Here is a 72,089-nt window from a genome sequence, read left to right as displayed (position 1 = left end):
TTCTATTTACTAGATAAATGATAAAGTGGGCTTCCATCCTCTCCTCTAATAGAAGCCTTTTTAGAGGTGTATAATGTGATCAGTTCAAATTTAATGTTTTTTTTATTTTACATTTTTTAAAATAAAAAATTATTTAAATTGTAAAAATTTTATTAAATTTATTTACTAATCTAGATAGCCCAAAATTAATATAAATGATATATATTTAATATTGACATTTTTATAAATTAATTATCTAAACATATTTTATGATAGTACATGTTTAATATTAAATGTAAAGTATTCATATTAAATTTGAACTGTTCCAATTAGTAAACAGGTTTATTAATTTTTTTACCATTTATATAGTTTTTATTTAAAAAATGTAACATAAAAAATATTAAATTTATATGATATAACTTCTCGGCCCATGCATAGAGAAGGAAGCCAACTCTATATATGATTGTATTTAATGACTTCTCTTTAATTTGGTTAAGGTGCAAAATCTCCATTTACTAACTAAAATCAACTCCAAAATTTAAAGTAATCAAGAGGTTAATCCATGAAGAGATTACTGAGTTTGTAATTTAAAATAAAAAAATTCTAATTTTTTATAATTTAAAATAAGTCAAAATCATTTATTAAACATTTAATCAGATTCAAATAATGTTTTAGAAGTATGATATCTTAAAAGTGTGAAAGAACACAAAACAAGTTGAAAAATCTTTGAAGCTGAACAACAAAGCAGCGCATTGTGGCTCGTGCACAATACACCACGGCTTGCCACTCCCTATGCCACTCATCTCAGTGTGTTGCACGCTTATGACGATAATTTTTTCTGTCATTTGACAGCAAATTCGGGCAACTTTTAGTGTGCTCCATTTCTTCATTCAATGGACAAATGAGTTAATCTGAATGTCTATAAAAAACTTATATCATAAACTAACTAATGACATGGGTTTTATTTTAAAATCAAGTCATATCAAGAAGTTGAATACACAAATACATTTTCACAACTTTCACAATAAAAGGGTATCAAAAAAACCTATACAAGTGTCAAAAGACATTCCTAACGCCTAGATCGTATTCATTGGATCTAGAACTAACAATACAATACATCATATGCATATATACATCACTATAACACATATTCACCCCTCAACCCCTTTGATGCCAAAAATAGAAGGGGAATGTTTTAACATTGCATTTCCTCAAGGATCATTGATAGCATGTTTAGACCAACTTTACTACACTTGCATTAGTATTTTAGCCATATCAACCTTTACAATTTATCATAAAGAACATCTTAAGGACTAAAATACATTTTAGACATCATAAAGAATCATATAGTGCAAGTGTAAATAAAATGCATCCTAATTGACAATATTTAAATCATTACACAAAATAAATGAATTAAAGAGGCATTGCAATAAGAATGCTTAGATTCCTAAGCCTCTGAAGCATTTTCCCTTCTACACCAAAGTTAGAGCTTGTAAAATATTGAAAGAGAGAGGTGAGTCCAGCCACTCAATAATTAAGGTACCTTTAACTCATACAGTTATATATCAATTGCACAAATACATATAAATAAAATTGATTTTCTCAAAATATATCTTTTATTAAATGTAACACAAATAGTCATTTCTCAATTTAACTTATCTTCACAATTCTCATCTTGAATCACATGATACATTACCACAAGACACACAGACATGTGACAATGGCTTAATTTATTATTACGACTTGCTACAGACTTAAACAACCACGTGACACGTTAAATAAACACATATGCATGAGCAAATCATCCTCACACCCTCTTTACCTTATTTGACTAAACCTGTAGGCTATAACATCAAAAAAAACTCCGTCTATGTGACTAGACTACCTAACTTACCAATTGTGAGGTGTGACCTGACTAAAGATTACATAACTTACTCTTAGACCACGATTTTCCCTACTCTCAAATCTGTAAGGTGTCGTATACTCTCAGCTAACCTCCTCGATAAACTAGTGGAAATAACTAGATTCTAATCCCTCGATAAACTATGCGACAGGGCTATACCCTTGTGCATCGAAAGGCAGTCATAAATACCATATGAATTTTATTTATTCCTCTCCCTAAGCGAACTCTGGCCAACTAATCATGCAATATTTGATGCTCACACATTTCACAATTTTATTTATTTAATGTTAACATAGAGGGCTTATGATAATTCACTACCTAAGTGAGCATTAATCTCGTGTTTCACATTTAACACATATCTACTAATTTCAATCTCAACATAACTATCTTTATCCTGCTTCACTTAATCACAAATTAAGATTTATCATACCAATTGTCAATTGCTCATTTCAATACCACATTGTAATTTAAAATTCATTTCAAATTCACTTTCGCATCATTGTTTAAAATCAAACAAATATACTACCCCATGTTTTATAGCATGTATATACATTCACCTATTACAATTATACATGCAAATAAACACATTTCATATCGCAATGAAATTAATAAACAATTACCCAAAATAGCATTTTCCTAACTACTTCAAACATTTGAGAGATCAAATATTTATCTCTTAATAATTAGCTTTCAAGCTTGATTTCCAAGCCAAACATGGTGCCTAAATGCTTAAATCTACAATTAATAAATTTTAAACTCATCAACATTATCAAAAACACATTTTCATTCTCACATTTTTCACTTCTAAAATTCTCAACATCATTATTTCTTACCTTTAGATTTATCCATCAGGTTTATTAACTCTCTTTAGCTCCTACTAGTTTCATTAAACTCCTAAATTGTCATTTATAGCTTCCCAACCAAGTTTAACTACCATAATAAAGGGCATTTTTAGCCATTAATGCACCCACAACAACCAAAACGTGTAAGCTTATTATCCTTATATTTAAATACCCTAAACAACTCCTTTTAACTCTATTTGACTTTGAGTTAATGGGTTTGGACCTATAACCTATATGAATCGAAAATCATCACTCTAACTCAAATGCCAACTTAAATCCCCATTAAAATGGAAGAGAGAGGGAGGAATAGTATGTATAATACTTACTTTAGGTGTTTTCTAGTACTAAAATACTCATAAACCACCAATGTGGCAAACCCCAACAGAGTAAGAACGAGCTCCTCCATTTTTCTTTTTTATTGTCTATCTCATTTCGCGACTAAATTCTCCAGAAAAGGGGCTATACACCGCAGTGCACATGATGCGTATTGCAGCGCGTAGTACAAAGAGGCCCTTTTCCTTCAATTGTCATTTGTGCATTGCGGCAGATATGCTACGCATTGTGGCGAACGTGCGACAGACTGTGGCATGTGACATAGAGATAATCCTTTACGTTTTCCTTTTTTTTTGCCCAAGGGCTTGTCTTCACTTTAGATCTATAATTAGTGTTGAAAACACAATCAAATATAATTATTAGACCTTTTCGGCCACACATTACATCAAATCACTCAATTGCCATAATTATACTTGACTAATTCCTTAATAATCCAATTATTAAAATTTAGAATGTTACATAATGTCTAATTTTATCTCTATATTTGTTTTAGGAGTGCTGGTGTCACAGTCCAAAAATTAAGTAAATAACTAGAAACATCCTTGCTAGTCTCCTTAGATTCACAAACCATTTAGAAGCCTTGCTACCAAGCAAGATCTCATACAATAAATTAAAAAAATGTTTAGATTTTTCTTTCTCTATAAAAGTTTTGATAGATTGCTCCTTGAAAAGTTTAACATCTTGAAATTCTTATCATAGTACAACCCCAAAATATAATCAGATGAGGATCCTGCCTATAAAATATGTGGAGCATAACTAACTAAGATACAAAATAATTACAATGGGTTTAAGGCCTTACAATCATATTATGGAGAGACAATATGCAATTGAAGGCTTTCTATTTGGCTATCCACATAATTACTTACTGGGAACAAGTAAGATATCTATATACTTTAAATCAACTTAATCATAAGGTTATAGTAGGAAAATTTATTTAGAATAAACAAAAATAAAATAAGAGAAAGATCATCATTTCTATTTATTGGGGAACATTATTTATTTACCTGAGACATTCCTAAATAAATATAATTCACCCTTTAGCAAACCTCACAGGAAAACACCATAATGGTTACCTAAGCACCCAAAGAGAAAAATCATTGATAAATTTCAACCCAAGCTTTTTCCTTTATCATTGATCCATTATAACTTTTCTTCATTCTCAGTCATCTTTATCTTAATGCTCTTTAAATAAAAGTCATGTGCAATATTTATAACCAACTATAACATATCTTTAATAAATCAAATATAATTGTTCTTAATTCATAATTCCAACCTCTTCATGAATCAAATTTCAAACAACCAATTTATTAGCTAACTTCTCTCATAAGGTTAAGATCCCTAGTTAAACTCACAGATGCTAATGAATAGGTTGAGCAATTCAAGAAAGTCATAATATAGTCACCTTGCAACTATTATAACTAGCTACCAACTTCTATAAAAATTTCAATTTATTTGAAGCGACTTCATACATTTACTCTTACAAGCAAGCTCTCTAGGTATGCCTCTCAACCTCTTCATGAATCAAATTTCAAACAACCAATTTATTAGTTAACTTCTTTCATAAGGTTAAAATCCATAGTTAAACTCACGGATGCTAATGAATAGGTTGAGCAATTCAAGAAAGCCATAACATAGTCACCTTGCAACTATTGTAACTAGCTACCAACTTCCATAAAAATTTCAATTTCTTTGAAGTTATTTCATACATCTACTTTTACAAGCAAGCTCTCTAGATATGCCTCCCAACATCAAAGAAGATCACATAAGAAGGGAAAAATCATTTTCTACAAATCCAACCCCTATCTAACCTATAATTACAACCTTATTTATTTGGCTTGTAATTCTCTCCTTTTGTAAAAGATATTGAATAACTTTATTTTTAGCACTTAACAATTAACTCACAAAAAAATATCTCCTAATCTCCTAACCATTAAAATGTTTATAAATATTTATCCTAAACTTACACCCATCTATTAATACATCCAAAATGCTTCTTTTCATTGACTCTAAATCACTAGTTCATACAAAATCTTTATAAGTGATATATATCATTTTTATTTTACACAAACATGAATATTAGATGACTCATGTATTATAATCTAGCCAATATTCTCCTCTAGTATTTAATTATTCATTTTTAGTTATAATCCCTTTTGTACTTTTCATCATATACCTACCACGAGTCAACAACTAATCAAATAAAATGTGTTTCATAGCTTAAAGTACCCCATTAGCTATCTTGTTTCAACTTAGAAAGAGAAGGGAAAAAATACAAATTTTATTTCTAAATCATTCAATAAGGAAGCAACTACAAAATATTGTAAAAGTACTATCTATTTTAGCTCCTTTTCCTTCAAACTTTTCGATGGCCAAACGCTTCAAAACTCTCCTGTCTTAGACATTCAGCAACAGGGGAAGGGAAGAAACCTTAACCCCACACACACACATGGCCATGGATGACTAAGTGAGAGAAAGAAAAATTAAAGATCAAGCTCACACACACCACAGCAACGGACACAAAAAGAGCAGAGGAAGGAAGAAGAAGAACATTCGAGAGAGAGAAAGGAAGGTGGCATGACTTTTTTTTTTTCCAATTCCCTTTCCTATAAATGTTGGCTGATGAGTTAGAGAGCATGAGAGGGTTTTAGTTGTTTGTTTTATTCATTCATTTATCCATTCATTCATTTTGCATTGACAAAATCTTGAGGCAGGAAAATTTTAGTAATTTAATTTTAGATAATTTTTTTATAGGATAAAAATAAGAAAATACTCAGTTAACAAGCCGGACTAAGATTTAAACCCAAAACTGGATGAAAGATATAAGTTACATTCTATAGTATATTAGAAATTGTCTTCTCTTTCTTTTCTGTTTGTTTTACCCTATAATTTTAAATATAGATATGAAGTAAGCAATTTTATTATCTTTTATTCTATATTTTGTTTTAATGTATTTTTTTACTCACTAGGTTAATTAATTAATTATTATTTATTTTAAGAATATTTAATTTTGGGTCATTACAGCTGGACACTTTATACTTTTAAGTAGAGAAAATTTCTTTCTAAATGATTTCTTCGAGAAGAAAAAATGCCTTTATGTTAATTAACCATGAAGTTTTATGTTTTCTTTAGTGATGGGGCATGTGTGGGGTTAGGCAAATTGTGACTTGGCTTTCAATATGTAAAGTCAGACCCCCTTTTGAGGTTCAAACGTAGAGTTTGAAATATGAGTTGAGTTATATGAGTTGGCCTAAATAATCAGTCACAAAGGTCAAGTCAGCTTGAAAAAAATTGACCTAAATAAAAATAAATTTTTTTTAGTTCAAACCATATAACCTATGAATCATATGTATTAATCCTAATGAGTTAAGATTGACCCGTTTAACCAATATTATTTTTTAAACAAAATAAAAAAAATAAAAAAGAGAAAATTTTGTAGATATAAATCATATTAGGCATGACTTAATTAGCTGTATCAATTTATATATTTTGTATAAATATTATAAATTAATATTTTGATATATTTATAATAAATTATGAATAAATGTTAAATTAAACCTTATTATTTAAATGTATTTTTAAAAAATTCATAAAAAATTTAAAAATAAATAAATGAGTTAGTGGGTTGACACATTTAAACCACCAACCTTTAAAAGTTGGGTTAGGTTGAAATTTTTTTTAATTCATATAAAAATAGATTGAATCCAACTCAATTCATATTTTTTTAATACATATGAGCAACTCGACATGAGGTGGATTGGCTCATATTCTCACCTCTCAAATAGTTAAATTATTCATTGTGAAAATGAGAGGAGGTTCTCTCTTTTTCCATCTTAATCATTTTTTATTTTATTAAATAATTTTTTTAAATCATGAAATTAATGAATAGTTAAGTTGAGAGAAGTGAAGAAAAATAGAAGTAAAGAAAAGGAGAGAACCCTCTCCTTGTGAAAATCTCATCTTCCCAACAGTGACCCCATCGTCCCTTTAGATCTCTTCCACAATCTTATTTTAGATCCAAACACTCTTATGACTTTTGATTCCCCTTATCCCTTTGAGTTCTTCCCATTTGTATACTGAAATTGAATTCAAAATCTTTATTCCCAAGAATCCCATTGTTGTCTTGTTTGCTGGTGCTGGTGAGTTTGGATTTGGGAACGCCAGGCTTCTCTTCCTTGAAGAAAGGGACGAAGGAGGAAGAAGTAGGGAGTGTCTGGGCAACTTGTCGTCGTTTTGGGGGCGGGGTTTAAGGTAAAAAGGAGGAAAGTGGGTGGGGCCATGCCACATCACCAGAGGTACCAAAGATTTTAACAGGACATCTTTACTTTTAAAAAAATAGTTGAAGAAAAAAATTATCTTCCTTGAAAATATAAATTGCTCAGCGCTGGAAAAAAAAAAAAGAGATAAAATTAAATCTTAACTTATTTCTTTAATTGATATATTATAAAATAAAATTATTTATTCAAAAAATTAAATACCAGTACATCGAGTCAATCAAAATAGCAGGGAAATAGACGCCGCTTAGATGTCACGCAACAGCGCCACTGATGTACTCCCTGTCCTATATTAACATGGCTCGTTAACTATGACGCAAAGCCAATTATAATTTTCAATTTTTTTTCCTGACCTGAAAATTTCTTCAAGTTTCCTGGTCCAAAAAGAAAATTTCTGCAAGTTTCTACACCCCTCCACTCCGGCACATTCACGAGGCAAATAACAAATATATATATATATATATATATATAGAAGGTGGAAAAAATTGTGAAAATTACTATTACTATTTACTATTGATCAAAAAAACGCAACGAAGGGGCAATGCGCTGATGGGAGGATTATAACCGCGTTTGCTGCAATTGATCACTCCGATATTCGACTCGATCGAGTTGGCTTCATTTTCTGTGATTTCTAGAGCTTTGGCAATGGACTCGATTCCTTTTCACGACGGCAATATATTCAGTTTGCTCGAGACTCGAAGCCTCGATAATCGTCTAGTATATTTTCCCCTTCAATTTATTTTTAAGTTTCGAAAGTAATTTTGAGCTAGAAATAGCACGGAAATCTTAATTTACAATCCAGAGGATGAAAAATTTATTTGTGTGGATTAATTTGGCCAAAACTTATCTGAAACTTGCATGTGTTTTCTTTCCTTGGGGGTTAGAGGGAAAGAGACGAAATCATAGCTGGAGAGAGTGCCTGGCCTAAACTAAACAGCGTCAAGTATCCCCACGATTGTCTTGTTTTTCTTAATTTTCCTGGAAAACAGAAAGTAGAAGTTTCGCTTTTAATAATTTGCCAAAATGCTGGTGGGGAATTCAGTGGCCATTTTGTCAAAGAAGAAAGGTTAGAGGCAGTGAAGTGAAATGCACGTGGTCGTGATTCGGGGTCAGGGTTTGCCAGGCTTACAAAAGCGAAGGAAATGCCTTAATTAGAAGGCTGTCTGTGAAGGACGTGAATGACCACATTTCTGGGATTTGAATGAACCATTGAACTTGTAAGGAAATGTAATTTTAGACTTGGGAACGGCATAGAAGTTTATATGTTTTCTTTCTAAACTTGAGGTGTGAGATCCGACTATTTTACGTGTCAAATGGTAAAAGAACTTTAGAATGGTTTGTTCAGGTAAATTAGTTCTTGCTATTTGTTATTGCTTTTACCAATCAGAACGTGTGATAATGTGTTAACCCATGTGTGATCTTGACCGTCGCTAAGAAATTGTTTCTGTTGTCTGTTTAGGATGTTAATCACAGGTTGCAGATGCACTCCTCATTGATTCGGAGGCTTTCTCTAGAAAGACAATTAGAGGTTGGTTTGATGCTTGTTTAACTAGTATATAATGGAACGAAAAAAATTCTTGGGAAGATTCTACCAATATATTATTTATCATCCATGTATAATACAAGTGATAAATATGGTACTTGATACTTGAAAGTGAGACGTATATCATTGAACTGGTTCTGTATAGAGGGAGATGAACTGATGAAGCAGCACTTTATCTTCAGAAAGTCTATATGGAAATATGAAACGCTTCTTGTGTCATTAACTCTCTTCCATTGTACTGGATATTCATTTTCTTATCATTCAAACAGGGCCATCGTGGTTGTGTTAATGCAGTGGCTTGGAATTCCACTGGTTCACTATTGATATCTGGATCAGATGACACACGGGTATCGTAAAATATTTTCTTTTGTCATCTGTACTTAGTCACATGTGCATGACTTAGTTTAAATATAAAACAGACAAAAAATTGATGATACTAGATACTGATTGTGCCATAAATCCCGAACTCATGCAATCTTCTCTGGAGTAGACAAATTGTATTTTAAAAGAACATGTAGTAAATAGATTTATTCCCTTTACGTGGGGATGAGGCGTGACTTGTATCTGTATGAATTCAACAATATGCAATCAGTTGTCCTGCGTGCCCTCATCTGAATACCCTCATCCTCCTTCCCCGTGATAAGAGAAAAAAGGAGAAAATATACGGCCAAAGAACTTGAAACAAGGGAAGGGGATCACTTGGCTACAACTTTATTTTATATATATATATATATATATATCATTTTGATATATCATGCGATTTCTTTTCGGTGTTTCTTTATGATAGATGGACTTTACCTTTGAATTCCCTTTTGCTCGCTATAAGGGATTCTTATATCGCCTACCTACATCCAATGCATGTTTCTTGTGCTCACACCGTATAATTGTGTTTCATTTTTCAGAGCAGTTTCTTTCGTTTTCTTCTTTTTCTTTTTTTGGCCAACTAAGTGAAGAGTCTGATCAAGGAAAAATGAAGTTAATAAATGATTCAGCTTTGTGTAATAAAGATAAATTAATAGTTGTGGGAGAGGGCACAGTTGTCTAATGTGTATTATAATTTGAAATAATTTATAATTTGTTTGATGGACTCATTCTATAAAGACAGAAAATAGGCTAGTAAAGCAAATGATGCTGCCGTTTGATTTTCTCCAATAAGTTAAGCGTTGTCTTTGTTGCAGTAGGCGCTGAACTTCTGTGTGAAATCTTGCAGATCAATATTTGGAGCTATGCAGGTCAAAAACTTTTGCATTCAATTGAAACTGGGCATTCTGCAAATATATTCTGTACTAAGTTTGTACCTGAAACTTCTGATGAGCTTGTGGTGTCTGGAGCTGGAGATGCCGAAGTAATGTTATGATACATTATATCTGTGTGGTTTGTGCCAGTTAAATTCTTACATTCATTTTTTTTTTTGGCAGGTTCGGTTATTTAATTTAACTCGTTTAAGCGAGAGAGGAGATAATGCCATTACACCATCAGCATTTTACCAATGTCACACTAGAAGAGTCAAGAAATTGGCTGTAAGACCTGTGGCTTAGAAAATCCTGAAATAGCATAGTTTCAATATGATACATAAATGGGGTTAGAGGAAATTTAATATATGTCCTGTGGCCTAAAATTATCCTTAAATAGTGTAGTTTTAATATGATCCATAAATGGGGTAAATGAAATTACATACTCCCTCCTTTCCCTTTTATGAGACGAAGTTGTCTAAATTATGCATACTGGTAAAACAGTTTTAACTTTATATTTTAAAATCTTTTATATCTTTCCACTTCCACCCTCAATTAATTCCTTATCATTCTCTTAACTTTACTCCAAGGTGGGTCAAGTCTTTTTATTCATTAATTAAGGGCATTTCAGGAAAAATTTTATTACTTCTGAGAGTTTGTAAATTGTTTTATAAATAGGAACATTACATCCTTCGAAAATTTGTCCTATAAGGAATGGAGGGAGTATAACATTGATTGGAATATCAGCACTGATCTGATTCCTTTGAGTTCTTATGTCTTCTATGCTTCTTTTATTGTAGGTTGAAAATGGAAACCCAAATGTGGTGTGGAGTGCCAGTGAGGATGGGACTCTGAGACAGCATGACTTTCGGGAAGGCACATCTTGTCCCCCGGCAGGATCTTCTCACCAAGAGTGCCGTAATGTTCTAGTAAGTTGTTAAATTCAGTTTCAAGCAATCTGTCCTTTTTTATTGTAATTCGATTTCCAGTAGCTTATGAACAGGTCGATTGTTGGGTTGAAATATCTGATATTATCTTGGAATATGTCTGTCAGTCTGTGCTAGAGTAGGAGAGTCACTGTTAAGAAAAGGAGCTTCTGCTTCATTTGTAATATCTGAAATTGTCACTGAAAACTTCAGTTGTTTCTCTTGTAAATTGGTTTATCTGCTATCAAGATGTGCTGATCTCACTAATGGAGCTCAAATGGCAATTAAAGTATTCTTAGAGAAGGGTTTGAGTAGCTAGTCTGTAAGTTGCCTCATGTGATTATTTTTTGTGGTATGCCAATTTTATTCTGTTTACCTCAGAATAATGTTGTTGCTGAAGTTGGTGGAATCTATCGGAAGTAGAACTTTTCTTAGGCATGATCATATGCTGAAAACTGTTTATTTTGCCAATTACAAATTGTACATTTTGTTAACTAATGATGTGTTAAGTTGCTCTTGCATGGGAAAATTATACAAACTCATAATCTTAATGTTTCTTCAATCGATTCATCTGCTGGTTGTCGAAATTATCGTGGGTTATTGGTTATGCAAAACATTGTAATAGAACTATTTATGTGCCTTTATTTAATTGCTTAAGGTTTTTTTTTTTAACTTGAAGTAGTTCTTCACTTGGCAATGCAGCCTCCATGACTAAGTGGTTCAAAGTTTGATGAGCCTTGCTTGCCCCATCTCTTAGTTAAAAATTAAGTTTCAACACAACGTATGATAAGGTGCTTTTTTTTGGCTTTTGAAGCCTTTGGAGGCCTGTTGTGATACACATGGTCGAGGTTATGATGACTATTTATGGACTTTCATATGGTAGCTTAAGCTTTGAAGTCGAAGTGGCTCTTGGCGAGTTGTTTTTGTATGTGTGTACTTACACTTCATGTACACTTGGGAACAATGACCAATAATTAGTTTGGGATATCAATAATGAGAACTTTATGAACAGCACAATACTGGAGATCACAGGTTTCTGCATTCAGTTTTATGATATTCACATCTTGCCTTCTCTCAAATCTTTTTGAGATTAAATTGCTATTAGACAGATGATAGTTAGGGTTTCAAATCATTAAAAAGCCTGTCAACAATAGTAGAATGTAGTTCTTTGGCTTTTCATTTTTCACTAAAATTAAGAAAAATTGTAAATTATTAGTCATATTAAATTGCTATTAGACAGATGATAGTTAGGGTTTCAAATCATTAAAAAGTCTGTCAACAATAGTAGAATGTAGTTCTTTGGCTTTTCATTTTTCACTAAAATTAAGAAAAATTGTAAATTATTAGTCATGGTTTGCTAAAGCTGAATTCCTTAGAAATTGTTTGACCTATGTTTTTTTAATTCTTGATGTCAGCTTGACTTGCGTTGTGGAGCTAAAAGGTCATTAGCTGATCCTCCTAAACAAGTCCTTGCTCTAAAATCTTGCGATATTAGCTCTACTAGGCCGCATTTGCTCCTTGTTGGTGGGAGGTGATGTTTCTGGTGATTTTTGTTTTTGGTGGTTTAGCCCCATTTTTATATTTCAAACTGGTATCCATTTCTTTGTTGCGTGCAGTGATGCTTTTGCACGTTTATATGATAGAAGGATGCTACCGCCTCTCAGCTCCTGTCGGAAGAGAATGTCACCACCTCCTTGTGTCAATTATTTCTGCCCAATGCATCTTTCTGACAGTGTTAGTTCTTTGGTTCCCTGATTTCTTTTCTGCATTTCCAGTATTGATACTCTTCATATTGTTCGTATTTGTTCTGAAAATATACGTACATAAACACACACACACACAAACGCATACTTCAAACTGTTTAGAAAATATTTCCTGTACTTTGAAAGTATTTGCTTTTATAAAATCTTGAAGCTTTTTATTTTTTAAAATTCTTGTTCCAGCATATGTTTATTAGAAAATATTTCCTGTACCTTGAAAGTATTTGCTTTTATAAAATCATGAAGCTTTTTATTTTTTAAAATTCTTGTTCCAGCATATGTTTATTAGAAAATATTTCCTGTACCTTGAAAGTATTTGCTTTTATAAAATCTTGAAGCTTTTTATTTTTTAAAATTCTTGTTCCAGCATATGTTTATTAGGAGAGAAGGTACTCTTGTATTTGCCTAGATAAACATATTGAAATGCTGAAATCTGATTTAGATTTTTTTTAATCCCAGTCCTGTCAAACATATGTTTTTAATATATAGTCAATTCCATTGCCTCTTTTTGCCCCTTGTGATGTGCCTTTTCTCTCGGGTCATGATTGGGGGAGAGAGGATTTTCTTTTTCGTGCATGTTTCATCACTTATGCAGGACAAAGCAATAAATTGGAGATTTCTTTATCTTCTTAACAATATGAATGTGGTCAAATTTTATTGATGATCACAGTTTGGTACTTGCCAAAATTGTTGTTAGTAGTGGATCTCATGTTACATATAACCATTGTCAGTAGCTTTTCAGGTATTTTAGTGATATCTACATCTTTTCACTGCCTTAACAAATATGTTATATATGGCACTTGATTTACCGTATCTCTTCAACTAATATCTTCCTTTACTTGTTGACCTAAAAGTAATGTTATAGCTCAAACTGTGTCCCCTTTCTTCTAGGGACATTCAAGCTTGCACTTAACTCATGTTACATTCAGTCCCAATGGAGATGAGGTTCTCCTCAGCTATAGTGGAGAGCATGCTTACCTAATGAATGTAAATCATGGTATAGCGGTTTTCCTTAAACCCTCCTTGTTATTAAATGTTACAATCTGTATAGTTTTTTTTATCTGAAAAAGTACTTCTAAATTTTGAACCTTTTTTTGTTGACATTTGTTTGGTCAAATTAATAATACTTTGAATTGAATTTGAATGCCTATTAAACAGAGTGAAGGGTCGCCATATTTTGGGGAACAAACTATTCTTGAATGGTATCATCTTAGGTTGTTACGTTTTGTGATTTGGTTCTATTTTTCTCTGTATGTCTCCACATGTGTTTTTGCAAGCTTAAGTGGCCATTTGTATCAGCGTGATTCTTCCATGAGAAAATGATAAATTGGAATCCCCTTCTTGAAACCACGTCTTCTATGCATTTACTTTCCCCCCTGCAGTTTGGCTCACTTTGATGAACTACCTGGCGTGATTCTTACATCAACAAATTCCACTCCACTAGCTTTCTTTCCTTCCTTCCTTTTTTAGACTATACAAGTTGTTGATAACTTGCATAACTGTAACATGCAGCTGGAGAGAATGCTATGCAATATACTTCAGGAGACAATTTGAAGCTGATGAATTATTCCCCAACAATTGATGGAGTGAAATTGCAGCATACTGTCTTCCCAAATGGTTTTCCTATTAAAAAGAATGTTGCAGCACAGGTATCCAGCACATGCTTGTTTGATTAATTTAAGGGAAATGTTTAGAATGAATTTGGTGGAGAATTAGTATCTAAATAAGAATATTTTGCTGTAATTTCTTTGCATCATACTTGGTTGAGTGATGGGCATCCAAGTGGGATGGGGAATTTTTAGCTATTGGGAGAACCAGCTCAGTTATGCTAGTTATTGGTTTCCTTCAATTGGCCCGTATAAAGAGTTGACATTCTGACGGCTACAATCTAAGATGCTTCCTTTTTGGTTAGAACCCTCTGTGAGTACCCTTTTGAAATTGCCAACCATCAAGTCTATTGCCAATTGATGGGCAATTGGGAAGGATGTGTCCCTCCTGTAAAAGCTAGTTGTTGAAGGGCTAGAACCAATATACTTAAATACCTTATGAAGTATCTTATATTAATTAATGTGGGGACTTAGCATCTCATGCTACCTTGGTCTCCAGCATTGGGTAATTGGAGTCTTCAGATTGACAAGTGCAGGAAACTAATTCAATTTGCCAAGAGATCCTTGGAGGAAGGGAAATCTTATCATGGAATTGAAGCATGTAATGAAGTTTTGGATGGCTATGGTGATATTGTTGGGCCTGCGCTCAAACATGAATGCCTGTGTATCCGTGCTGCATCGTTGCTGAAGGTTCTTTTATTGATAAGCTATATCATGTCCTTTTGTTTCCCCCTAAATATCTTGCGTATATTGAATTTCATTTTTCCTTCTTAATGTGTAATTTTACATGATTTCCTTCACCATCCAGCGGAAATGGAAAAATGATGCTCATATGGCGTTAAGGGACTGCTATGATGCAAGAAAAATCAATAATTCATCCTATAGAGCTCTTTATAGTGCTTCAGAAGCATTGTCGCAGGTAATGTGGTTATATGCAACTGCAGTTTTTGACCCCTTGTATGAATCTCTAACTTGTCACGATATGTCCAGATTGTCTCTGCATGTTAAGCTTCTCATTAACAGAAAATGATTGTGTGTTTACATTATCTGGTTCTTTTACGGAGAAGCCAAATAATAGAACCAGCACATTGAAATTTTAACGCAGATTAGAAAATGTCTGTTATTTTCAGAGATGTGTTTCAGTAAAGGCAAGTCTTCTTTTAGTTCTTGAACACATTATAATTAGCTCCTGATGTTATTTAATTCCAGTTGGGTAGACATAAAGAAGCTTTGGATTTTGCTGTTGCTGCTCACTTGTTGGCCCCATCAGCACCAGAAGTTGCAGAAAGAGTGGAGAATGTAAAGAAGGATATAACTTCAGGTTTGGCTCAGATTGCCTTGCATGTGTACAGTAATCATAAAGAACTTTTCGCCCCAAATGTCAGTCTGCAGCTACAATGTTCTTTTATCATGCATGCTAAGTTGTTGATATCTCAATTCTACACTTAAATTAGTTGGCAGTGAAGTTTGATTGACCCTTAGCACAAAGAGCAAAAGTGTTTCGCTTCAAGCTGTAGTGTCATTGTGCAAGGCAAGGGGGTTAGTCAATATATCCCCTATTGTAATTTTCAATGAAGTTGCTCATGTTTGGTGCCACATGATTTATAGAGCTATCCATTACCATTATGTGCCACATGCAATCATGCAGAATGTAAATCAGCTGCCTGCATTTGTAAGGGGGACACTCCCTGAGCGTATTGAGACACTTTCAGCAGCCACAGAGCATTAGGTCCAGGTATTAGACGTAGTGATTTGATTCAGGATGATGTTGCTAATCTAGTGGAGTTGAGGTCCTGAAGTGTCCTTTCCATTGATTTTTGTTAGCTATTCAGTTGGATCTCAACGATTTATGGAGTGGGCAGTAGCATTCTCCTTATTGTCTTATTGATGAAGAGAATGAAAAAGCTATCTGAAAACGAGGTGTTTTGAGGGATTAGAGTATGATTTTATTTGTGCGCTGAAGATCAACCCCTTGACTTTAAGAGGATAACATTTAGATCTATTTATACTACATAGGGCCTCTGACTCCTAAACTTCAAATTGTTTTGACACATTTGAATTCTGGGTAACTCTTCAAGTTATTGAGTTATGTATCTAAGTATTATTGTTGTTGTTTTATTATACATTACTATTATTTTAAGTTGTATATGTGAAAGATGTAAAAGTATGATAGGTGTTGTGAATCAATATTGTCTAGTCCAACCAACAGTGGTTAAGTCAAATGAACCTTTTAAACGAGACCAAGGGTTTGATTCTTGTAAGTGGTAAAAAATCATATTGGAAGGGCTATTCTTAATTGGATCCGACAACTTGAATATGAATAGTATTTGATAGAGCTCTGCGCTATAATAAATATTCAAACAAAGCTTTTAATGCAAAAGAGAGATAAATGAGGGAAATTTTGAGGTTTTAATATTAATGCATATGAACCAAATCAGTGTTACAAAAGAGGAACTCATTGATTCTAGCCAAAACCCTATTCCCTATAACTGAAAATTACAAGCCAAATGAGAGAACACAGCAACAAGAACAAGGCCCCTCACTGGTGTTCGAGAGACCAGCACTCTCCTCTCTTCTAACTCAAAAACATCCTTGAGTGCTAACCAAAAAATAACACAGCAAAATAAAGCAAGCAAAAAGGTGACTTCAGTATCGAGACTGAATCTTAGCCACCTTACCAAAACATCATGGCTTAATCCTTCTTTTCTGGATCCCCAGGATATTAATCCTGACCCAATGGGCATTTTTTTTCTACACCCAACTGTCCCCTTGATCTCCTCTTATAAGTCTGACCATATCTCACGGTCACATCATTACTTGCCTCTAAGAGTCTCACCTTGTCCTCAAGGGGAAAATCTGAAAATTGGAGGGAAATGGTGTCAGCTGTCTCCCATGAATTCTCAAACTCGGGTAAATCTTTCCATTTCACTAAAACCTCCAGCTAGCCTGTCATAAGTTTCCGAACCTTGCATATGCCTTGACGTTGTACTTGTAACTCTAATTCTGCAGAAAGTGCTGGTGGTATAGTAGGAGTGATGATAGCTGAATAAACTGATTTTTTAGGTTGAGAGATGTGAAAGATTGGATGAATGCGAGCTGTGGAAGGAAGTTCCACCTTGTATGCTACTTTTCCAATCTGCTTTATGAACTTGAATGGTCCATAGAAACGCGGGCTGAGTTTCTCATTAAGTCTTTTAGCCAAAGACTTCAGTTTGTAAGGTCTGATTTTGACATAAACTAAATCTCCAATGTCTAGCTGCACCTCTCGCCTATGTTTGTCTGCTTGCTTCTTCATTCTTTCTAGTGCCACGGTGAGGTTTTCCCTTAAAATGGCAATAATGCCATTATGGGACTGAATCTGTTCATTGACAGTTTCAATGTCTGATGGTTCCTCATTCATCTTAAAGAAGTTAGGAGAGTCCCGTTCGTACACTGCCTTAAAAGGTGTCATTCCAGCAGCCCCATGATGAGATGTGTTGTACCAATACTCAGCCCAAGGTAACAATTGAGCCCATTGAGTTGGTTTCTTGCTGGTGAAACAACGCAAATAAATTTCTAAGCCTCGGTTCAAAACTTCGGTTTGGCCATTAGATTCCGGGCGGTAAGCGGAGCTAAGACAAAGCTGAGTGCCTGCTTGCTTAAATAATTCTTTTCAAAATTGACTTACGAACACCTTATCTCTATTTGATACAATTGTTTTTGGAAACCCATGCAGTTTAACAATGTCATTATTGAATCTTTCGGCAACTTCTTTTGCTGTAAATGGGTCTGTCAAAGCCAAGAAGTGGGCATATTTTGTCAACCTATCAACAACAAGTATGACGTCATACCTTTTGGATTTTGGAATGAAGTCCATGCTAATATCTTCCCAAATTTGTCGAGGAATTGGCAAGGGTTGCAACAGCCCAGCCGGAGTTAATGCTTGATATTTGTTCTTTTGGCACACGTCGCACTGTGACACATATTGTTGGATATCTTTTTTCATGCCTTCCCAATATACAACAGTAGAGAGCCTCTTGTAAGTGCGCAAATAACCCGAATGGCCTCCGGTTGGTGAATCATGAAATTCCTTCATTAGTAAGGGAATCTTGGTAGACTTCTTTGGTGGCACCAATCGTCCTTTATAGTGTAGACAGCCCTTCACAAGGCTGAATCCCTCCAAATTCCCTTGCTTGGTAATGACTTTTTGCAGTATATCATTTAACTTGTGGTTAGCATGTACTTCTTTCTCCCATTCTTCAAGGTCATCATGCTGCCACAAAGAAAATCCGTGTATCTCCAGATTTTCTTCTTTTCTTGAAAGGGCATCTGCTGCACAATTTTCCTTGCCTGGCTTGTAGGCTATTTCAAACTTGAACCCCATTAGTTTAGTGATCCAATGCTGCTGACTTTCTTCTACAATTCTCTGTTCCAGCAGAAACTTCAAAGCTTTTTGATCTGTTAGGATGACAAATTTCTCCCCCTATAAGTAATGCTGCCACTTCTTGCCTGCCATAACAATTGTCATAAGTTCCCTCTCATAAACGGAACATTGTTGAGCCCGATTAGAGAGCTTTTGACTGAAATATGGCATTGGACAGCCATTCTGCATCAGCACTGCTCTTATTCCAGACCCGGAAGCATCTGTTTCCAACTCAAACGGGATGGAAAAATCAGGCACAGCCAGTATTGGAAGAGAAGTTATGGCTGTCTTGAGATTTTGGAAGGCTTCTTCAGCTTCTGGGGTCTATTTAAAAGCATCTTTCTTGAGTAAATTAGTGAGAGGACTGGCAAGTTCTCCATAATTCTTGACAAATCGTCTATAATACCCTGTCAACCCTAGGAACCCTCTTAAGGATTTCACATTCTTGAGTTTAGGCCACTGCACCATACTCTCAATTTTGTTGGGATCCGCTTGCACTCCCTCCTTGGAAATGATATGCCCTAGAGATTCAATTTTTGGTTGGGCAAAAGTGCATTTCTTAAGGTTGATCAGTAGCTGGTTCTCTTTCAGGATAGACAAAACAGCTTTCAAATGTTTCAAGTGAGATGTTAAATCATGGCTGTAAATAAGCATGTCATCAAAAAATGCAAGTACAAATTTCCGTAGATGCTCAGGAAATATCTCCTTCATTAAAGATTGGAATGTGGAAGGAGCATTGGTTAAACCAAAGGATATTACCTTGAATTCATAATGTCTCTCGTGGGTTCTAAATGCTGTTTTATGTTCATCTCCAGCCATAATTCTGATCTGATGATATCTGGATTTCAAATCCAGCTTGGTGAACATGGTGGCCCCTTTTAACTCATCCAACAACTCATCTATAGCTGGTATGGGGAATTCATCTGGCACCATGATTTCGTTCAAGGCTCTATAGTCCACACAGAATCTCCGACTCCCATCTTTTTTTTTTTTTTAACCAACAAAACTAGACTTGAATAGGGGCTTTGATTGGGCTAGATGATACCTGCTCTCAACATATCTTTCACCATCTTCTCAATTTCATTTTTTTTTTGAGCATGAGGGTATTGATATGGTTGAATGTTAGGAGGCTGCTCTCTCAATTTGGTTGCTATTACCTGATCATGAGAACGAGTTGGTGGTAACCCTTCAAAGGGTCAGCAAACTGTAGAGAATTGATCTAGGAGGTTCTGAATTTTGAGCGCCAAATGTATAGTTTCAGCTGTTGTTTTTTCAATATTCATTCCATTATATCCAATCATGTACCCCTCCCTCTCTTCTGAACAAATCGCATAGATGACTTAAGGGAAACCAAGGCCTTGGTTAGAGCAGAATCTTCATGGTCAGTTGCCCCTAGATAACCTTCACTTCTTCCAAGGATTTTAACCATTTGACCCCTAGTACAGCATCCACGCCATTGAGTGGAAAGGGATAGAAGGTTTGAATAATGTCCAGGCATTGTACTGGTAACTTGAGGTCATTACAGCATTGCTTACCTTTAATACTGAACCCATCCCCAACAGTGATTGAGTAGATAGCAATTTCCTCCATTGGAATTTTGATTTTGTTGACTAACTTTTCAGCTATGAAGTTGTGAGTGGCCCTACTATCAATCAAAATCACAATCTCGACCTTCTTTAGTTTCCCACGTACCTTCTTAGTGTGATTTCCTCCAAACCCAACTATGGAGTTTAGTGATAACTCCATTCGAGTTTCATCTTCTTCGATCTCTTCACTATCTTTAGTGCACATTGGTTCGTGGCCTTCGGTCCCCTTCTCAGATTCTAACTCCAGTGACATCACTTGCAGATTTTTATTTTTGCAGATGTGATTAGGTCCAAATTTATCTGCACATTTGAAACACAAGCCAAGCTCTCGTTAAAGAGTCAATTCCGCATCAGAAAGTTGCTGAGTTTGTCCCCCTGGACGCGACGATGCTATTCCCATTGCATTGCTCACCACTTTCGATTCTGTCATTTTAGTCTCTGCCCGTTTTTGGAATCTCGAGCTCATGTATGTTGGAGGAGTATGCGTGCTTTTACTGGGCTCAGGTACACGAGTGATCTGTGTGAAAGGAGTTTGGGCTGATTCATTTTTAAGCCCACTTTAAAAACGTTGGGCTCGCAGAAACCGTGAGTCTTTGGTTCTCTCTATTACTTGATTCCTCTCATCTATCCTAATAGACATCTCCATAATTTCTCTAAGGGTACTGGCGGCTGTGAGCTTTAATTCAGCCCTTATCTCTGGTTTCAGTCCTACTCGAAATGCCCTAACTACACACGATTTTGATGCGTCCCCCACCATAGCTAATACGTGTTCAAATTCCTTTACATACTCGCGCATAGAATGCTCTTGTTTAACTGCAAACATCATCTCATACTCATCCCCAAGCTATGAGGGATGGAATGGGCGCAAAAGTTCTTGCTTGAACTCTGACCATTCTCAGATAGGTGATTGAGTTTCCACCCATTGATGCCAGTTAAGAGCCTTACCTTTGAGGCACGCAATGGTTGTCTCTCCATTTCAGCTGCAGCATTGATTCGAAAGTACCTTTCCGCTTTGAAAAGCCACCCAATAGGGTCTTCTCTATCAAATATTAGTAACTCCAGCTTCCTGTACTTCCCTACTTATTCATGATCTTCAGTGCTTCCCGTAGTCTCTTCATGGCTAGGTTGCTCTTGTTCAAGAGGTTGGTCTGCACTTTTCTATTTCTTTGCTATCTGCTCTAATTTTTCTTGCATCGTTTGCATCATCTCCTTCATGATGGTCATTTCTTTTGATAACAGATTCTTTCAACTCTTGTACTCCGGGATTAGAGTATTGCACTCTTTCGGCCATCTTCTCTTGCACTTGTTAGAGGGTCCGAGGATTGCATGGCTCTGGTACCAAATGATAGAGCTCTGCTCTATAATAAATATTCGAACAAAGCTTTTAATGCAAAAGAGAGATAAATGTGGGAAATTCTAAGGTTTTGATGTTAATGCATATGAACTGAATCAGTGTTACAAAAGAGAAACTCACTGATTCTAGCCAAAACTCTATTCCCTATAACTGAAAATTACAAGTTAAAGGAGAGAACATAGCGAGAAGAACAAGGCCCCTCACTGGTGTTCGAGAAACCAGCACTCTTCTCTCTTCTATCTAGCAAAAACATCCTTGAGTGCTAACCAAAAAATAGCACAGCAAAATAAAGCAAGCAAAAAGGTAACTTCAGTTTTGAGACTAAATCTAATCCCCCTTACCAAAAACATCATGGCTTAATCCTTCTTTTCTAGATCCCCAGGATATTAATCCCGACCCAATGGGTATTTCTTTTCTACACCCAACTGCCCCCTGGATCTCCTCTTATTAGTTTGACCATATCTCACGGTCATGTCAATATCTAATATTAGATAACTATATCCAAAAAATAAAAAAAATATTGTCCTATCAGTTATCCCAATACACCATGATCCCTTGAAGCAACAAAGCTTGTGCTGTGTATAACGTTGCATGTAGGTCACTGAAACATGATCCTTTACTTGAAGGACATTAACATTAGAAGAAAATAACAAGAATTAGCATGCCAAAAAACTGTTATTCCTTTTCTTTTATTTCTAAATGTAAAATTTCATTGTCTTCATTATTTTGATTTTTTTTTTTTTGGGATCTGATTTTACCAGCTGAAGCTGAAAAAAATAACAAGACAAATGATGAAGCATCAAGGTTTGACAGTCGAGGTGGAAGAATATTATCATTGAGTGACATACTCTATCGGGCAGAAGTCAATAGTGATGCTTCGCAAGATGGTCCAAGATCTGATAGAGATGATTCTGATTATGATGAGGAATTGGACTTGGACTTTGAAACATCAATGTCAGGTGATGAGGGACGTGATGTTGAATCCAACATTCTTCATGGGAGTTTAAATCTTAGAATCCACCGAAGAGGTGACTCAAGGGAAAATGCTGTTATAAATGGCTCTTGTGAATCACCCTCGTCGTCATCATCACAGAATGATAGAGCATCTTATCAGGTTTATGTTCATGCCATCCGTTTTAAACTGATTATTCCTTTATCAGCAATGCCATTCTCTTTTGACCCATGGGTCTAATGTTTTCATCATTTTTTTAAGGATAAATTTATTTTGATTCCTTTTTCTTTGTTTTGGAGAAACTAGATCCTATTCAGTGTTGCACCGAGTGTGGTAGGAGAGAAAATGAGAATTTGAATGTGAATCTGACCCACCCTGTCGACTCTATTATTTTTTCAATCCTCTTTCTCCTAATTGGCAGTCTCAATTCACTCCCTAAGTTGAGAGGATCTGAACTTGGGTTTATTGTACACAACACTCTTACATTGAAATGGTCTATGGAAAGGGAAGAACAGATCAACCTTCAGGTTGCAAAGCCTTTAGAACCTAAGACCTTTTAATTGGGATTTAGAGATAGGTTTCATTTGTAAGACCATTTCATTGCTTCATTTAGGTGCTGTTATTCATCTATGACCATGCTTGTGTTTTTTTTTTTTTAACTCTGCAAATTACAGTCCATTCCAGCTCATTTTTACTCTCTTTGTTAATAAATCAGCCTGAAGCAGCTGTTGATATGAAACAAAGATTTGTTGGCCACTGTAATGTTGGAACTGACATAAAACAGGCGAGTTTTCTTGGTCAAAGAGGTATGTTCCTTTGTGATTTATTTTATTCAAGTGGGGTTGCCTTTGGGAAGGTTCTATCATAATTTAATGCCAAACACATACTGTAAAGATAGGAAAACTGTATCTTCTCCTTTTCCATTTCTGTTACTCTGTTACATTTTACATGGTAATGTTGTCTTGTTGAAGTTCTTTAAGAAATGCATACTTGTACTGAAAAGAATTTTCTTATACCTTGCTTGATGTATTTTATTATAGTAGCAATACGACATTTGATTAATCTAATTTCCTGCAATTGTAGCATCTTTTCAAGTGATAAAATTGAGTTGAATGCCATCTGTCAGAGTTTCAATTTTTACATGATCTTTTCCTTGTTTGTTTTTAGGTGAATATGTGGCCAGTGGAAGTGATGATGGAAGATGGTTTATTTGGGAAAAGCAGACTGGTAGACTCGTAAAAATGCTCAACGGTGATGAAGCTGGTAATGTTGTTTTCCTCACTGAAAGGTTTTGGATATTAGCATCTCCTTTTCTGAGATAATTTGGCTGTCCTTGCAACAGTTGTAAATTGTGTGCAGTGTCATCCATATGATTTTGTTGTGGCAACCAGTGGTATTGATAATACCATTAAGGTGAGAATGATGATTTCTATGATGAATGTTATCTTTTTTGTTGACTTCATTGATATCTGAACCTGATGGCAGTCCATTATTATAGATATGGACTCCAAATGCTCCTGTTTCATCTCCTGTAGCTGTTGGGTCAGTTGGACCAGAAACTACTGATGTGTTGGTTGCTATGGAGCACAATCAAAGAAAATTATGGCGTAATCGTGATTCCATCCTGTAAGGCTCGCTGAATCTAATGTTTGATATAGGGATAATAGTGGCTAGGTAGTTTTACAGGTACTATTAGCATGCATATCAATTTGCTTTACTAATGTTTATTCAAAATATATAAATATATAGAACTCTAACAAAATGATCATTTATAGTCTTAAAATATTGCTGCTATCTATTGTTGCAAACAAATAAAATCAACAATTTTTCCCCCACAAAATGTCATTTTTAATTGATTCTACAATGAATTTGGAATGTCATGTTTTATAACCGGGTGTAACCCACTTATCCATGTAAAAATTACAAGAGTCTAAATCGTTAGTTCACCTAAAAAGATATTTGACGTGTTAAAAATACAAAATTTACACAATAATATTTGTTATGGCGGTTAGAAATTGCCACAGGTATCATTTATTGCGTCATATAATATGATAATTTGGTGAAGATTCATGTGCATAATACCGGACAAAGTATTGTTGTCATTCTAACAAATCTACCGTGGACAGACACCGTATCTAATGTTGATACCAATGACGGTTAGAGTCCTTCAGCTTCACTAACTAAGAAAATGACAGCTTAGTAACAAAAGTCTATTGGCACCGAACAAATAAGACTTGCAAGCTATTTTGTCCCTTGATGTTTCTATAACCCCCATGGGGTACAATCTGTTTAGGTTATAATTCACCAATGAAAATATGTCTGTGTTGCAGACCGTTTGAGCTTTTAGAGCCATTTAGAATGCAGGAGTTTCCTGAAGGTTCATTGCGATTGCGTCCATTTGATTGCGCCCAAAGCTAATAATTCTCTGGGTTAACCAGGTGGTGAGTCCTGCATTTTTCTTTTCCTGCACGTGTTAGTAAAGCAACTTGGCTGATTTTTTTTTTTTCTTCATATGACCAAATTGAAATACTATCTATATAAAGCTAATGATTCTGTGTTTTTGAGAAACTGATCGTGTGCCCCAGCTTCCTGTTATGCTGTGTTAGCCCAAACCTTCTTGCATGCATTTTTTTCTTTTAATTTTTCCATCTGGCCAAATTGAAATATTATCTTGCTATATGTACATGTAGTGATACTGATTTGTTGTCATATGGGTATCGGACACAGGTGGGAGGTAAGAGGCGTCAGTTGCACAATGAACTCCAGTCCAACTATGCGAGGCATTTTGAGGGATCAACAGAGTACGCTGTAGGATTAAGGATGAAATGTGGCTGTATTCCGTTCACGGATTAATTTCCCAGTGCATTATTCTTTTTTCATTTTTGGTTGCATAAATTTATTAGTTATAAAGGCTGCTGATGTTTATGTTTTTGTATAGAATGAGGCGGTCTCGGTATTGTAAAGATTTGTATATAAAACGAGTCAAAAAAGTGGTTTTGGATTGTGGAAGTAATTAAACGAGGATGTGAGCAGATAATCATGGTTCATGTCCCTAAGACTTCTCACGCTCTTGTTTCTTATCGTATTTAAATTTCAATATTTGCTTGTTCTGGGTGCTTTCCTGCCATGCCTGATCATGTGGAGGTAACGTGTGTCTGCGGTCAGCATCTGATTTCATTTTTTTTAACTTTTCAAGGTAAATCACTCTGTGATTTCATTTCTAAAATAGTAAGGTTGCACAAATAACAGATAGAATAAGATTTTGGCTTAACATAGAATCAACCTGTAGTTTGGTCTAGTCTAAGTTTAATCTAGAGTTGAACAAAAGTGGCTCTGTTTCATAGGATTGGGAGGTTAGTTTTGGTAGCTTAGTACTTCATTTTATTTGTTTTTCTCCTTCCTTTTGTCTTGTAAGAGGCAATAATTTATATTAACTTGATAAATTCAATTAAAATAACAAAAATATTTATAATCACGCAAAATTTATCATAAAACATCAAAAACTAATCATAATAAATTCATAACATTAACCATGGAATCAGTGAAGGATAGAACTCATTTGGACGGTGAAGGAGCAACACATTGGAAGAATCAGTGGGAAAATGTTTTATTTAATTTAACATTTAGGCTTCACATTATAATTATAATTATATTAAAAATATTAAATTATATTAAAATAATTTTATAGGATTAGGTTTAATTAAATGGCCTGAAAGCTCAGTTCTTTGTCCACTTCAACCTAAAGATGAAATCCGGTTTTATCGGTCATTTTAATTTTTTGGATCAATGTTTTTGCAAGACTGGATTGGACAAGATTTGTCCAGTTCAGCCCTGTAAAATAGTAAAACACACATTTTTATACCAAAAAAAAAAAAATTCCTGGCGCTGCTATTTTACTGGAAAATCTGTACTTCATGACTTATCCGGGCTTTTAAAGAAGAAAACTTGATGTAAAAAGGAAGAAGAAAAAGGACTTTGATAAAACATAATATTTATAAGCAATGAATTTTATATTTCAGACTTCATGTGGCGTGTGGAACTCCCCCTGGCTGTTTTGAATAGGGAAACGAATTACGATTTCTTTCAGTGCAAGGAAAAAAATCATCTTGGAAGAATGAAAGCATGAAAGCTATGGAAGATTAATATGCTTTTTCGGTTTTCCTTTCCTCCCGAAGTTGAATTCGTAACGAGAAGGCTGTGATGTTTATTTCTCTATTTACGTGTTTCGTCTAATATGTCATGGTCACATGGAGAACTAATAACCGTGTTGTATGTGTTGATCTCGATACACGCATATAACTTCAAAGTTACAATCAGTTTCGTTATAAATTGTTTGATTTTGCTGTATTTTTTAAAATATTAACTTTATATTTGTCATGATAATGGAAATCGTAATATCTTACACTGATAATATACTAAAACTGCTCCTGAGCTTGTGATTAGTTATTTGTAAGATTTATGCGTAGAAATGGAAGTCAAAGTGGCAATAGAGTTCTACAATACCAAAATGGAAGAGGAGGAGATGGAGGGACACAAACAGAAACGGAATGCACAGTGTGAAGCGTTTTGATATGATATGGGAAGAACAAGATGGCAGGGAAAGGTGTGAAACATTGGGTACAATTTTAAACGCAGGACATACCAATATTGACATGGCTGTGTTTCATCGCAACTTCAGAAAAACAAAACGCACGTGCTCTCACGTGGCACCCATTATTCATTCAGTTTTCACGTTTACAATGTGCCAGTTGAGAATAAAGCCCAAGATATCTGCTTAGGCCCAAACGATGAATTTGATAAAGTTATCAGAACTAAGCCCACGCCCTTAGAACATACTAGAAGACGTCATTTTTCAATATTTTGTTTTGTTCTTATCTCTTGTATATGACACGTGTATCATTTGTTTTCTGTACCATTCCTGTTTGCTCTGCACGTTAGCGCGCATACATGCTCTACATATATGTACAATACCAATCATTGGAATACAAGGCAATTACCATCACCTACTGTCAAAACCTTTTGGCATTATTTTTGTCTTGATATCAAAGCGGATGACCTCCTCCACTTTCGTTCATCCCAATATCTCAAATACGTCCACTACCACCTCAAATGCCACCACCGTCTTCGTCTCCATACACCCAAAACCCACCATCATGTCATCGAGCTCTCAAGCTGTCTTGGTCAAGTTGGACTATGACAACTATCTTTCTAGCAAACCATTGTTCTTTCCATTATTCATAGCTACTCACTAGAAGGTCACATTGTAGGGCCAAAGTTATGTCCCTCAGAGTACATATTTGAAAATGATGAGCTCAAAATTAATTCGGCGTATCAAGAATGGCAAGCCAGTGACCAGATGTTGATAGGCTGGCTTTATAAATCTATGACTCCTAAAATATCTTCTTAGCTTACTAATTGCAAGAATGCATTTGAGTTTTGGCAAGCTACAAAAGATCTTGCTGCTGTAAGCCTCGATACTCGAGTGATGTTGCTTAAGATGTAGCTTTAGAAAACCTGTAAAGGCTCCTAAAAAATCGTTGACTACTTAGCCAAGATGAAATGCATAGCATACAACTTACTTTTGGCCAAAAATCCTGTTTCCATTTTTGATCTTATGGCTCAGTCCTTGCAAGCCCAATCCTATAGTATGTCAACTTTTTGAGAAGAAGGATCTCACCTGGGTAGATCTTCAAGCAACATTACTTTCCTTTAAAAGTCATTTGGAGCAGCTTAACTATGTCATTTTCTAGATGAATGCACTTGTTGTCACTAGTCTTCCTGGACATTTTACTGAAGGCCTAAGTCATAATTCATCATTTTGAAACTCCTAGAGAGGGAGTCAGAACAAATGAATGAGGGGTTTCAAAGGACGTGGTAGATTGGATAGTAACAACAATATTGGTGTAGAATGTCAAGTTTATAGATGCTTTAGACACACAACCACCAATTGCTACTATTTTACACAAAATGGCACTCGCAGCAACTATCCATCCTATTATAGTGCTTTGATTGCTACTCTAAACACTGTGGCTAATTGAACCTGGTACATGGATAGTGGAGCAAGTAACCATATGACTAATGATGCTTTTGTTCTTGAACCTACAGTAGGATATCTAAGTAATCTAGTATTATATGTTGACAATGGTAATTTTATTTCTATCAAAGATGTTGGTAGCACTAATGTGATTGGGTTGAAAAGTGGTACTATTTATTTGAAGGATGTTTAATATGCTCCATATATTATCAAAAATCTAATCCCTATAGTAAAACTTATGGCTGACAATGATGTGATTGTAGTTTTTGACCCTAAAGTTTGCTATGTGAAGGACAAGAGGACAAGGCAAGTGCTATTGCAAGGAACAATTGATAAGGGTCTTTACCAAATGCATACTGATAGAGGAGCTTGGACTGCTGGAGTTCACATAGCTAATGTAGGAAATAACATATAATCTTGTAATGAGCTTATGAGGTAGCATATACGATTAGGCCATCCTTCATTTGCAGTTTTGTCTAAAGTTTTATATGATTGTCATGTTTATATTAAGAATAAAACACTTCTGTTTTATGAAGCATGCCAATATAGAAAAGTCCATAATCTACCTTTTCCAAAATCTAATTCACAAGTGTCTAGTCCTCTTAAATAAATACATTTAAATGTCAGGGGTTTTAAGTATTATGTTCACTTTATAGATGATTTCAATCATTTCACTTGGATATACCCATTGTGAAATAAATCTGAAGTAAATTAATGTTCATATAGTTCAAAAATCTTATGGAAAATCAATTTGATAGTAAGATAAAGAAGTTTCAATGTGATAGAAGAGGAGAATATAGATCCTTGTTGAATATTTTAACACAGCTGGTATTCAATATAGGATGTCATGCCCTTACACATCTGCTTAAAATAAAAGAGCTAAGAGAAAAACATTGCCACATTGCTAAAAGGGGTTTATCTATGTTAGCTCAAGCACACATGCCATTATATTATTGGTAGGAAGCATTCCAAACAACTGTATATACTATCAATCTTCTTCCAGCTAATATTCTTGCAGGTAAGAGTCCTCACATAGTGTTATACAACAAGTAACTTGATCATAAGAGCTTGAAGCATTTTGGTGTACTTGCTATCATTCACTTTAAGCTTTCAATTAGCATAAGCTTATCCTTTCATACCATAGAGTATGTATCCATTAGGTATAGTGGACAATACAAGGGATTTAAGTGTCTTAATTTTAATAGGAGAATCTTTATCTCATGACATGTTTTTAATGCAGATGAATTTCCTTTCTCAATAGGTTTTTTGAAAAAATCACAAGAATTTGCTATTGTTAGTTATGAACTTACTTCATTTCCTATATGCTTGCAACCACACAAATTCAAGACAAGCTATTAAACCAGCTTCTAATTATCATAACTATTCACAAGAAACTCAAATACCTATAGCATCCTTTATATCAGATACAACCATTCATGCTGCTGCAAATACTGTATTGAATCATGAAAGCCAGAACAACATAACCATACTTGTTAACACAGTTGGTGCTATAGAGAATGACAGTCTTGAACATGCAAGTGAGAATACTAATAATACCACAACAAATAGGCATCAAATGATCGTAAGATCAAAAAGTGGTATTTTCAAGCTAAAGTATCCATTTGTTGGTATAACTTCTCTTAGTAGCAAGAACATCTCAGAACCAGTTAATGTTAAAAAGGCTCTCTTTGTACCTAAATGGAAAGAGCATAGGACTAGACATAGGACTTCATTCCTTACTCTAATCAAAATGTTATTGATTGCAAATAGATTTTCAAGACCAAATTTCTCCCTAATGGATCTGTTAATAAATATAAAGCCAAATTGGTTGCTAAAGGCTTTCAACAAGATGCTAGCATCAACTTAGATGCTATAATTAGTCCGGTTACTAAACTTACTACAATCTAGATCATTCTTTCACTAACTATAACTTTTGACTGGCATTAAAGCAACTAGACATAAACAATTCTTTCCTTAATGTTATACATGAAGATGTGTTTATGACACAGCTAGCAAGTTTATTAACCTTATACAACCTTATCATGTGTGTAAACTTAAGAAAGCATTGTATGGACTAAGACAAGCACCATGAGCTTGGTTTGAAAGAATTCATAGTGTCTTGAGTAGTTAGGGATTCTACAATACAAAGAGTGATAATTTACCTTTTGTGCTCAAAACTTTTGCTCATATCCTCATCATCCTAATCTACGTAGATGATATACTGATAACAAGTAACAACATAATACAAGTTTAGAATATTATTAAAAAATTAGGATGTTTGTACTCAAGGATGTTGGTGATCTATATTATTTTCTCAAGCTCAAGATGGTTCATAACAACTTAAGAATTTTTATTTACCAAGGCAAATACATTGAAGATCTATTGAAAAAGTATGACATGTTGTATGTTACACCATATAGCACTCCCATGACAGGTGGAAAAATCCTGGATGCCACTGGTAGACAAGGAATAGAGGATGTAACAAATTACAGAAGTGCACTTGGAGCTTTACAATATCTAACTGACACTTGGCTAGATATTTTCCTTACTGTCAATCATCTGAGTCAATTTCTTAATAGATAACATCTGAGCATTGGAAAGACGTCAAATGCATTTTCAAATATCTTAAAGGTTTTGCTTGTACAGGTATCTTCTGTAACGCCCTCAGATTTACATACCAATTTTTCACAAATTATTAAAACCATTATCATGGTAGAAAAATTTCTACCATGATACATCCAAGACAATATACCACAGGTCTTAAAATATCTCAAAAAAGCAATTAGAACCATGAGGGACAGTCAGGATCCTCATGGCATGATATTTAAATTAGGTCATGAATCAAGAGAGACAAACATAATCCTCTTGGTCAAATAAATACTTTTAATAAAAAGGATTAGAGTTTACATGCTTCACAAAGAAGATATGTCCTAAGTTGGTACAAGATACATTGTATAATCCAAAATAAGAGGCAACGTAAAAGATGGTGTCTCATACACCATAGTTACACCTCTGGTGCTTTCTCGGCCGGACTCGCTCCTGTAAAAATGTTAACCACGGGGAATGAGACTTAAAAGTCCCAGTAACCAAAAATTAATATGTAATGATGCTTGCGGATGTAACTAATCATGCGATTGCTAAGTGGGCACACAAAACATTTAACCGAACAATACTTTCAAACAAACCGAACAAGTATTTAATTTGCATGACTGCACCTTATATCCTCCTTTCGCCATGCTCGGACGCCAAATCACCAGGCCAAAGGTGAGTTGGACCAAGCGACACGCCACTCATTGGGTTCAATGAGGGCTTACCATGTGATAATAATTAACCGAACAGAAATTTCCATTAACACCATACATTAAAATACCCTGACAAGTCATGCATCATTCAAATATCCAAACAGAAATATATCCGAACAATAATATCTCATCATGATAAACAAAAATAAATTTTTAACCCACTTGGCAATAATTTCAAACAAGTATATACAGTATTTATTTTCAATAATTCATAATTTTTCCAAACAACAAAACAACACATAACCATTCACAAACACACTCATCACAACACATTAATAATGGTTACCTTGTGTCTTGAATAACAAGTTCCCCTTCACAACTCCTTTTTCACCACTATCTTTGTCAATATAATCTACATAATTATTTCACAATACTATATATTAATTTTACATTAAAATAAATAACTCTAATTTAAAGAGTTAGAAAGTCTTAGATCTATAGTCCATATTAACACTAATTTAAGATTTATGCCTCATTTAACTTTCCAAATTCTTTTCTAAAATTCTCGTACCCTAATGAACTATTTTTTTTTATCCTCAATTCACTTCTAGTATCACAATTTCATCCTTCTATATTCTAAAAATTCATCCAAAAATAAATTAAAATTTTTAAAATTATCCTGAAGTCTCAAATCACCTTTCTATAACCTTAAAAATACTTATTCATACTTAAATAAATATTTAATAATCATAGGTTTATCCCTACGTCTCAGATTCCACATAAATTCAACCATATAGATCTAGATTTTAACTCAAAAATTCTTAAACATGAGTTTCAACCTTAAAAAAAATATTCTATAATATTTTTTTATATCCCTAAGAATTTTAACCTATATTTTTAATATATTATATCATCAGATTAACTATCCTATAGAAAAATCCTAATCAAAATATTTACTCTATCCTACAAAATAATCATATCACTAGAAAGCTAATATTATTTAGAAAATAACTACAAAATTAATTTTGTAATTAAATAAATTTTTAAATGCTAATCTAAACAGGAAAGTTAAAACATACCTGAAGAAAAAGAAAATAATCCCCCCTTGCGAGAAAACGCCGAGCAACGTGAGAGGAAGAGAGAAAAATAATATAAAAATGGAATTGTGAGTCCCAAAATTATATTAAAAAAAACTATAAGTTTGAATTTAATTATTCAAACCTTTGGGCCAAAAGTTGCAATTTTCTCTAAATTACATCTTAGCCTCTCATGCTTCCTAATGCACACACCCCCTCCTTTTTATACATGAAGGCACCTCTTCTCTTCCCTCATCTAACTAATGTGGGACTTAGAAACAACAACCTTCCACCCCCCTTTTTTTGTTCCTTCTACCTTCTCTTTTTTTTAACACATACATAAAAAAAATTATTTATGTATTATATCTTAACTAAATATTGCTTATGTGGTTTTAAATTTAAATTTTTAAATTCATAATTAAATACCTAACCATAATATTATTTCTAAATAACCTCAAATAATATAAATTTCTATTATTATTATTTTTTTTCTCAAAACCTAAATTCCATAATTTCTTTATCATATAAAAAAAAATCAAGATGTTACATCTTCCTCTCACAATTTAATCAGCTGTGTATCACTGCCTACTTAAACACAAAGTGGGTAGCTTGTCCAAATGATCAAAGGTTAGTCATAGGATACTATGTTTAGAAAGTCATTGGTTTCTTGATGTTTTAAAAAACAGCATGCAATATCTAGATCAAAGCACTGAGACTTAATATAAAGCATTGGCTAACACAGCCTCTGAGGTTGCCTGGATTTCTTCACTTTTGTCAGAACTGTGGGTTCTTAAACTTAAAACACTAGTTATATGGTGTGATAACATTAGTGTAGTTGCATTGATAGAGAATCCAGTCTATCATGCTAGAACAAAGCATATAGAGATTGGTGTTCATTATGTACGTGATTTAGTTCTTGCAAGTCAACTTCAAGTTAATTATGTCCCTTCTTATGAGCAAAATGCACATTTGTTCACCAAACCTCTATATCACCCTCAATTTACCTATCTAAATCACAAACTTTGAGTAGACATACCTTCTTGTTTGTGGGGGGAGTTAAGAATAAAGCCCAAGATATCTACTCAGGCCTAAATAATGAAGTTGATAAAGTTATTAGAACCAAGCCCACACCCTTAAAACATAATAGAAAACTTCATTCTTGGATATTTTGTTTTGTTCTTGTCTTTTGTATATGACACATGTATCATTCTCTCTCTGTGTGTGTGTGTGTGTACATGTGCGCGCGTGTTGGGGGTGCGTTGTGTGTTAGGTACTCCTCCTCCTTTTAGATTCGCCTACACTCCTTCATCTATATAACTCCACATAAACCACTCCTACAATTCGGTAAGACATTATTAGACTTATATATGATAAATTACTTGATTTTTGTAGCAAAAAAATTTTAGATCATGAATACTCCCATATGTGTGCATCAGTGTATTTGTTTAAGAGACTAAATTGAATGGAATGAAATTTAATTTTTGAGGATTGGATGATTAAAAGTCAGGCTATCTTTTAATAATCAACTCGAAGAGATTGTTTTGTGAGAATTGGATTGAGAAGTGAGGGATATCCAATTAGTGAATCGTTAATTCTCTCAAAAATATAGTTGTGTTTTTTCTTGGAAGTTTTCTTTCCCCCTTCCATTGTTCTTCAAAGGTTTACATAAGTTTTGATTCTTCCAAGTAAATATTTGTGATTGAATATTTGCAAATTGTAGTTTATTTTTAAATTTGATTCACATGCGTCGCACCTACTATATTGCAAAATATATATTTTACATCCTTCAATTTATGTCAATTTTTGTAAAAGTGACATAAAAAATAGAGACAGTGGCAATTTTATAAATAAGTATTGAATATGTAAGATTATCAATATTACTTTTTTTAAAAAAAATGACTTTGATTGTAAAAAATAAATTATTTTAAATTATTAATTTTTGAACATTTTAGACATTGCTTTCATAAAATAGTGACATGTATTATAAAAAAATAAATTTATATTAAATTATTAATTTATAAATACTTTTCACGTCATTTTTTTTAAAAAAAGACATGAATAAATTATCCACATTGTTTTTTTTTTAAAGAAATGTAGATTATAAAAAATAAATTATTTTAAATTATTAAATTTTAAATATTATCCACATGGCTTTGTTAAAAAGGCGATGAGGAGACATTAATTGTGTATTCAGGTGATATACATACACGATTAACTACTATGCAATGCCACTATAATAAAAGGAGAGGGGGCTGTTATATGAAGTTAAAAGGCATTTGAACTGTAAAAAGTAGATTAAAAAATCGAGTAAAAAAAGCGAAGTTGCTGCTTGGAGTTGAAGACAGAGGGAAGAATGAGGACGACAAAGCAAAGCAAGGGTGGATAAGATGCATGGGAAGAAGAAGCATTGTACCGGGAGGTGTGGGGTGTTTAGAAGACTTCTAGAATTAGGGGCAACATTCATGGGTTGACACATTTAGATACTCTTAATCACACACCATCCAATGTGGAAAGCGTGGTGGCTTCCACATGTAACACCGTACCCCTCCAAAACACTCGCGCGAGCGCGCACAATTACAAACTAAGCTTCTCCTGTTTTCCTTCATTCTTCATCTACCATTCTCATTTCTCTCTTGACTACCTTCGATCTGCACATGTGCAGTCCCCACACCCCATGAGTGGGACCTATTTAAAAAAAAAAAAAAAAACAAGACAGCTAGGGAGGGGAGAACGTAGCGATATCTGTGGCTGTGATTATTAAGAAAAGGGGACACGAAACTGCGGAGTGTATGCAGAAAACAAAGTTGGCAAACACGGAAAGTCCGGCCCATGTATTTATATATATCCCCCCACGTAACCATCCAACTTGGTTTTGTGTGTTGGGACACTCTGTGGCCTTCCTCCTCCCTCTCCTTCCCCTATTTATCTCTCTCCTTCTCTCTCTCTCTCCACCACCCTCAATTCATCACGCCATGGCCATCAAACGCAGCGACGCCTCTATCCCTGAGTGTTGCATGTGCGGTGATCCTGGCTTCTCTGATCAACTCTTCCAGTGCAAATTCTGTCATTTCAGATCTCAGCACAGGTTCCTTCCTCTTCTTTCTTCATCCCTCTAATCCTCCCTCTCTCCTGTCTCTTTTTTCCATTTCTTAATTAGTACTTTCCCCATTTTTTGCAGATACTGCAGTAGTCTGTTCCCCAAGGCCCGGTTCTATGCCACTTGTAATTGGTGTTTGATTCAGACCGACCCGGTCGCCGACAAGTCCCCCAATTCTTCTAATTCCTCCTCGTCTTTCAAGGATAACAGTGGCAACACCGCCGGCGAGAGCAGCAGCAAGAAGGCCAAGAACGGTATCGATCACGGTGCTCAATTTATTGGAAACAAGAGGGCAATCCAACTGAGCAAACCCGTCATCAGGAAACAGAGATCGCCGGAGGTGAAGTCCCCACCTCCCACATCGCCGCCGGTATTGGTTTCGACCCGCAAGAGGATCATCACGAACGGCGATCTGGAGGAAAGGCCGAGGAGGAGCAAATCGGAGGATAAGACCAACAGAAATGGGATCACAAAACAGGTTTTCAGGAACAAGGTCAGAAGATATAAGCTTTTAGAAGAGGTCATCAGTTAAATTCCATGAACAGTGTTTTATCAGAGAAGAATACAGAAAAACCTCCACGATTCCTGTTCTCTTGTGGGTTTTTCTCAATACTTTTGCCCCCATAATACAATGTACAGAAACACAGTTATAGATCAAAAAATGGCCAAAATTAGCAAGAGAAAGTAGGACCCAATCAATGTGTGAGAATAGCAGTGTTTGCAATAAACGGGACGGCATCTTCTTTGGAAAGGAGAGAAAGCAAAGCATGAAATAGCAAAAATGGTAAGCATGAATGAGAGAGTGATGGGAATAATTAAGGTGTGGGGCTGGAAGTAGAACTGAGAGTGAAGAGAAGGAAAACGAAGGAAGGGACGTGTGCGGGAGGATTGCCCAGGAAACACGTCTTTGCATGAGAAAAAGTGGGGAGAGGGTTTTCGTGAAGTCGGTGGAAGCATCTAACCCGAAAACGCGCTCTGAACTCGGCCCTTTGGGCCTTCCGTTCATCATTCGAGTTGACGACACGCAGAATCAATCAGTCACTGACTCGGAGCTTCTGTTCATCTTCACACCAGTCGCTGCGATTCCATATATGCTTAATCATGCTTTTGCCGTTGGAGAATATTTGCGTGTTTTTGATTTGAGGCATGAGTGGAGATTGCTCCGATTCCTAGGAAACGATATTGTAATAATAAGCATGTCTCTCAAGGCCAGGGATTCTGTGGAATAAGTTGACTCGGCAATGTGCGTGTTGAAAACGATCCATTTACCTTTTCGTCTTTTCCTTTTCTCTCTCTCTTTTTTTTTAAACCTTTTTTGGGCTTCAGAAATTCCACGGCATGTAGTGATGTAAAATCTCTCATTAAGTGCATCTTACAAGCCATTTTTAACTATTTTATCAAAATTAAGGATTGCAGTTAACAAATTAAATATATGTTAAAATTATTTTTTTCAATTTTATATCTATTGAAAATTAGGAAAAAAAATATACAAGATATGATAAGACAAACTAATAAATTTATAAGAGAGATAACATTAGAAAATAGTACTACCAGTGAGATCGGGATCGGGATCGGGGGAGTACATTATATCTGTTTTTGCTCAATCAACTTCGATTGGTACCCCATAAATTTTGCGATAATCTCACATGAACGTGTAAGTTGGAACTATTCAATCCCTGCTTCGTGCGACATTGGGATATTTAAATTATACTCCCTCCATTTTTATTTGTAAAAATAAAAAATTGTATCACATAATTTAAAAAAATTCGTTAATTATGTTAATTGTGTTTGAAAATAAAAGAATTAGACTACAATATCCTTCATTAATTGTGCTAATTAAGTTTTCATTAATTGTTTCTTATGACTATGAATAATAAAATTATGAAAGATAATTTTAAAAATTTATAATAAATGTTTATTAAAAAATATAATTTTATTTATATAAAAAATAAATTAAAAGTAATAGTTTCTTTGGTAAATGAAAACAGAAGGAGTGGTAAATAGTTGCATGGAAATTAAGTGAAGGTTATTCGCCAGTTGCCAAACAAGCGTATGGATTGCCATTATTGCATATCAAATATCAATGCTGGTCAGTGTCGTGCTCGTGCTGATCATGACTTGGCGACTGTACGATTATTTGCTTTGGATTTTAATTTGTAATAGTACTCCAGGTTTCAAATGAATAATTAGTTTAGCATAATTATATCATTTTAATATTTTAACGAAGCATTCATTATTTTTATAGGAAACAACGAGGCAGTGTATAGATATAGATTTGCCACCATTCATTGAAGAGTAGCTCATGACCTGGTTGCTGGTCGGCCCAGTTTATTTCACGAATAAGAAATTGCATTTTTTTAAAAAAAAATCAAAGGTAAAAATAATCTGATTTAAAATATGAACGATGTTATTGATGTCCTTAAGTAAATGCCCTTTTATCCGAAACAAAAAGGGAAAACACGTCCTTCTGACCAATTTATGGGTAAAGAGTATGGTAATGATTTTAAAATAACCACCAAGAAACTGTATCATAGAGACAATGGTTAAATAATTAGGAGGCATAAATTTGTCGAGCGTCAAACCTGCAGGTGATAGCAGGAGCATACACAAATGTTAATTGGAGATTTATTTATTTGCGGGTGCAGGAGGAACAAGGAGTAGGCGATCTTAATGTTGGTGGTGATGATAGAGGGCTCGTTAGCGAAATAAGAGAGACCTGTGAGATGGACCGCCCAATCATTGTGCATTGAGTGACGTGTTGTGGGAATGAAGAAGGGGAATGGCAGAAGATGTAATAATGAAGAAGGCGGGGGGTGTTGTAGGAAGGAAAATGCGTTATTTACTGACAGAGTACGGACATGCCTGGCCTTTCATATGGAATCACGTCGTGTCCGGTCCTGTCATTTGCCCTCGTGATGCTCCCATTTTACAACCTGCCGAGTCCTCACCACGGCTCTGGCTCCCCTTCCAAACATTCATCCCATTCTTTCTATATCATCAATATTCTATTTTCTTCCAAAATTACATTACATCTATGATCTATGATTAAATTTTATTAGGGTATCCCCTTCCCTTCCTTTTTTCTATCTACATTTCATGGATTGAAGAAGGGACCCATTAGTAGTTCCTCTCCCGCCCAGTGTCCCCTTGCGCACAGAAGCTTTATTATTATTATTTTAAAAACCATGGGAATGTTTGAGAGCTCACATGTTGCTTTCAAAAATTAATTTTTCCTTTTCTTTTTCTTTCGAAGCCCGAGAGAGAGAGGGAGAGAGAGATTGGGTGTAGCAAATATATGTACAGAGTTGTCACCTGAAATGGACCCTCAAGGCCTCAACCTTCCCTCTGGAACTCAGAGGCCCAACATTTGGTCCTCGGAGTGATGGGAATGTAGGAATGACAGCAGGGACGGTGAGGGCCAATGGTAAGCCTCCAACACTAAACCCATCACAAAATAAAAAGGGTTGCACCCACCGACCGCATTAATGCCATGACATGGCGTGATTAGACCTTGAGCGCCGACTCACTGCCCATAATGCATGCTTAATCTCGTTTTTTTTTTTTTTTTGGTCTATTCCCGCTTTCAACCTCCACACTGTTTTCCTCTACAACCCTTTTTCGTGACACCTCCAATACCTTCCAGATGGGGTTATTGTCAAACGGCACATCACCAAAACGACATGTCCTGCTCGTTCAATAATCATCCTATATCGTCCAACCTCAAAAGTTCTATCGCTTCCTCCCCATGTTTTTTTTTTAAAAAAAAAATCGATCTTCCCCGCATGTTTTATATATTACTCCCTCGTTTTTCAATGTAGAAGCTATATCATTAATTCAGATTGAGAAATTTAGATAAATTAATAATTAATAATTATTCTATAACCAATATGTATCAATTTTTCATCACTCATAGAGTATTTTACCACTTATTGTTATAATAATGGTTTTATAAGCATTAAATGAGACCATGTTTTTATATTTTTGTTGCATTTCTTAACTGTATATTTAATAACCTTAAAAAAAAAATATAATGAAAATGAGTAAGTTGGGAGAGGTTTGCCTATTACTTTTAATATTTCATCAAGAGATCATCTCCCCAATGAGCACCATGATACTCATCATGGTGATGAAATTTGAATCATTTAAATTTTAATATAAACATAATTTATTTTTATTAAAATAAAAATTTTAATAAATTTACTTTGTCACTAATTTGGATAATATATATTTAATTTGGATGGTCCAACTAAAAATAATAAATTTTTATAATTATTATGAATTAACTATCCAGATGTATTTTAAACAGCCTACATTTAATATTAATTTTTTTAAATTTTATTTTGATGAACTTCATATTAAAAATAAAACTAATCTCCAAAGTGACACTTCAAAAAAAATTTAAAAAAAAGCTGTGAGTTAAAATTTTAAATTTAAATTGTCTAGAGCATATATGTTTAGCCAATTTATAAAAATTTTAAAATTTTTAATATTAAATTGAACCATTCAAATTAAATATATGTTGTCCAGCTGGAATGGTAATAAAGTAGATTTTTTTTAGAATTTTAAAAGTTTTTTTTAAATAAAAATAAAATTATAACCTTTAAATCTAAAATGTTTATATTAAAATTCAAACAGTCCAAATTTCATCACCCTCGTACATGAGCATTGAAATTCGTTGCCATATCAACATGCAGTATCACATTGATTGATCATCATCTCTCTCTCTCACACGAACGATCTGAAAAGTTTGTTCGCGTTCCTCCCCGTAAAATCAAATATTTTAGGCATGTAATTTTATTGGTTTTGATTGATCACACGAACTAATCATTCCTAGGGACATGCATTTATTATTGCCTACACCAGAAAGGGCCAACTGCCCAGGACTAATTACTAAAAGTGTTACGGTAACATGACGATATCATGAGTTGGAAATAATGGAAGCATGAATATTTATAATTATTATTTATAGGTATCTTTTCGTTGAAAATAATCTAATTTGAAATACGAATTATGTACTAAATGTAAACACTCTTTCCAGTGAAAATTCGAACGTTGGTTGTGGGATAATTCAGCCATGATTCGACAGGTTAATATATGAAACTGCCGTGGATAAGTAGGTTTGATTGATTCAAATTAAGCAGGGACGAACTATTGGCGAGTGTAATAAATCAAGGACCCACAGGTAGAGAAGTTGTTTCGAGAATGAAATCGCTTACTTAGGACACTGTCAGGTTTTCAGGTAGCTTCTTCAGTGCAGAAGTGCACCTAACTTGTTGGATGGACTAGCTATGGCATATGGGGAAAGTCCAAGTGATTGTGTAGAGTGGCTCTGAGGATTGCGAGAGATCCAAAGGGCCATACCGTCAACAGGAAACTGAGTCAAGGGAACGGAAGGCTCAAAGTTCCAAAACTAAAGCACCCACCATATTGGCAGATTCTCAGCCACGCCACTGTAGATTCTCTGTCCCTACTCACTCTGTGACACCACCGCACCGATCCCACCTCACTACCATTTCCTAGCAAAAAATATTAAAATAATGATTCGGACCATAATACAATCACTTTTTGTTTCATTATTATTACTGTGCATCTTAATATTATCCTTTCCCCTTTCTTTGTCCCTGGGTCATGCTTTTACTCCCCATGTGTGTTTTGCGTTTATACTTTACATTGAAAGAAAGCAAGACGTGTGAGATGTTTCCAGTTATTTAAGGAACGAATACCACTATGACATCACGGTTTCGCAGCTGATTCTCTCTCCCTCTCTTATTTGTACTCAATCAAATTTTAAAGCTCAAGTGGTCGACTATTAACACGTAGTTACTGCTCGTGCGTGCCAATTAATAATATCGAGCTATAATTAGTCAATTATATTCCTCTGCCCAATTATGTTGTAATATCTATATGTCCTAATGGATGACTTTACCCATGCTGGGAGCAATTCGGTTGATTGAGATGTCCCTACCTACATGTATTTCGATGGCGGGCATTGTGAAAATCACGTATATTAAATCATTATTTGCTCGCGATTTCAAATCTGGGCATCAAGGTTCAAACAATAGTCAATGAAGATTAGGTTAATTAATTAATAATTGTCAAAGGCGAGACTACGCCACCAATCACTACTTTTTTCTTGGATGGTAGCCATTTAAATTTTTATTTAGATTACTCGATGACAAAGAACGAAGCTCCATTTCAAATTACTATAAAGCACCCAAAAAAAAGGCTTAGTAATTTTGTTTTTATAAGTGAAGAACAGCATGTGCAAGTTTTTTTATATTCCACGTAATTTTTTTAATTCTCTTAATCCCTATATTTTATTTATTAGTTCTGTGTAATTTTTTTTGCTCTTTTTTTTTGCATTTTTAATGGTGAGTGAATTTTCAAAAAAGGTACAATTTTGTGAAAGTTATAAATCAGTGTTTATCTTGTGTGATTGGAGAAAATGATGCTTCATTTCAATTAATGTAAAGCAAGAAAAAGAGAGAAAGAAAAGAAAAAGAAGGCTTGATGTTCGCAAAGAAAAGAGAAAAAGGGGCCAAGGGAGAGAACACGGAGAAGAAAGAAGGAAAGTAAAAAAGACTTTTGGTCCAATGAATGACACTAGGGTTCATTAATTTAATTAAAGAAAAGTGGGAGCACAAATATGCCGGATCGAGAACTGAGCACGCCTTTGCATGTAGGAAACATTAAAATATCAGAAAGCAAAATTCAAAAGATGCGGGCGTCCCGACTCCGATTCAATTCACATCTTCCTCCCCAAAGCTGTAAATCATTTATTTACGACTTTCGAACCTCTTAACTCTCCCGTTCCAGTCATGTCTCCCTCGTTCATCTCTCACCCCTTCCCTTTATCGCACGAATCTGCCTACCCACCTCAATAATCATGGGCTTCCTCTCTTGCAACGCTGAAACTGCAATTGCCACCTGTGATTCCCACTACTGGGACCTCAAGAAGAAGAACTCCAATAGAACCAGCAGAAGAACCCAGAAGCATAAGCTCCCAGAGATCAGGGAGTTTCGCTACTCGGAGATCCTCGCTGCCACTGGCGGATTCTCCGCAGACAGCTTCCTGGGAAAAGGCAGCCATGGCAGTGTCTACAGAGCAACCCTCGACGACGGCAAGCTCGTCGCCGCGGTCAAAAGAACAAAGTTCTCCAAGTCCCGGGTCACAAACCTCCGCAACCACTCCACCAACTGCACCGGCTGTGCTAGCTGTACGAGCCCCGCAGAGAACGAGATCGAGATTCTCTCCCAGGTTGGAAATCCTCGCCGCTTCGTCAACCTCATTGGATTCTGCACCGACTCCAACGGCAATCAGCTAATTGTCGTTGAATACATGCTCAACGGCTCTCTCTACGATGCCTTGCACTCCACCGCCAGACCGCCCAGTTGGAGCCGGCGGGTTCGGTTCGCTCTGCAGGTTGCCAAAGCCGTGCTGGCCCTTCACTCGTCGAATCCCCCGGTGATTCACCGGGACATAAAGTCGTCCAACGTCCTGATCGACGAGAAGGGGAAGGCGAGGCTGGGCGATTTCGGTCTGGCATTGAGGGGACACGTAGAGGACGTCCGGATGAAATGCACGCCACCCGCGGGGACGATGGGATACCTGGACCCATGCTACCTGGCTCCCGGGGACCTGAGCACAAAGAGCGACGTGTTCAGCTTCGGGATCCTGTTGCTCGAGATTATCAGCGGCAGGAACGCCATCGATTTGAATTACAGCCCGCCCTCCGTGGTGGACTGGGCCGTGCCCCTGATAAAGCGCGGGGAGTTTCTCGGAATCTGTGACCGGCGAATCGGGAGGCCGTCAGACATGGCGGTTATAAGGCATCTGGGGACGCTGGCGGCGAGGTGCGTGAGGTCGACGGCTGAGAAGAGGCCGTCGATGAGGGAGGCGGTGGAGTGGCTGGAACAAGTGAGGAAGAGGGCGGAGGCGACGCCCCTATGGAGAGGCCTGAGGCGGCGGGAGGAGAATAGCCAGGAATTGGGCGATCGGAGCGAGGAAGTGGGAAGAATAGTGAGAGGGGGAAGCAGAAGGAACGGGAAAGTGTCGAGCGTGGGCAGTGTGGAGCAAGAGAACGAGAGGAGTGAAGCTTGCAATGCAGTGTCCAGGTCGAGATCAATGCCGAATGGGAATGCGGGGGGCACTGCGAGGAGGTTGTACAGATCAAGGTCCATGTCCACGGAGGGTTTTGCAAAGTTCACTTCACGGCCTGGATTACACGAGCCGCAAGAGCAGCAGCCACTTCACAGCCAGCTAGATTAACAACCAAGCACGTTTTTAATTAGTGATACGGCTAGTATTAATCCTCCAAATTAATTAATTGGACACATTATGAATCTGCAGCAGGGCCTTGCATCTATTTCCCGGGCCATGCCGCGACAGCATCAGCGTTTGTGCTAGTACCTTGGAATACACCCTGATTGTTAATTGTACGTACCTTGGTTGAGCTTCATGTGTGCATATTTATGAATGCCATGATGGTCAACGTGGAGGGATGGTCCCTCTCGGCCGGGGCGGTGACGCTGACATCGTCATCAATCATCAATGCATACTACGTGAATCTCTCACGCATCTAACATGTATTGCCTTTCCTTGTATAAATAAATAGAGAAGTGAAGACCAAACAGACCGACCTCGTCTGTGTATGTCTTTTTTCAAAAAATGGAGAACGTCATGACTCTCTTCAATAAAAATCACGGGACGATCACGACTGATTTTGTATCTGATGTTTTCCGTGGATGGGAATCGCTACATTCATTTCTCAGCGTTCTGCATTCATCAGTAGATTAAATGGACTTTTAGTTAACAAATAAATTAGGCCAATTTCCCTTCTGAATGGCAATCGCGCGGCGATGTCGTCCCGTTATTCTTATTTCTGCACATTGCTGCATGTATCTGCTCTTTTATTTTTAGTTAGTAATTCCGTATAAGCATCTTAACCCACTTCACGTTATCCTTGCCTTTGCTTGCTGCCTCAACATTAATCTTCCATTTACACTTCACCAGAACAGAGGCCAATCTTCTAATTTACATTTGAGAGTGTTATACTATAGACTGGCAATCATTGAGTTTAGATTAATGGACAGGATTAACAATAAAAAATTTGTAAAAAGAAAAGAAATAAATATGGAAGGATCACATGCAGTAGGCACGTGGCTATGAATCTCAATTTTAGTGGGGCGCCTCCGTTATTGGCGCCTTCAAGTTTCTCAAGAGTCAAAATGTCAATGAACCTTCCAGCTTTATGTTTTCTTCCTCCCTCCAATTTTTTTCTTTTTCATCTTTTTTGTTTTTGGGTTTGTTAAGATGTCGTGCATGTGAATGGGTCTCGTGTTAAGAAGTTATGAGGGTGGGCGCTAACTGACAGGAAGACAGGCCCAGTTAATTGGACTCGTAAGGCCATTTTAACTCGTCGGTGGACTGAGGAGTGAAGATTGGTCGACGAGACTCTGGGCCTGCTTAGAGATTGTATGTCGCCCGATGTTGTCCGGAAAAAAGTTATGCGGAAGGGTAGAGCATAAGTAGATTAATTAGTGATATGTATTGTTCTTTATATTCTCAGTCAATAGAAAAAATGGTTAATGATTTTTTTTATCCCTCAACTTTATCTGATGAGTCACTAGAAATTATAAGTTTAATTATGGATCAATTCTATCCTGCAATATTAAAGATTCTTTCTTTCATCACCTTAATGTTAAAAAGATTTAACTTTAGATAGTTATCAGTGGGTTCCATTATTTTTAAAATATTTTTTATCTAGTTAAGGGTATGTTTGTCTCTCAACTTTTATTTGAATGATTAGTAAACATCCTTAACTCAAATATTTTATAACAACAATGAGAAAATGACAAGGAGTTTTAAAGTTGAGATAAAATTGATTCATAGTTAAGTTTAGAAATCCCTAGTGACTTTTCGAGTAAAATTGATGAGCAAGAGTAACCCTTAATAATAAAAAAAATGCTTGTTATAAAGCTAAGCAACTAGAAAATAAAGATATTGAGAGGAGAAATAGAGACAAGAGAATGAGAGAATTCCTTATGAATTATTTTGTCCTTTAATACAAATTACATGCCTTATTTATAGGCATGGTCTTACACATTAAAGGTTACACAAATAATAAAAGTAAATAAAGGGTGATCAACTCTCATGATGGTGAGAGTTTTATAGGAGGGCAATCAACTCTCATGATGGTAGGAGTTTCATGAGAGAAGATATAGATGAAGAGGTGATGAAAATGGACATCTACTATCCTTAAAATATTCATAACACTCCTTCTTGGATATTCATTATATAAAAATGTGCCTCATTAAAAACTTCAATTAGGAAAAACCCTCTGGTAAAAAACTAGCAAAAGAAAAAAGTACATTATTCATTGATACGCTATTCAATGCTACCTCATTAAAAACCTTACTAGAAAAATTCAATGGAAAAAAACCTTAAACAAGAAAAAAAGAGTACAGCGCGTATTAACTCTCCTTCTTAACAACATCAATTGATATCTTTTAGTATGTAAAGTCTAATATCATGAACAAGCTTTTCAAATATTTTAGCAGGAAGTGACTTGGTGAACATATCAGCTAAATTTTCTTTGAAACGAGTTTGATGGATATTAATTTCACCATTCTTTTGAAGATCGTGCGTGGAAAAAAAATTGGTGAAATATGTTTCATTCTATCCCTTTAATATACCCTTCTTTCAATTAGGCAATACAAGCAGTATTATCTTCATATATGATCGTCGGGATCATTTTATTAAAAGACAAACAACAAGTAGCTCGTATGTGATGGATTAATGATTTTAACCACACACATTCTCGACTTGCGTGTTATATACAACTAAAATTTCTGTATGATTAGATGATGTGGTTGACAATGTCTGTTTTATGGATCGTCATGAAATGGTCGTGCTACCATATATGAATAAATAACCTGTCTGTGATATACCAACATGAAGATCGCATAAAAATCCATCATCTGCATAACTAATAAGGTTAGCTTTAGGTACTTTGAAATAAAATAATCCCATATTTATAGTACCATTAAGATAATGAAAAATATGCTTGACACCATTCCGATACCTTTATGATGGTGAAGAACTGTATCTTGCTAAGAAGTTAATAGCAAATGAGATATCAGGTCGCATGTGACTAGCAAGATACATTAGTGCTCCAATTGTACTAAGATATGGTATTTCTGGACCAAGTAGTTTTTCATCATCTTTTCGAGGTCTAAAAGAATCTTTATCTACTTTCAGTGATCTTACAACTATTGGGGTACATAACGGATGTAATCTATTCATACAAAATCATTTTTAAGACTTTTATTGTATAAGTTTCTTGATATAAAAAATTTCATTATTCATATATTCCATTTGCAATCCAAGAAAAAATTTTATTCTTCCTAAATCTTTTATTTTAAATTCTTTCTTTAAGCAATTTATAGCTTTTGAAAGCTCTTTAGGTGTTCCAATGATATTTATGTCATCAACATAAACAACAATTATAACAAACTCTTTTCCAAATCTTTTCATAAAAATACAAGGACAAATTGGATAATTTTTATATCCTTCTTTCAACAGTTATTCACTAAGTCTATTATATTACATATGCCCTGATTGTTTCAATCCATATAAGGATTTATTTAACTTGATTGAATAATTTTCTCAAGAATTTGAATTGTATGCTTTTGGAAATTTGAATCGTTCAAGGATTTATAATTTCATGCTTTTACCAAGTGAACCATACAAATAAGCTGTAACAACATCCATTAGACACAAATCAAATCCTTCACTTATTGCTAAGCTAATTAAATATCAAAAAGTAGTTGCATCCACCACTGGTGAGTATGTTTCAACAAAATCAATTTCAAGCCTTTGTGTAAATCCTTGAGCCACAAGTTCTGCCTCATACCTTACAATTTCACCATTTTTATTTCTTTTTCACATAAAAATTCATTTATATCAAATTGGCTTGACACCTTCAGATGTATGGACTACTAAAATCATTTCACTTTTCAAGTGATTTTAATTCTACCTCAATTAAGTCTTTCTATTTTGGCCAATCATCTCTTTGTTTGCATTTCTTAATGCACTTTGGTTCATGATCCTCATTATTATTTATTACATCAAGCGCTACATTATATGCAAAAATATCGTCAATGTTGACTTCATTCTGGTCCTATTGTATTTCATTCATAATATAATTTATTGAGATCTCATTATTTTCACACATTTCAGGTACCTGAGTTTATTTTAGAATTGAAATATTAGTAGTGTCAAGTGACTCTTTGTGAGTTACTTACTCTTCTTGATTATCCTTGATCTAACCATCTATGTTTGTAGCTCCTTTTCTTTTTTTTTTTGAAGAATTTTATCTTTAAAATCAGTGGGCCTTCCATGTTTTATGTATGGTTTAAAATCATTTGCAATAACAGGCTGTCTAACTAGGACATTAATTCTAATTGGAGCATTAGCAGTTAGAATATGTGATTTAGTTACTTTCTTTGTGTCAATAAATGCACCTGGTAAAATTTTATAAATAAATTATCTTTTAAACTTCTAGTTTACATTGCTTTATACGAGAACCAAGATAAGATAATGATAATTCATTCTAACTAATTTTTTTTTCAACTACTTATTTTTTTCTCCCTAATATTGGGAAAACTGATTTATCAAAATGACAATCAGTAAATCAAGTAGTAAATAAATCTACTGTTGATAGTTCTAAATATTTAATTATAGATGGAGCTTCATACCTAACATATATTCCTATCCTTCTTTGTGGACCCATCATAGTACGTTGTCATAGAGCAATTGGAACATATACTGCACATTAAAAAATTTTTAGATGGGAAATATTAGGTTCCTGACCAAAGACTAATTCTAAAAGGGAACTCTTAAGATAACTTGTTGGTTCTTAGGATAACTTGTTGGTCTGATATGAATTAATGATGCTGCATGTAAAATTGTATGTAGAAATTGAAAGATTCGATCACATAAGTAATAGTCGTGCAACAATTGTAAGCATTTAATTAGTGATTCTATAGGTCCATTTTGTGTATGAACATATGCTACAGGATGTTCAACATCAATTCTAAAAGACATGCAATATTCATTAAAAACTTGTGAAGTAAATTCACCAGCATTATCTAAACATATTTTTTTAATGGGATAATCAAGAAAGTGTGCTCTTAATCTAATAAGTTGAGCAAGCAATCTTGCAAATGCCAAGTTACGAGAAGATAACAAGCAAATATGCGACCATTTTGTTGATGCATCAATTAAAACCATAAAGTACTAAATGATCCGCATGATGGGTGTATAGACCTACAAATATCACCTTGTATGCGTTCTAAAAATATGAGAGACTCATTTTCTATTTTTGTTGGTGATGGTCGAATAATTAACTTTCCTTCAAAACATGCAACACATGAAAAATCATGGGATTGTGGAATCTATTGACCTTTCAATGAATGTATGCATGATTTTTTGATTATCTTTCACATCATAATTGACCCAAGATGGCCTAACCAGTCATGCTATACACATTAAATTTACTACCATTTGCAAACTTCTGGTTTACAATAGCATATATTTCAATTGTATTAATAAATATGTAATACAAGGTAGAGGAAAAGATATGTAATTTTTCTAGTGTGCACTTTTTACAAGAAATTAAATTCATGATAATAAGATATTTTTTATTTTCTTCATTTGTTGTCTCAATATGGTATCCATTTTTGTGAATATCCTTAAAACTCAATAAATTTCTACTAGACTTAGTAGAATAAAATGCACCATCAATGTGCAATTTAGTTCCTCCAGGCAACAATATATTAGTCCTTTGAAAGCTATCAATCATCTTTATACTTTCGAATATAATTTGAACATTGGCTTCTTGCATTACCAAAGAAGAATTTTTTTTTTGAATATTGTATGAGTTGTTACACTATCAATGAGATACATATCTCCATTATTGTTGTTGGTACCAATCAAAGGAATACTCATTCTTCACTAAAAAAATAAAAATGTATAATTAAAACATGAAATACAAAAACTTTATTCATTGAAAAATAACAACATCATAAGTAAGTTCTCTAAAAAAATATTATAAGTAAATTATGTATTCCAATGTAAGAAAATTAAAATGACACTTAACTATAAAATTTAACAACATCAATATCTAAAAAATTTATTTCTGAACATTTTCATCCCTAATTAGGTGATTAATTCTTCCATTAGGATCGGCAAAGAAATCAACAACATCCAAATGAGTAACATCCATGTCGTTATAATCAGAATCACCTTTTTCAAAAGCAAAATGTATTTCTATCTTTGCCCCTTTGTTTTTACTTTTATTTTTAATTGATTCTTGATAAAGATCAATCAAACGTTTTAGAGTATGATAGGTACGTGACTAATGACCTTTACCACCACAATGGTAACACAAATTTTTGGTATTATTATTATTATTATCCCCACTCATTCCTTTCTTATGTTTCTCTTCATTGTTTGTCTACTTTTGGTGAAAAGATGTACTAGCACAACCATGACCACGACCTCGTCCATAGCTATGGCCACGACCACAGCTATAACCCCAAGCTGATTCATTTGGCACTACATTTACTTCAAGGAAGGGGGTAGAACCAATTAGACAAGATTCAAGATTTTTCATCAAAAGCTCGTTATTTTGTTCAACCACAGAAGACAAGAAATCAATTCAAAATATTTTTTAAAAGCTTTTTCATAATATTGTTGTTGTAAGAGCACGTTAGATGCATGAAATGTGAAGAATGTTTTTTCTAGCGTATCATCATTAGTGACTTTTTTCTGTATAATTTCAATTGAGAACTGATTCTAAAAATTGCAGAGTTATATTCACTCATAGATTTAAAATCTTATAAATGTAAATGCATCCAATCATAATGAGCTTTTGAAAGAATTATAGTTTTCTGATAGTCATACCTTTCTTTTAAACTATTCCAAAGAACAAAGGGTCTTTTATAGTCAGATACTCAGTTTTCAACTCTTCATGTGAATAGTGATAAAGAAAGATTATGACCTTGGCCTTATTTTGATTGGATGCTTGATTACCATCTTTAATTGTGTCTCCAAGACCATTGACATCTAGATGGATTTTCACATCTAATACCTAAGATAGATAATTTTTTTCAATAATGTCAAGAGCCACAAGCTCAAGTTTTGAAAAATTCGACATATAGATGCTATAATAAAAATATGACAAGAGTTAGATGATATTTAAGATTAAACAAGATTAAAAAGATCAAATGGTTAGAAAATAGATCAAATCATATATGAACATAAAAGTTACCTTGCAATAAGAAACCTTGCTACAAAATCTGTGGATTACTAGAGTTCTCATGTTGATAACTTGTTATAAAATTAAGCAACTAGAAAATAAAGATATTGAGAGAAGAAATATAGACAAGAGAATAAAAGAATTTCTTATAAATTATTGTGTCATCCAATACAAATTACATGCTCTATTTATAGGCATGGTCTTATACATCAAAGGTTACGTGAATAATAAAAGCAAATAAAGGGTAATCAACTTTCATAATGGTGGGAGTTTCATTGGAAGGCAATGAACTCTCATGATGGTGGGATTTTCATGGGAGAAGATGAAGATGGACATCCACTATCCTTATAATATTCATGACAATATTATCATAGTCATTTTGTTCAGGATTACATAACACCCACCCATACATATATAAATTAATTGGACTCTTAATACATTAAAAATTGTTATAATATAATTTTTGCAATATTGTTTGGAATCGAGAGAGAATAGGGGAGAATCTGAGATCATGACTCGTGAGAATTTAATTAGGCCTATTTGGTATATTTGAAGGCTTTTTGACGGAATGGGAATAAGAAACAGGAATAGACTTTGAAAGCATGCTTGGCATATATATCAGGGAGGAAAAATAAAAGTCTAATACAATTTTTTTTTGTAGGGTTTTTGAATATATGAAAGATATACCCATTGAGGCCACCCAAAAAAAAAAGGACAATAAATTACTTGTCGTCTGAAGAAAAATGGGACACGAAGTTTAGCTTGAGAATATAGTCGCATGCTATACATCAAATGGCCCAGTTTCATTATTCCTATTCTATTATTCGGGTTTCCAGGGCCTGGTTAGTTTAGGCACAAGGAGTTTTTCGGGCGTAACACCAGTGCGGCAGTGCCCTTATAATTTTAATCATCATTGAAACGTGGGAGAAGAAAGAGGGATGACGAAGACGCAAAGTGAAGTGTTGAGGTTACGTTGTTATGAAGCAGGTGTGGCGCAAGGGGAGAAAGGAACTGGGAGGAGATAAAAAGACAAAGCAGAGAAAGAAAAGGAAAAGGAAAAGGAAAAGGAAAAGGGAGGGATAGACAAAACGGGACACGCAAGTAAGTGGAAGGAGAGGGAGAGGTGAGGGAAGAGAGCAAGAATAGAATGAGGGGCACATGGATGAATTATGCTTGTCTTGCTCTAAAACACAAAATTTGGAATACTACCAAATTCTGGCTAACCCAAAATCGCTAATGGACAACTACCCTCATCATAACCAGAGACTATACAGTCACGTGGCTGTCATACGCAAATTACAAGGAATACCACCACCTAGGATACGCGAATACTCCCTCCAATTCACCAAAATGCCCTCCATAAATGTATTCGTGACTCAAGTGATTAAAGCGAAGACGGGGAACATATTACAGCCTTACAAGACAGCACTAGTGTATTACAGTTCATAAATAAACCTTGTGAACTGAATCTTGTGGCCTCTGTGAGAGAGGCCAGAGGGAGGGGACCCCCGGGCGCAGTGAAATGAATGAACAATAGAATGCGCTTCCACTTTGATATGTGCATTATATGAGCATCAAAAAGGCTGTCATCATCCAAAGCATGGAAATGGAAAAACCAACCTCTCAGAGCCTGAGCCCCCACTCCCTCGTCTTGTCCTTTTCATTTTCCTTTTCTACTTTCACTTCTCTTTTTTTAACCCCGCTGTCACTCGCTCATTTACCACCACCAATCCCACTCGCCTCTCTCTATCTCCAACGGATCATTTTGCTCCTTCACCTGTCAGAATTTGATTCTTTTCGTATTTTGATCTTCTTCGTCGCTGTGCGTGAATGTGTATATATGCACACCCCGATCATTTATATCAGCGCAGCGGGCAATGAGTGGAGCAATGAAGTAGAGTGGAGTGCAGCTGCAAGCTGCAGAATCAAATCGCTGCGTGTTGAAGGAAGTGTAGTTCTGGTTTCATGGCCTTTGGTGACCGTCCCTAATACAACCACGTGGCTTTCCTTCCATATCACTCCTCCTCCTCCTCCTCCTCCTACTCCTCATATAATTCACCACATGGTTCCTCTTACTCCGCTGTTGTTTCCTTTTTCTTAACCAGCTATTATTAATTCAACATATTCTGTCACTTCAATGTCATGCTCGTGCATACATGTACAACTTGCACGACACTTCGACTTGGTCATTAAGGTACATATTGTATCGGCCGGTGCCGTGCATCTATAATATTTTATAGTTTCCGAGACCTGGAACCGTGACAAAGAGAACTGAAGTCAGATATGCGCGATCGTACTACACATACAGATAAATTGCTCGCCTGCCATGTATTAGAGTTTGGTGGTGAACGGAAAAGAGTGTGTGTGTGTGTGTGTGATGCATGCGGCGTGGGAAATTTTCGCCTGAAGTTTCTAAAGATGCGACCAAATCATGCCTCGGTTCTTCCTACGAATTATTTCCATCATGTGTCCCTGGGTCGCCCTTTGTCTCCAACAATAATGCTTCTCATAATTGCTTCCTCTACTTGCTGTATATATTCACACAGCAGAATCATGCATCATGCATCTTGTTGTTTTCCATGATTTTCTTTGTTTTTTTATTATATAGAGCCAAGTTTGAATACAGACTCCGTGTAAATCAATGCATGTATCCGATAATTTATTTTTCTAAATATATAGCTAGTCGGTACCATTAATTAACATCTAAACAAACACATATGATATGATAATACATAGAAAGTTTCTGATCATATATACTTTAGCCCTTAAATTTTGGGTGATTTTATTTAGAAATGGAAAGCCATCAGGTGAGAATGAAACATATTGGAATATGTATTCGTTAGCAGGCAGGCAAAACTCATAACTCGAGTCCTTATTAAGAGATATGAAGAAAATACACATGGATAAAATGGCATGGGAAGAGAATGCCCATGCCTAAATGGGAGATAGGCATGGGGGGTTGGGTTGGTTGAGAAGATAATGCGTCGGGAAAAGCTGACTGTCTACATCACATGGAAGCCCCCCCGGAGGATGACAGCAAGGAAGTTCATGGTAATTTTGCATGAACCGTGAGAGTTACCTCACCGTACCCAATTTTACCAACCCTCACGACAGCCACGAAATTTAAAAAAAAGAAAAGAAAGAAAGAAAAGAAAGAAAGTTGACCCCAATCAAAAACCCCCCAGGACCAGACCGGGGCTGACGTCACCTCCTGTCGGAGGAGGAGGCCACGTCCTCAGCTCCCACAAATGCCGACACACACCCACCCCCCTTCATTTCTCCCATCCAACTCTCTCGCTTGTCCTTTCCTAATCCTATGTTTCTCCCTACCTACGTTTAATTCCGTCACGGTGCCGTGTTTTGGATTAATAGATATGTCCACGCAAATGTGTGCTTGTATAATTAAACCCTAATCAATCTCTCTCTCTCTCCCCACACAATCCAGGGAGTGAGTGTGCAAATTCAATACAAGCAGAAAAAGAGAAGGGGTCAAAGTAAAAAAGTAAACGTAAGATCAGAGAGACTCACACGCATTGAATGGAAAGTATTTGAAAGCCTTTCGAGAGAATGACCCCCCTCCCTCCCTCTGCAGCCTGGGAAAATATTCATGACCACATCCTCTTCCTCTCTCTCTCTCTCTCTCTCTCTCTCTCTCTCTCATGTCCTCCTTCTGTCTCAAACATATATATTTTAATCATTACTACCACTCTTGTTTCAATTAACATCGCTGCCCCTGCCTTGCTTCTTCAATATAATTGTGGCCCTTTTGTTTTAATTATAGTAGGATTAGAAGCAGCGAGTGAAGACTAAATATACGCCTTTTTATAAATACATTCTTACATATTTTCCCCCCGGGGTGAAACTGCTTCTCTTTGGGTCACCGGTCGTGTAGATCTTCCCCTCTCGGAAGCACAAAGCAGATTACAAGACGTCCCCAACATTCCGAGACCAAATTAAAACAGGTGGAGCCGGATATGGAATTTGAGGAGCACGAAGAGCAGGAGGACGACATCGAGATCCCCGTGTCGCCTCCTGCTTACAACTCCCTGGCCAACAACTCTGTCGCCAGGTCCAAAGTAGGCGTCTCCGGAGGAGAGGGCGGTGCCTCCGCCGTCACGACTGGCCTTAAAGCTGAGCCGGCGGCGGCGGCCAGGTACCGAGAATGCCAAAAGAACCACGCCGTAAGCCTCGGTGCACACGCTGTCGATGGCTGCGGAGAGTTCATCGCCGCGGGAGAGGAAGGCACGCTCGACGCCCTAAAATGCGCCGCCTGTAACTGCCACCGCAATTTCCACCGTAAGGAGATGGACGGTGGGGACTTGACCCAGTATCAGCCGCCGCCGCCGCCGCCGTACTACCAGTACCACCAGCAGTACCCACCGTACCATCGGGCGCCTCCGCCAGCTGCTGGGTACCTCCACCACCACCTGACGGCTCAGCCGATGGCGCTGCAGCGGTCGTTGGCCCTGCCGGCTCCGGCTCCGATTAGAGATGAGGAGGACATGTCGAATCCGAGCAGCAGCGGAGGCGGGGGAGGGAAGAAAAGGCACAGGACGAAGTTCACGCAGGAGCAGAAAGAGAAGATGCTGGCATTCGCGGAGCGTGTTGGGTGGAGGATCCAGAAGCACGATGAAGGTGCGGTGGAGCAATTCTGTGCGGAGACTTGTGTCAAGAGACATGTGCTTAAGGTTTGGATGCACAATAACAAGAACACTCTTGGTAAGAAACCCTAATTTCGATTCCTTGCTTTTTCCACTTTCCATTCTTAGGTCAAGATGGTTGGTGTGGGCACTTTTTGTTACCACGATCCTCTCTATTCTAATTAGAAAAGCTGGAGTTTAGTATCATAGAGGTGAGAGAAGAGGAGAGTTAAAAAGAATGGGGAAAATTTGTACTCTCAAGTTATAATGGACTTCTTGCTATAGGGTTCCTCCTTATTTCTCCTTCTCAAGTTCGTTTCGATCGGATATGATTTCCGTTTTGATATCATCCAATTCTGAACACTGATGAACAACATCATTCAGAGTGCAGTAGCTCGGCATCTTAGCTTGAGGAGGAGTTTATATTATTCACAAACAGTACTTAACATGAAATTTTACAGTAATTAATGAACAAAAGAAGGCAACTTGAATTATTGATATATTTAGAGAAGAATATACATGGTGCGGAAGTACATATACCATTTCAAATTAAGTTAATTTCATGTAATGTAGAAGCAGTTCTAGAACTTGCTTCTTGTTCGCTGACATATGTCATGTTTAACTGCTTTTCATCTTTCTCACCAACTCATACTTTTAGTCCTTTCTTTTTCACACTCGCAATGATTTAGGAATTCTTCTGGGTGAGAACGAAACTGAAAAAACACGAACTATTTTAAAGAGATTTCTGATCCAAGAGAGATACCATTTTATCCTTTCGGCACAATTCTCGCTTGATCATATGTACTGCTTGTTGAAGAATAGATACCTCGTCCTCCATTGATTGTTCGAAAGACTTTCAGTTATTGACCTCTCTTTTCTGTGCTGGGTCGCTGTTGCTTTATTTGTAGTCTGAAAAAGAGAAGGGCTCTTAAATTTTATGCTTTTGAATATCATATTCCTGCGGATGTTTGATTGGCGGGGGGTGTGAAAATATAGAAAGAAATGAAAGAAGAGGTGAAGTTAACAAATAACAAGGAGTGGATATTCACGCGGCAAAGTCGTACACTGTTTATCTGCACCGCCACACAGACACAGTCTTGCAGATGTTCAGACTCTTCTGATTATGATGAACCCCCTTCTTAATGCTCCCCCTTTTGCTTTATTTTAAAAATATGTAAATATATCTCCAACCATTGATTCATTTTAATTACCTTCTGAATTAAAATAACTGCCAAAATGTCTCAGTCAATGTTAACTTGTTCAAATTCTCTCAAATTAACTGTCAACTGCACATTTCATTTATTTTAAAGAAAAGGCTTTCTTTTTGTCTATCAAATAAAAAGCTGTGAACCACACATATGAAAGAGCCAGCGCCCTCTAGCATTTTCATGCATTTAATTTGCTAATATATATTTATGAACTTTTACATCAGACTTTAATAATGCCCAGGTATAATTTTACTGACTTAGAAATTAGCACCTGAAAAATTATATTTTTGAATAAAAATCCGTACTTCGTTTGCACAAAAAGGGGGGGAGAAAAAGTGCCCAAAACAAGTGTAAGTGTGAGCTCCATGAATAGAAATTATAGGAGAAACGAATGTAACTACAGGAAAATGAGGTGACGATAGGGCAAAGTGTCCAAGGTATTGTTTGTTTTTAGCTAATGAATCATAATTGAAGGGTTATATGATGCGTTATTGCGGGTTTTCTTTGTTTCGTCGTAGAGTATATCAGGAGAGGGACATTTAGCAACAAATTAATGACCCGCAGGAAGGGGCAGGATTAGGTTTAGGGATGTTGTTATTGCATATTAGGCAGTGGGCCCCTCCTCTCTCTCTCTCTCTCTCTCTCTCTCTCTCTCTCTCTCTCTCTGTGAGCGTGAAGTTCGGTTGAAGTTGAAATGAAGGAGCAGGAGGGGGTTGTCTGTTTCTTCTGTCTGAGCTGTTTTGTTAATTAGGTATCAATCCAGACAAGACCATCATCATCTGTGGCATATGCATGGTTTCTAGTTAGCCACACAACTTCTTCCTCTCATTTCTTTTTTTACAAATTTTATCCCCATGTAGCCCTTCCTTTTCCCCATAAAAGAGAAGAAGAAGAAGATACACAAATATCAATGCTAGGATCTCTTTCAAGCGAGAAAAGTCAGTGTTGTCATTGAAATAGCTTGCCGTTGACAACTTTCTCTCATCGCATTCACTACTCCATCCCCCCGCCAAAATTTTAATATATATATATATATATATTATGACATATTTAGTGATATGCAGGTTACTGTATATAAGCATCCATTCCAATGGAACCGATATGTTGAGTTTAACATGTAGGATGTTTTAGAATGATGATGTGATGCCTGCATGCGCGCATGAGTGATCTCATTCGGCACTCCCACGCATAAACAGTTGCAAATTGCTAGTTAACTATTACAGCCATATACGTAGCTGCACCATCTAATTAATTAACGATATATTAACGGTTGTCTCACCCACAATGAATCTCAGGATCGTATTTGGTACATGTTCATATATTTGGTTAAACTGGTGGGGGGTTTGGCGATACATAATATACCTCGTTAAAATTTAAGGTACACGTACGGTGAACAGCTCACAAGTGGAAGCTATCATTAATAGCGATGCACGAACCCCCAAAAAAAATCATAATATATCATCTTCCACCCAAATTACTGCTAAACAAGCAAGTCATGAGCATTTTGGAGCATTTTAATAAGTTTGTAAATCACTATGGGAGGTGAAATATATAGAGTCGCTTCTTGACTGAAGATTTGTTTACCGTTATTTCTCATTTAAAATTAGAACTGGAAATAAATTACTCTGTTATAGATATATTCTCTGGGATAATGACATGATGCTATCAACATTAAAAATTTAATAAAACTTTTATTTCTAAATACATGCATTGCTTTCTAATCGTACCAAAGCCGGCGATACCGGGTTTTATTTTACACTCGGTAACCAGAAAGAGCTAACACCAATCAAAGTAAGAGGCATCGTTCTGCAAGAGAAGTTACACGTCAGACAAAAGATCATCAGAGGAAGAATATCAAAACGGAGAAGATGGCAGATAACGAGAGGGACGCGGTACGTTAAATCTAATACTCCAACCAAACAAAAAATAATTCAAAATGAAATAATACGTTTACATATATATATATATATATATATATATATATATGACCAATGGCACTAGAATATCTAGCTTGGATAATGTTACTCTAGGCATGTTTTGCGGGAATTCAAAACTGGCGGCAAAGTGATCCAAAAATCATGACACCTGGAAGCACACCCTCGTTTCGACTCTTGTTGAGGTTGATTCAAACGAAAGTTTTCGAGTTCACCAGCACAACATTGTTAAAAAGGATAGACGCTTTCTGGTGAACTAAAACAAAAGCAAGTAATGGAAATTAGTAACGGTACCGAAACTGAAAATCGTGTGACGGAAGGTGATTGAGCTGTGTCATGGATTGGATTAGGCTTGGATTGCAAATTTGGGGAGCTAACATTAACTGTGATAGTTGCTAGGCAGACAGGCGTGCTGGGTTGATCAGAGAATGGGCCAAGACGGGCCCATCTCGGTATGTGATTGTGGGCCTAAAAGGTAATGTCAGAAAGAGTTGGGCCATGCATGTCAGAACTATTACGTAAACAGGCCTTCGCCTGAGTAAACGCCGGAAGTTAGTGGGGAAGGAACCAACCATCTCACTCCTTTCATTGTTTTTAATGAATCTCAGAAAAAGGACAACCACTTTTTCCTGCCTCCAACTGTCTACCGGCGGGGGGTTCGGTTTTATCTTTGATTCAAATCCAACCCACGATAAAAAAAGCAAACAGTTCCCAGTGTCCCCCCTTCAATAATATTTTTAAAAAAAAAATAACATGCACGAGCAATGATAAATATGAAAACATTTTTCTTGAAAAAATGACTGCCCTCTTCAGTTTTCCCCCCTTCACCTGTCTCTTTCTGTTTGAAAAAAAAAAAAATTAGATAGACACTATCTTAGAAACGGAATCAAACACATTATCTTAGAAATTATAAACAATTAGAACCCATGATTTTCCATTTAAGAAAGAGTTTGCATGTCACTGGATTATAAAACTCTAGACCCATGCCAGTCCTTTAAAACATGAGTCCATTGTCAATTTAATTTATGAACTTCATTCATCTTCTATGATCGTGGGTTTAATTTAAGGGAGGAATTGCACGGTAGACCTTAAAAGAGTAAAAATTACAATGTAGACCTAATATATTATGTTATTGTATTGCAGGCCTAAGGGGCCTTATTGCAATTTTTTGTAAGCGAAAGTATAATTTTGCCCTTATGTGATGTAAAAACTCAGATAATGTACAATACAATGTCCATCGATACACAACATAATATCCATGCATGTCTAATTGATCAATAAGTTTAATAAAATATACAAGTGACATAAATAATATATGACACAATGTTCATAAATGCAAACCACGGTATTGATGCATTCTCAATAAAATGTCTATGCATAATGTCCAAGCATGGACATTTTGTTGAGAATGCATTGACATCATGTTGTGCATCCAAAGATATCGTGTTATACATTTACGGATATTGTGTTGTACATGCTCTACGTGACTTTATTTTAATTAACCTATAAATTAATTAGACATGCATAACATTATGTTAAAAATTTATGAATATTGTATTGTGTATCCATGAACATTGTGTCATATATGCTTTGTGTGATGTATATTTTAACCCACAGATCAACTAGACACATGTGGACATCACGTTGTGCATTCATGGACATTATATTGTACATAATTTGAGTTTTTAAATCACAAAATTGTAAAATTATATTTTCACTCCTAAAAAAATTGCAACAAGCTAAGAGCCCTTATGCCTGCAATGAAATATCAGAACGTATTAAGTCAAAAGTGAAATTTTTTATTGTTTTAGGACCTATACTATAATTCTAGAGGAAGAAAATTCCCATATGATAGAAATCCTCTGGATTATTATTATTATTTATGTACATGGGAGCAAAAGATAAGTGGTGACTTGAGGTTTTCAGTTGATCATTTCATACGCTAAGATATCAAAGCATAACTTTTTTCCAAAACAAAGACAATTTTATCGATGCTCTATCTATGCCATAATATAGCTTCATATTAACTAACTCACTTTTTTTTAAAAAAAAAGTTGGTTGATATTTTAATTTCTTAAAAGTGTTCACATTTTTTATTTATATTCTTAAGTAGAATATTTAAACCATCCTCATTAATTACATTAATTTTTTTCTACAAATTATTGTTTTTATAATTCACTCCTAATGTCATGATGACAAGAAATAGTGTTAAGTTTTAAAAAATTTAAAAATGGTGGTTGTGGCAGAAAAAGTGAAAAAAGGTTTTTTGTGTCACATGCCTCAGCATAAGGAACATTCGTCATGGTGCACAGAGGTAACCAACATGACCTGGGCCTCTTTGTGCCACGCCTGCAATGCATGGTATAACATCCTAGGTTTTAACTATGAAAATTTTTAATGTTTATAAGGGTATTTTAGTCAAATTAAGTGAATTTTTGGTTAATAATATTTTTGAGAGACTAATAAAGTTTATGGATTATGGGGCAGCCATAGAAAAGGGCTAGATTGAAGTACGAGCAGGTTATGGTACAGAGAGAGATTTAAAGTAAGTTTGGGGATCTCTGTGTCATGCCTAGTGGCAAACGAGCCAATGCACTTAGACTTACGTGCAAAATCTGCATTTATCAACTCGCAAAATCAAATAAAAAATGAGAAGTAGGATAGAGAGAATATAGAAAGACAATGATAGACGACAGTTGGTGCTAGGGCTCGACCTTTGGGTTACATTGGAAGCATTTGAAGTAATATTTAGCTTTAGGTAAGCTTCCTCTATTTCTCTTTCTCCCTATATTCAAAATTTTTAATGATTTGGGTATTATGGAGCTTTAACTTTGTGTTTTCTTGGGAAATGCTTGAACCTATTAATCAAGCCTCTGAACCTAAATTTTTAGATTATATAGTGATTTGGAGTTGGTGGTTAGAATTTGGATGAACTTTAGGTAGAAATTAGATGACTAAGGCAATGTGGGTAATGTAATAGTGTTGCTTATGTGTTGGGTGTTAAATAGGATTAATGTAATGTGTTTGAAGGATTGTTAGGGCTAAATTGAAGTTTTAAGCATAATAGATATCTCTAGTTGTACTATAAATGAGGTGATTAGTGTGAAAATTTGATAATTAAGGGTTTAATTGTGTGAATTAACCTTTGATCGAGCATTTTGGTACTAGTAGATACATGTGAAGCTATTGGTACATTACAATAACCCTTTTAATGACAAAAGAGTTGAGGTAATCGGATTGTCTAATCTCCCTTTTCGTATGTTTGGATGACAGTGTGTAAATTTTAAAGTTAATGTTTTAGTTTGTAATGCCCACAAAAATTTAAGAGACATTGCAAGTGTATAGGTCACAATTGAACTTAGTGGTAATCAAGCTCAATCCCTCAAGGAATTAATTAAAATGGTGATTAGGCATTAAATTTTTAAATTCAATCACGTTAAGCTAATAAAACTAGAGATTGATTTTAAAGTGATTAAAATAAAAATATTAAAAGTAATTAATTAAAATAACTTTCAATCTACAAACAACTCAAGTCAACTAAGAGAAAAGTATTATAGAGTTTTAATCCCCTATTTGCTTCCTAACCTTGTTATTACTACATATTGTCTTAAAATTTAATTTTAACAATTTAGGAATCTAAATTAATTCAAAGTATCTTTTGATCACTAAGGATCCTAATTAATTTAATTAAAGTAAATTATTATCTTAATTAATTAATTGCATTAGAGACCCTAACCTATGAGAATTACCTAAGTCCATTAGATACATTCCTGTTATAATGGCAAATTAGTTAAACTAATCTTAAGCTACTAGTTCTCAAGGTTCAATTTAAGTCTTCTTTTTCAAGGTTTAACCTAAATGTCCAAATCTCACCAAGTGATGGCCAATCACTAAATAAGAATAAAATAGCTTAAGAACAAGTAATCAAAATTTTATTTCTCAACAATTAAATGATAAATCCAAGGTTATTTACATAAATAGATTCATAGTCCTCTAGAACAAGAAGATTTAGGTACACATAGATGAATATAATATTTGCTTACTTTAATTTTCATCATTTTAAACTATTTCCTTAAAAATATTATAATAAATCCACATGAGACACTTAATTAATTTTTTTTATAAAAGCAAGAAAATATTTCTCTTTTTCATTGATGACTCCCACAATATAACTAAAAACATATCAATTCTGACACAAAATGGGGAGTCATCAATTTGGAATTAACATAGTAATAATATAAAATTATGATTGTGGAGTTATGTGAAGTGGAATGAAAACTTGCTTTAATGCTTTTGTAGCAAGTTTAATACTACTTTTATGTATAACTATTTGCGAAATTCTATGGTTTAAGTAGAAATGAGAAATTGTGCTAAATGATATGTTATAGATATGTGTTAGATATATCAAGCATATTTGGCATAATCATTATGAGAGGGTGGGAGTTCACCCTGGTATGTTTTCAGGACATTGTTTGAAAATCTATATGGTACACTAGCATCGTGAAGGCCCTTATGCTTAGTATTATATTGTTTGAAAGTTCTAATACTACAAGTAGTAGATTGGGCATCGACACTCCTAGTATGTGTGGACAAGGAGAATCTGTGGTATATAATGGGACGAATGTGCTCTTGGTTAGGCTTGCCTCCTACTAATGGTGAGCTTAGGCCAATCCAATCATATAAACTTGGTCCTATCAAATTGTTCGTCCATAGATTTAGTAGGAAGATATAAAGAGGGTATAAGGTGGTATGTTGATTATACATATCATACTATAACCATATGTGTAGATTTATGAGACATGTTATATGCTTTACTATACCACTTCACATATGCACAAAATGTTCTCACACACGAGTAGTTGATTAGACTATTTAATTACTGAGTCCTCGACTCACCCTATGGTTACATTTTACAGGTAAAGGCTCCAATAGGGGCAAGGAAAAATAAGGTGAAACCAAGCATTGAGGGGACAAGCTCTCAATTGTATAGTCCTTTTACTTATTTTGGTTTGTAACTACTGGTTAGAATATATTAATACATAAAGTTTAGTGATATACTTGCCTGAATTCTGTTATGAATTATGGGTATCTCGACTTAAGTTTATTATATATGTGTTGTAATGGTTGTGAACTGTTGAAATATTAGTACAAGTGTTAGTTTTGGTATTGATTTATGTGATAAATTGGCTATTGGATTGTTTATGAGAAATTATTATCTCTAGTAAAAATTATATTGAAATTGGGGTTTTGGTGGCCAAATCTTGTTTGGATTGCTGTGATTATGTTTTAAATGCTTGAATATATTGTGTAGTCCACTTAAGTTGGTTTAAGTGGTTCTATGGTTATTGCAGGGTTTAGGCACCTTGGTTGTAATTTTTAAAAGAAAATGAGCTATTTTAGGTTCAGGTATCCAAATGTTATTTGGCTCAGTATTTTGGTGTGGGACCAGTGCTAATAGCTAGGTGTCTCTAAAAGTTATGTGTGGACCTTGAATTGCTTGAATTGGATGTCAAACGATGAAATGATGCATTTTAAAAGTTAGCTCAAAGAGCTATCATGACAGCAATTTGCTGTCATAACAGTAGTTATGCACTGCGGCATATTGTCCATCGTGCGGCACAGCAAGTCATAAAAAGGAGGCGTTTCTCTCTATGTAGTCTACTGTGGCGGATGATGCACTATGCTGCAGCATACTGTGCCTATATGAGTAAAAATGTTTTATTAGTTATTATTGTTATAGCATGAAGATTTTTTGATACTTCTATTGTTTAAATTAATTAGTTTTAAATTGTAGTTTGAGCTCAAACAATCTTTTAAAAAGGGTTTTCTCAGAATCTTGTTTTACTTAAGTCTTTTTAACCCTTAGGTTATGATAACTACTTATGGGATTAATATAATCTCGATTATCATAACATTATTCCATGTTTGGGTTTCTATATGCTTGGTAATATCGAAGATGACATTACACACAGCCAAAATTCTAGCTATATCTGTTCGTGTTCATGCAAAAAAACTAGAGGAAGAAAAGTAAAAAACAAAATTGCTATGCTAGGGCACATACTTGGGGACCATTAGAGATATTTTAAAACTTTCCAACACTTAAGGTAAGTACATTCTGTTTTCCTCTTATGAAGGTTAAAGTTAGGGTTTAAGTTGAAAGAGTGATTTTCAGTCCATATAAGCTAAGAGTCCGAACCCATTGGCTAAAATAAATATAATGGGAGTGTTTGATTGCATTAAAAGTGGTTTAACGACTCATTAATAATAATATAGGTCATTGGAACCTAGTAAACCTATTAGGTATAATGGGTATTAAGTTTATGATGTTGATGGAATGAGAATGTAGAGTTAAATGTTGGGAAATTTACTTGAAGATGGATATTGATAAATGTCCTTGTGATTGGTTATAGATTGGCTAATTCCGGCATCATTTAAGCTAATTTGGAAGCTTTGGAAGTGGTTGTTTTGATAAATAAACCTTTAATCTCTTAAAGGTTTGAAATAACTAGAAAAATTTAGTTTGTATAGTTGTATATTAATTAGTTATTTGTTGGAATATATGATTTGAAACTTGTTTGGTGTGTGAAAACTATTAATGTAAATGCCGGTAATGTAATGAATTATGTGTGTGAAATTGCTTCAGATTGTAGAGAACCTTATACATGTTACATATATGTGATTAGTGATGATGATTGAGTGTGATGATATGTAAATTGATATATGATGAATTGTGTTAAAATGACAATATTAATTGTCAAGATATGTATAGCATGACCATTGATGAGAGTTTGTCTAGGAAGAGAAGTAGATTAATAAATCTATGTGGTATTGGTGGCTTACTGTTGGAATTAAAAGCTTGCCTCGACAATGACTATTGGAATAGAGAGGTAGCCATTGTCTCATGGTTGATTCAAGACTATCCCATTTTCTCTTCGAGGGACTCAAATCTAATTAATGTCTACTGATTTATGAGAACTCTAGATTAAGGATATAACACCCCATAGTTATTAGTATTGGGGGAAATTAAGGTACATAAGTGAGTGAGTTGACTTTGGCCCAATAGCTCCTCATAAGTGGAAGGTTGGAAGTCTGAGTTGTAGATGTAACCACTTAATAGCCACCGGTTTCATGTAGGAGATATCAGGAGGGTATAAGGTTGGCATTGATTATACATTTTCTAACATCCAAAAAAATTTAATCATGATTTGTTAATCTGATGAGTTGGATTAGTGAGTTATTGATGTGTATGGCTAAAGGGGTCTAATTAATGTAATTTATTATAATTTCAGCTTAGAAGTGGGTTCAGATTAATGGCGGGCTACCCGGGCATAGAAAGAGGGAGAAAAAGGGAAGGAATGTCCTTTGTGCCACATGATGCGGCATGTGGTCAATCCGTCACAGTACGCAGAGGTAAATTTAAATGCAATAAGCTTCTATGCCCAGCCAAAAATCTAATTAAATTTGTTCGTGCTCTATGTGCGAGAGCAGAGAGGAGGAGAAGAGAAAATGAAGAACACATTTAAAGCCCTGTTAGTGCACGCACATTGGGACATTTGAAGGAAATTTTAAGCTACCTAACACTTGAGGTAAGTGAGATAAGCTATCTTTCATCCTTTCTCTACCATATTTATAGAGATTTAAGTTAGGATTCTCACATTCCATGATTAGATGTTTAGATTCATTGGAAACTACGGGTTTTCCTCCCTCTGGACCTATTAACCTCACTAACCCCTTTTTAGAGTCAGTTGGATCAGAACCTGCAACAGATCCTACTATTAGTTTATGGTCTTTGCCTTTCTTTACTATGTTCCTGTGAAAAGTTGATTTTTGATTTATAAGAGTTATGAATTTGATTCCATTGGATAAAATGGATATATTAGGAGTTATTTGTGGTATATAAACTCTAAATTGATGATTTTATTAAGAGTTAGTTAGGGTGAGTTATGATTATGCAAATTTTGCAATAAATATGGTTGTTAGAAGTGTTGGTGGACCATTAATGGTAGTTTAAAGATCTATTAATGATAATGTATATTAATAAAACCTAATAAACCCATTGGATATGAATGGGTAGTAATTTATGCATTGACAGAATACAATGTATGGAGATTAATGTTGGAAAACTCACAAAATGGGATAATGATGATATTTTTGTATTATGTTTGTAGTGAATTGCTATGGCACCATTCAAGCTTGTGAGAAGTTTTAGAAGTGTTTTGTGTGAGGGGTAAACCTTTAACCTTTCAAAGGTTTGAAATAATCGAAAGAAACCTAACTTTATATAGTTGAATATTAATTGGTTATTAATTAAAAATGGATTGATTTGAGATTTTATTCATAGTTTGAACCCTTGACATAAATTTAGCATATTTGATGACGTGACATAGTAAAAATGCTATGTGTGTTCATATACATGTGAATAATAATGGAGATTGAGAACACATAAACACGTGTTAATAGAAAATTAGTATATAATGGTGAAAAAGATTTTTATATGCTTGATGTGATGAGATAATTGTATCAATGACATTAATTGTCAGAATTGCATAGTATGTCAAATATGCATCACATAATTATTAGCAGGAGTTCACCTAGGGAGATGAGTAGTTTGGTTAAATCCACGTGACATTAGCCATGATTATTGAAATTAAGAACTCGCTTTAGCACTAATTGTTGGAATCAGGAGGTAGTCCTTATTCCATGATTGATTTGGGACTATTTCACTTATTTTATGAGGGACTCAAACCTAACTAATCTGCACCGGTTTATGAGAAGGCTAGATTAGGGGTATGACATTCCATAATTATTAGTATTGGGAGAAACTGAATTACACAGGTAAGCGAGTTAACCCTAACCTGGTAGCTCCTAACAAGTGAAAGGCTGGGTTAGTCCGTGAAGGACGTAGCCACGTGATAATCACTGGTTTCATAATGGAGGTAACAGGAGGATATAAGGTTGGCATTTGATCATGTATTTAAATCCGACCACATGGTTGTTAGTATTGTGGTTCGGTAGTGTTAGAGGTGCATAGTTGGTATTATTGTGACCTCAGGATGTGCATTAACATTTTATGAATATAAATATGTGCCTTAGGCCCGATTATATGGTTGTTAGTATTATAAATCGTGGCCAAGCCCATCATATGTATTGTGTTTTTATATTTTTGCCTATATGCATTTGTTTATAATTGATATGCAACTATATAGATTAGGTGAAACTTGGTTACTGAGTAATTGTACTCACCCCTCAATTTTCAATATTCTTAGAGCCTTAATTCATTCGATCTAGTTTAGGGAAAGCATTCTGAGGCATAAAATTATGGTGAAATCTTACTTTCATGTCTCTTTACTCTATTTTTGTGTATTAATGTTGTATAATTGCCAATTAAGATCACATGTCATTAGTGTGTACTATTTACATTACTATAGTGTACAACTTATGTATTTTATACTTCAGGTTGGTGAGTTTTGGTTATAAACCCGTGGATAGGGCCAAAATACTTGTGCAAGTAGGAACATGTGTATTTTGAATGATTTAAAATGAAAATGATGGTTTTATGCATGAATTTCCTCCCCCTTATATTTTGTAAAATTTTGGATTGAGTGATAATTTTGAGAAATATGTGTTTTTGGTTGTGTATGGTACATTGCACGGGTTTGTTAGAGTTTATCAAGTATAGTCGGAGGGTCGATGTAGGCTTTTGGTAGTTGTGGTTAAGTTAGGATATCAAAGTTGTGTGTTTTATGTGAAAAGTAGTAAAAAAGGGTTTTTACGTCTAACTTTTTATAGAAAATAAATTTAAGTGTGAAACTAGTGCCATTAGCTAGAGTAAGGAGAAAGCTTTATATAGACATTGAAATACCTCAATCGGATGTCAGACAAAGATTTAAAACATTTCAAAAGTTCACTCTATGTGCTGTCATTTTAACAACTGATATCTGTCAAATTTATGCAATGCGCTGTGGTGCATGGCACAGAGATGAGTAAGCTGCGGTGTATGGGTCGTTCCTTGCACAAAACACTGTGTTGAGCTTTAAAACTAATTATCTTAAGTCCTATGTGAATTTTAAGCTTCCGCCTTGTTTTAAAACTCTTATTTTGAGTATTTCAAATTTTTGTTTTAGATTGAAAAAAATTGAGTTTTGGGATCCCATTATAAATTATTTGAATCTTACAACTTTGGTAATCCTTTGAGGATTAATTCTTTGATTACCTTAATTATGGAGTTAAATTTATTAAGTAAGGGAAACCTTACACATTTAGTTTCAGTCACATAATTGTTATTATTTTAGTCTGACATATTTTAAGGGCGTATGGTTGTTATTTTTGTGACCCTATTATATGCATAATTAAGATACATGATAATATGTCTTGTATGCTCAGTCATATGGTTGTTATTATTGTGCTGAGGCTATATTTGCCATATATGCATGATAATTGAGTTTATTGCCATTTGCATTCATTCTAATTGATATGCAACTGTATAGACTAGGTGGCCCTTGGTTATTGAATGATTGTACTCACTCTTCATTCTTCAATATTTATAGGGCCTAGCTCATTGGACCAGCATCAAGGGAAAAGATTACAGGCTTAGGATTATGAGTAAATCTTAATAGTAGGCCTCTTAGATTTATTTTGATATGTATTTAAGCCATTGACTTGCTAACTAGGATTCATTCTATTATTTTTTACTACTTGCATTATTGTTATGGAGATCATGTGTATTTTATGCTCTGAATTAATGAGATGTGATTGTAAAACTTGTGTAAAGCTAAAATACTTATGCAAGTAGAAAAATGTGTATTTTAGGTTGTTTTGGGATAAATATTGATGATTTATTCAAAGTTTACCTCTCCCTTGTGTTTTTGTGAAATCAAGGGTTTAGGGTTAAATTTATAATATGTGTTTATTTGAATAAGTGTTATGTGTTGCACTAGTTATAAATGGTCCATTCAGTGTGGTCTAATAGTTAATATAGGCTTTTGAAACATGTGTGTGAGTTTGAACACCCTACTTGTGAGTTTTTGTGAAAGAAGAGTGAAATTGATAATGGGTGTTCAATTTTTGATAGAAAATGAATTTGGTTATGAAACTTATGCCATTAGTTAGAATTATGAGAAAGCTCTTTGCAGATGTCAAGATTACCTTAATTGGACATCAATTTGATAGCAAAGTGCTATTAAACTCGTGCAATGCACCGTGACACATGACACAGATGCACACGCTATGGCGCATCTACAGTTAGCCGTGATGCACGTGCTGTTTTCTGCACTGTTTTACTATGTTGATATTTAATGTAAATGTTTTAATTTTTTTTAATTCCCATGCTATAAATATTTTAAACTCTGATTTGAATATATTGAAAGTGTATGAAAATATTTTAAATATTGAAATCTCAAGATCCTATTTGTGTAATTGTGAAAACTTGATAATCCTTATTAAGTTTAGACCTTTAATTACATTTGTTAATTGTGTTTATGTAAGGGCAACCTTACACAAGCCATGAGCTCAAAAAGTTGGTGTGAGACGAAGGAGAGAGGGTAAGGAGAGATAGGGATGGAGGGGTTTAAGATAGATATTTTTATTTTATCAATATATATATATATATATAGAGAAAATGGTAGGACTTACTATATAATAAAAAAAATTAAAATATGGGACCCACATAACTAAAACAATGTATAACTTAACTTTAAGGGCATGGCCAGGGAATTTTTAAAGTTGAGGGATAGAACTAACCCTAAATTGAGTTTAAGGTCTATATTAAACTTTTACATACAATTGTGGGGTAAAAGCAATTCTTAATCCTTTATAGTATATGACATTGATTTTTATAATACTTATCATGAAAAGAAAAGTAATTTAGGGCCTATATATTTTTTATTCTTATTTTTTTATTGTAATATAGTTTTTGAAATTATTTTTCAAAACAAAACAAAATAAAAATCTGTTTGGTTATGTTAATTTAAACTAATTTTAAAATTAAAAAATAAATTGATAGTGATATAAGCGATTAATGATGATGATTTATGATATAAATTGATTAAGGTAACTATAATTTCAGATAATCAAATGTAATATATTTTAAAAACAAGAAAAATAAACCAAAACAATTTGAAGTTGTTTCTATTTATGTTTTTAAAAAATAAAAAATGAAAATAGTTTTGAAAACAATTAAATTGAAAACACTTATCCAAACAAATTTTAAATTTTTCTTGTTTTCAAAAATAAAAAATAATTTTTAAAAATAGAAAACAAATAGACTCTTAATTCTTTTATTCTTATTTAATCTATTTCATTCTTATCATTTCTATCAATTAAATGGCTCCTAAATGAAGCATCCACATTGATAACATTTGTTTTGCTTTGCAGATTCAATGACTTGAGCTTGGTTTTGAGGCTTGGAAGACCTTCTAGTAACGACTCCTCCAATCCTCATTGCAAAACCTTAAAATAAGTAGAGGTTGAAGTATTAAAAGATAGAGTTGGAAATTCAAAATGAGCTCGGTTTGAATAAGTCCAAACCCGAACAGGCCCGACTCCCTTAAAAGCACAAATAGCTTAGCTTAGCTCGAATTCTTTTGGGCAGCTTGAATGCCCAAATTTTATTTTTAAAATTATTTTAATTAAATTTTTCCTTTAAAATTAATTATTTTATTTTATAAAAAATATAAAATATATTTTTTAACATTTAAATGATGATAAGACTTAAATATATGGTATTTTAGTATAAAATAACCTAAAACTTAAAAAATTTATTAACATTTATTATGTTTTATATATTTTACAAAAATAAAATTTTTTATTGAGGTATTTGGCTAGCCCAAATAGGCTAGAGTATAAAA

The 72,089-nt window shown here is 34.8% G+C and overlaps 4 protein-coding genes across 6 annotated transcripts; all 4 read left to right on the top strand.

The window, feature by feature from the left end:
* Window positions 1-7,705: 7,705 nt before the first annotated feature.
* LOC129302993 (protein ALTERED SEED GERMINATION 2) lies at window positions 7,706-25,727 on the top strand. 3 transcript variants are annotated; one of them, XM_054941963.1, is made up of 20 exons: window positions 7,706-8,045; window positions 8,788-8,856; window positions 9,141-9,218; window positions 10,082-10,216; window positions 10,290-10,391; window positions 10,904-11,032; window positions 12,445-12,560; window positions 12,646-12,763; window positions 13,681-13,786; window positions 14,302-14,438; window positions 14,919-15,086; window positions 15,205-15,315; window positions 15,606-15,717; window positions 22,500-22,852; window positions 23,406-23,496; window positions 23,858-23,953; window positions 24,033-24,103; window positions 24,189-24,316; window positions 25,021-25,128; window positions 25,418-25,727. In XM_054941963.1, the coding sequence occupies exons 1-19, from the start codon at window positions 7,974-7,976 to the stop codon at window positions 25,106-25,108; spliced, it is 2,280 nt and encodes a 759-aa protein (XP_054797938.1). In that variant the 5' UTR covers window positions 7,706-7,973; the 3' UTR covers window positions 25,109-25,128; window positions 25,418-25,727. The 3 variants fall into 3 exon arrangements, with proteins under 3 accessions (XP_054797938.1, XP_054797937.1, XP_054797939.1); XM_054941962.1 differs by having other exon boundaries at window positions 7,708-8,045; window positions 25,021-25,131; XM_054941964.1 differs by lacking the exon at window positions 7,706-8,045 and adding an exon at window positions 8,068-8,545 and having other exon boundaries at window positions 25,021-25,131.
* Window positions 25,728-35,907: 10,180 nt separating this feature from the next.
* Window positions 35,908-37,407, top strand: LOC129303408 (uncharacterized). The gene is made up of 2 exons (XM_054942698.1): window positions 35,908-36,127; window positions 36,221-37,407. The coding sequence occupies exons 1-2, from the start codon at window positions 36,015-36,017 to the stop codon at window positions 36,669-36,671; spliced, it is 564 nt and encodes a 187-aa protein (XP_054798673.1). The 5' UTR covers window positions 35,908-36,014; the 3' UTR covers window positions 36,672-37,407.
* A 5,391-nt stretch (window positions 37,408-42,798) lies between these two features.
* LOC129303265 (serine/threonine-protein kinase-like protein At3g51990) lies at window positions 42,799-44,978 on the top strand. The gene has a single exon (XM_054942460.1). The coding sequence runs from the start codon at window positions 43,026-43,028 to the stop codon at window positions 44,406-44,408; it is 1,383 nt and encodes a 460-aa protein (XP_054798435.1). The 5' UTR covers window positions 42,799-43,025; the 3' UTR covers window positions 44,409-44,978.
* Window positions 44,979-54,667: 9,689 nt separating this feature from the next.
* On the top strand, window positions 54,668-56,514 carry LOC129302105 (zinc-finger homeodomain protein 2-like). Its single transcript, XM_054940782.1, has one exon. It carries the CDS (start codon window positions 55,437-55,439, stop codon window positions 56,193-56,195), a length of 759 nt encoding a protein of 252 aa, XP_054796757.1. The 5' UTR covers window positions 54,668-55,436; the 3' UTR covers window positions 56,196-56,514.
* Window positions 56,515-72,089: the final 15,575 nt, after the last annotated feature.

Source organism: Prosopis cineraria, unplaced genomic scaffold (genome assembly GCF_029017545.1).
Source record: "Prosopis cineraria cultivar Desert tree isolate PC_DT_omini unplaced genomic scaffold, ASM2901754v1 PC2, whole genome shotgun sequence".
In the NCBI taxonomy this organism is placed as follows: Eukaryota; Viridiplantae; Streptophyta; class Magnoliopsida; order Fabales; family Fabaceae; genus Prosopis; species Prosopis cineraria.
The sequence above is the reverse complement of the archived record's forward strand: the minus strand, read 5'-3'. Positions and strand labels throughout refer to the sequence as shown.

Bases quoted from the DNA above. Each gene is read 5' to 3' on its own strand.
- LOC129302993 (XM_054941963.1), top strand. From the start codon at position 7,974: ATGGACTCGATTCCTTTTCACGACGGCAATATATTCAGTTTGCTCGAG. The intron at 12,561-12,645 runs GTGATGTTTCTG...TGTTGCGTGCAG, and splicing joins TTGCTCCTTGTTGGTGGGAG to TGATGCTTTTGCACGTTTAT. The intron at 24,317-25,020 runs GTAAGGCTCGCT...TCTGTGTTGCAG, and splicing joins CGTAATCGTGATTCCATCCT to ACCGTTTGAGCTTTTAGAGC.
- LOC129303408 (XM_054942698.1), top strand. From the start codon at position 36,015: ATGGCCATCAAACGCAGCGACGCCTCTATCCCTGAGTGTTGCATGTGC. The intron at 36,128-36,220 runs GTTCCTTCCTCT...CATTTTTTGCAG, and splicing joins CATTTCAGATCTCAGCACAG to ATACTGCAGTAGTCTGTTCC.
- LOC129303265 (XM_054942460.1), top strand. From the start codon at position 43,026: ATGGGCTTCCTCTCTTGCAACGCTGAAACTGCAATTGCCACCTGTGAT.
- LOC129302105 (XM_054940782.1), top strand. From the start codon at position 55,437: ATGGAATTTGAGGAGCACGAAGAGCAGGAGGACGACATCGAGATCCCC.